The sequence below is a fragment of the Gymnoscopelus braueri genome (genome assembly GCF_963280865.1).
Source record: "Gymnoscopelus braueri genome assembly, chromosome: 6".
In the NCBI taxonomy this organism is placed as follows: Eukaryota; Metazoa; Chordata; class Actinopteri; order Myctophiformes; family Myctophidae; genus Gymnoscopelus; species Gymnoscopelus braueri.
Window position 1 is genome coordinate 31,070,640 of NC_137607.1, and position 72,089 is coordinate 31,142,728.

General features: G+C 41.0%; 3 protein-coding genes and 1 long non-coding RNA gene across 5 annotated transcripts in view; 3 read left to right on the top strand and 1 right to left on the bottom strand.

Annotated features, from left to right (window-relative positions):
* Positions 1 to 24,290: 24,290 nt before the first annotated feature.
* c23h1orf87 (chromosome 23 C1orf87 homolog) lies at positions 24,291 to 28,938 on the top strand (the record flags this gene model as incomplete). The annotated part of the gene is made up of 6 exons (XM_080430520.1): positions 24,291 to 24,391; positions 24,966 to 25,128; positions 26,584 to 26,829; positions 27,443 to 27,514; positions 27,803 to 27,992; positions 28,618 to 28,938. The coding sequence occupies 6 exons, from the start codon at positions 24,291 to 24,293 to the stop codon at positions 28,776 to 28,778; spliced, it is 933 nt and encodes a 310-aa protein (XP_080286646.1). The 3' UTR covers positions 28,779 to 28,938.
* A 1,720-nt stretch (positions 28,939 to 30,658) lies between these two features.
* Positions 30,659 to 31,436, top strand: LOC308087547. The gene is made up of 2 exons (XR_013933346.1): positions 30,659 to 30,875; positions 31,006 to 31,436. It is a non-coding gene; the product is annotated as an uncharacterized lncRNA (long non-coding RNA).
* A 456-nt stretch (positions 31,437 to 31,892) lies between these two features.
* Positions 31,893 to 56,976, bottom strand: tut4 (terminal uridylyl transferase 4). Of its 2 annotated transcripts, none has more exons than XM_080431494.1 (30): positions 56,841 to 56,976; positions 54,246 to 54,799; positions 53,447 to 53,601; positions 51,034 to 51,150; positions 50,760 to 50,937; positions 49,678 to 49,766; positions 49,398 to 49,449; positions 48,679 to 48,748; positions 46,039 to 46,165; positions 45,003 to 45,122; positions 44,449 to 44,643; positions 43,941 to 44,115; positions 42,093 to 42,628; positions 41,436 to 41,586; positions 41,099 to 41,185; positions 40,906 to 41,009; positions 40,748 to 40,805; positions 39,349 to 39,452; positions 39,131 to 39,220; positions 38,925 to 39,038; positions 38,316 to 38,393; positions 37,549 to 37,726; positions 37,406 to 37,453; positions 36,923 to 37,005; positions 36,704 to 36,819; positions 36,145 to 36,299; positions 35,036 to 35,133; positions 34,252 to 34,795; positions 33,315 to 33,485; positions 31,893 to 32,465 (listed from the first exon to the last, which is right to left on the bottom strand). In XM_080431494.1, the coding sequence occupies exons 2-30, from the start codon at positions 54,718 to 54,720 to the stop codon at positions 32,377 to 32,379; spliced, it is 4,557 nt and encodes a 1,518-aa protein (XP_080287620.1). In that variant the 5' UTR covers positions 54,721 to 54,799; positions 56,841 to 56,976; the 3' UTR covers positions 31,893 to 32,376. The 2 variants fall into 2 exon arrangements, with proteins under 2 accessions (XP_080287620.1, XP_080287619.1); XM_080431493.1 differs by having other exon boundaries at positions 34,243 to 34,795.
* Positions 56,977 to 69,677: 12,701 nt separating this feature from the next.
* Positions 69,678 to 72,089, top strand: part of gpx7 (glutathione peroxidase 7) — a 5,748-nt gene continuing 3,336 nt past the window's right edge. Inside the window, exon 1 of the mRNA XM_080430904.1 lies at positions 69,678 to 69,878. Coding sequence (XP_080287030.1) covers positions 69,744 to 69,878 — 135 coding nt within the window. The 5' untranslated portion in view covers positions 69,678 to 69,743. The remainder of the gene's footprint in view (positions 69,879 to 72,089) is intronic.

The window sequence follows — 72,089 nt, forward strand, 5'->3', positions numbered from 1 at the left end:
ACACTGTCAATGCCTCATGTTGGAAGCTTCTCCAGAGGCACATCACATCTGGTACAGGGAGCACCCTGGGCAAGCATAATGATCCAAAGCAGTTGTGATGAACTAAGCTGCAGCGTGAAGGGATGCAAAACATCTTTATAGCTTGCAATAGTACGACAGAGGAACAGAGTGCATTTGGATGTCCACCAAGCACACGTTTTGCTGCAAAAATGTACGTACATTTATAAAAAAAAATTGAACCAACCACTGCAAATGAAGATTTTATAGAATGTATTGAAATGGTGTGTGCGTGCGTGCGTGTCTGTTAGCATTTTGATTGACCTCCATTCCTGAGGGAGTAAAAATAAATCTAAATGTTCAGCAGCTACTGTACACTGTTAGAATATATAATACACCTATATATTCCCCCACAGGTACTGTGAGAACTCTGACATGTAAGATAGTTGTTCTTAAATCTTCTTAAGCCTCAACTTTCTTAGCAAGTTTAGTTTGCTAGTCAAAAGTTCCAGCATGCGCTCAGCATAAAACTTCTCTCTCCTGTCTTTTTGCAAGGTCTTTGTGCTTTGCCTTGCTGGACAAGATTAACAGTGTCTATAACCAGGTAAGCATAATCACTTCAATGTTTGTTGTTTCACAGTTGCGTGAAAAAACATGTATTTTATCAGAAAGAATAAAGGTTTTAGTATAAGTCATGTCTTAAAGATGTAAAGACTCTTTAGTCTTATCAATCTTTCCTTCTTGGCATGATAAATGTAAACAGTAAAGTCCTAAGTGTTATTTTAACTCAGAAGAGTGCACAAATGGAACCAAACGGACCCTCCACTCTTCAGAGTTAAATGAACACTGAGGATTTTCCGGGCAAAGACTTTTCATATTGTTGATTTTCATGTCTGTCCGTCCATCCGTCCGTCCGTGTGTGTGTGTCCGTCCGTCCGTCTGTGTACAGCCAATGGCGTACACAATGGAGGCCAGAGCAGAACCTCTGCCCTAAATCTTTCACATCGGTCTGTTATAGTGCCACCAGGAGGCTGTTTGTCCAAACATCACCTTGGATTCTCACTCTTCATATAGGCCCCGGCCACTTGTACCAGATTACATTTTCTGCCATTTTGCGTTTTCTTCAAAACATACATTTTGCTACTACTCCTACAGATTTTGTCCAAAACTCACACAAATTTATCTCTGGGGTCATGTGATCAAGATGTGATCAAGTGGCTATGACTGTCTTCCAAAGTTTGCGGGCCCTGGGTAAACAACCCGGCCTGGTGGAAACTCTGAGGAGCACACTTTTCTAGTTTTGTCTCAAGTCAAGTCAATCCTTTCCTTCTCCTGGCAGGAGAACGGTAGATGTACAACGTAAAATCAGGGTGAGTGAGTGACTATGTATGACCTTTCTGTTCGTCTCAGCTGATAGCAATGTCACTGTGATCAATACGGCTTTAATGCATTCCCCTTGTGCACTCGCCTGAGCGTCCACACCAAGGGTACCTGTCTCAGGGCCCACTCAGCAAAGTCATTCAGTTTCTTCAGTCAGTGCAGTCATGAATCATTAGACACTCAATCATTCCTCTGTTGTGTACGCGGCACAAGAGAGCAAAAAATTATGTCGGGAGACTCGGGACTGCTCTGACATCGTAGGTAATGGGGATCAATTTGTTTTTAATTCAATTAATTCACAATGAGAGCTGAAGCGTCAGCGAGTTCGCTGATTGTAGGCCATTCGTTCTTGGTGGACTCTTTTCATAGATTTGACACAGAAATCATTTGTGTTTTGATATTTGAAGCCACTTGGATTCTTTAAATAGTTTAAAGTGACCCCAAGCTTGGTTTTAACAGCTGCAAATGTTTTCCAAGCATTATCAATAGCAGTTATAAATAATTCTATGTTTACTGTGTTTCAGAAATAATCAGAACTACACAAAACGAGCATGAAAACTGACTTAAACCCAAGTAGACCATATAATGTGATGATACTGACATGATACTGAGATGATATTGACCATGATACTGACCATTATACTTACATGATACTGACCATGATACTGACATGATACTGAGATGATACTGGGATGATACTGACCATGATATACTGACATGATATTGACCATGATACTGACCATTATACTGACACGATACTGACCATTATAGTGACATGATATTGACATGATACTGACCATGATACTGACATGATGATAGCTGAAACCAATTAGGAACTATAAAGAATGAATGTCCAGGATGACACATGCACAGAGCAAGTTCAGTCAGGAAACCCAATGCAGTTGCTGGTGGCCGACTATCGGTTTGTCTCAGCTCCACGCCTCTATTCTCAACAAACACATTCTCACTTCACTTATCCGTAGAGCACCCCATTCTTTGCAAGTGCTGCTGCTTTGCTTGCTGTCTGGGCTGCTTCCTTGCTTGCTGTCAGTTGTTGCTTGTGCTGCTGCTTCTGATTTTTTGATTGCTGCTCACCCTCCAACACCCCAGCTAACACGTGTTGTTTTCGATCTTCTTTTATGTACTATGGGGGTATTTAGAAAGCCCCTCTTTGGTAGGGGAGGTGTAGAGTACACCCTCAGAGTACCTAAAAGCAGATCCTTTCATCACCAGACCAAAGAGATTGTCCTGACTGGACTGAACTGCACTCTCTTTTAGGCAGCCTAATGGTTTGTCTGATCTTGAGTTTGATCTTTACGTTGTTTGTGACCTTGAATTTGAACCATTTCAACCTTAAAGATAATAATCTCTTCAGGGCAGCGCGGCTGATAATTTTCATCATGTTTCATAAAAATCTACCCACCCGTTCTCGATTTTGACCTTGACCTTAACATTTGACTTTCTCGGCCCAAAAGTGAATCATCTCTTTGGGCAGCCTAATGATCATTCAAGATTCAAGATCAAGATTTTTTATTGTTAATAACCTGTGTACCAGGGGCGTCACGGCCATTCACTGTGCGTACGACGCGACACCCTCACTCTCACAGATCCGTGATTTCATACCCCCCACTTTAAAAAAAAACTAAAACTAAAAAAAATTTTTTTTATAATAAATCGGTAAAATCAGGCAAAAATAAGAATTAACCTAACCCTAACCCTAAAACCAAAATAAAGTAACCAAAACACGAAAAAAAACTAACAAAATCCTCCCCAAAAAACGCAAATTTTGGAAATACAAAATGTGTTTACATTTGACAGTTACAAATGTTTTTCACGATTTTTCAAAAATAGCAGATCTACAAGCTCATAGCGCGGCACCTCGGTGCCGCGCTATGAGCTTGTATATTGAGCTTGTATATGAGCTTGTATATTAAAAAATGCTGAGTCTGTTGAAGGTTTTAAGAGAATGCTTAAAACACTTCTGTTTCGTAAGCACTTTGTCCTTTGAAGTTACCTGACTCACATAGGTCAATGCTTTTGTTTTTATCCTTGCTGTTTTGTACTTTTCACTATTTTTGTACTATAATACCCTGTTGGTATCTTGTTAATTGTGTGTATTTTATGTTCCATTGTACAGCACTTTGTAACACTGTTTCGAAAGGTGCTTTATGAATAAAATGTACTTACTTACTTACTTACTATATCTGCTATTTTTGAATAGCCAAAGTGTAAAATAAGGGGTATAGTCCAAGTCCACCGAAAGTCCATCCCCCCACCTTCTGAGAGCCCGTGACTTGCCTGCTGTGTACTGCATTCACAGTGAATCAGGACAAATAAAAAATGTCCTAATGTCTGATTTTCACTGGAGATTCTGCATATGCGTTGTTAATTTCACAACTTCCTTTGATCTTGCACCTCCATCCTTCATTTTGAGATATCATTTATGTTCCAAATGGCCATGGAGTTTGAAACACAGAGGCTGCCTCTGCACACAAGCTGTCATGGCCATGGGTGGGGGGCTATTAGTGTTTTCAGAGCTTGTTGTTCATCTTTATCCTGATCTGGTCTGGTCGTTCATAAACATAATTGTCCGGGGACAGTAGCTATTTAGCAGCCTACTGTAGTGGCTCTGTGGCTACTGAGCCACTTGCCATGTGGCAGTATCTGAAACAGTCAGTGGATGGGACAGATTGGGTCTTTGATAAGCCTGCAGGCTTTACTGACACAACGTCTGTCTTATAAGTCTTTGATGGAGGGAAGCATACATCCACTGATACACAGTCTGTCTGCACAAACTAATGCAAATGCTTTGCAGTTGGTGGTCAGGACAGTTCCCACCAAGCCCATAGAACCTTGTTTCCCACAAAGTTCCATGCAAATCTGGAAATTCATTCTTGAGTCATTTTCCTAACAGACAGACCGAATGGGGTGAAAAGATAACCCCCAACGGAGTTAATAAAGAAAATGATGTCCCCCTTCCTAAGTGATCAACTAGGAGCTTTTTCTTTTTAGACCAACTCGTCTCCCATGCATTTGTGGTTTCAAAAAGATTCATTTTGGCTTTTGTGATCTTGGTTCCAACCATTCCATTATATTCCATCGCTGACTGTAATATCAGAAGCACTGAGAAATTGAATTGTTTTGAATAGCCATTCCAGGCTGTCCTCTCACTGATGAAACACATTTGTTTGTTGTGTTTTCCATCTGCACAGAGATTGTCAGAGAAATGGTCTTTTCACAGCCGCCCTCTATGGTGTCCAGTAAAGTCAAACTCTGTTCTCTGCAATATCATTATGGTAGACTAAGGACCGACTGGACCCCTCTGTTAATTCTGTAACTGTGTAGTGATCCCCTTAAAGCACAATGTTTCACAGTTCCTTGCCATGGTGCAACTCCAAATATTGGCAAGATGCTGTATCTTTAATAGTTGCTCTGTAGATTCAAAGTTGATAGGCCTAATGATTGACTTGCACTGCACTCTCAAAGTCACACTTTTAAGAGCACAAAAAAAGAAAATAGCTGACCTACAAGTTTACAATGCGCCGCGATGCAACACGTTGTGAGCTTGTAGATAGGCTATTTGTTTTGCTTTTTTTTTACGACGTTTTTTGATTAATTATAAAATAGGTATTAAGTTGTTAGTCAGACTAATCAATTTAGACGATTAGAAATAGTAAGTAGTAAACTTTCTTCACGTTGATTCGTTTATATATAGATTTTTTTTTTTAAATTATAAAAAAAAACTCTTCAAGATTATTCAATTAATTGAAATAGTAATTGATATAATCAATACCTTAGATAAATAAAGAAATAACAGATAGTTGCAATCCTGTTATAATACCATAATTAAACACTGTATGTGGCTGAGGGACTTCAGAAAACCGGGTGTGCACATAAATTATGCTGGATTCTGTACAGTAAAAAGAGAGGTATTCATGAGCAAGGTCACCCAGATAACCCTTGATTGTTTCCCGAGGAGATGGCCTCTACTTCTATGAACAAACACCCGTAAGGATCTGTGTCATTAATTAGATGTCATTTGAGTTAATGAACGATGAAATGAGGACACCCCCGCACACACACACACACACACACACACACACACACACACACACACACACACACACACACACACACACACACACACACACACACACACACACACACACACACACACACACACACACACACACACACACACACACACACACACACATGAGGACACCCCCGCGCGCACACACACACACACACACACACACACACACACACACACACACACACACACACACACACACACACACACACACACACACACACACACACACACACAGCAGCTCATTACTGTATCCCTTAGGAGAGAGAGTCATGGTGAACGGCATACAATACATTTAGCAGTGGATAATATGTAATGGATTTCTGTTGTCATAATGAGAAGCCAATTTATTTGATATAACAATGCTATTTGTCAATGTCTTTGGGAATATGGAATGGCTGTATTTGTGCTTTGTGCCGTGTTGTGGCTAATGTAATGGCTCCTTGTCTATCTGTGTGGGTTATTATTCTGACAATATTTGAGCTGAATGTTGGGGCAAAATATATGAGATAACATGTACTCAGAGATAACGTATGATTACAGTAAGGTCCTCCTCTCTGGGGCTAAATGTAACCCTGCTGGCTATATGGATCAAATCCTGCCAAAGTCTTCTCATGCTTTGCCTCTCCGATGCTGCCTCCATACTTCTGTCACTGCTTTCCTCTTAATCTGTCTCAGCAAATAATTATTATAAGGGAAAATGGGCGACCCACTCTTCTTTAACCATTTTGAGCCTGGCGTCCCCATTTCGGGCATATCATAAGCGAACATGCTATTTCGAAAATAGCTAAAATAACACATCTAAGCTCACAACACTGCATCACGGCATGTTGTGAGCTTATAGAATGTATATATTCGCTATTTGTGCTATTTCCGTACCAAATCATTGTGCGCCAACAAAGTATAAAAAAGGGCTTAAGTGGTTAAAGAAAAAGAATATGAGAGTTGCAGTTTGATCTAAGAGTGATATATCCCATTTGCAACTATAGTGGTTGAACATCTACAGTATGTATGCATCAATCTGTACTGTACCGGTACTATAATATTATATCTGTCTGTTGTTATCTCTCTTTTTTCCTATTGAGATGGAGTTTTCGATAAGGAAAATGGCGCTTCTCTGAGGTCTTGTTATATCGCCCCTGCCATCCATTATTCCATCTAGAGAAAACACAGAGCCCACAAACTGCTGTAACACAATGACAGAGACGGACTGAAATAGCATGGTGACACAGAATAGCATGTCAGGACGGTAAAAAGTTATGGCCAATCATGTGGATTTACTTACAGCAATCGTGCTCATTTAATTTTGTTACAGTGACACTGATGAAAATAGCCGGCAACCTGCATGAGAATGACCGGCATTGCTATCGACCTCCCAGCTAGCAGTATAAACAAAATTGGATCTCTCCCTCTCTCCATATATCTCTCGCTCTTCCCCTCTCATCTCTGTCTTTGTCTCCTGTCCTGTGTTCTCTGTCTCTCTGCCTCTCTGTCTGTCTCTATGTCTGTCTGTCTGTGAAACAGGTGTGCTTATTAGAAGTGGCTTAGCAGAGAGGCGGCGATAACTATTACCTCATAGAAATAGCGACCTAATTCACTGATAGGCTATGGTCTATCCGTCACCAAATGTCACCTCACTTTTAATGCATTTGGTGTCCAAAATGTCCAAATGTGCGCGTGTGTGTGAGTGTGTGTGTGTGTGTGTGTGTGTGTGTGTGTGTGTGTGTGTGTGTGTGTGTGTGTGTGTGTGTGTGTGTGTGTGTGTGTGTGTGTGTGTGTGTGTGTGTGTGTGTGTGTGTGTGTGTGTGTGTGTGTGTGTGTGTGTGTGTGTGTGTCCATGCATGCGTTTGTCTGTGCGTGCGTGCCTGTCTGTCTGTCTGTCTGTTTGCTACCCAGGAATGCCCAATTCCCAGCGGTGAGAATGAGAAGAGGAATCCATCAAAAGGTGTTAATTACTTCAGGTAGTCGGCTGCTGAGTCTGGTGATGTCAACTCAACTCAAAAATGGACCTGTAAAACACTGCAAGAGAGAATTTCCCCTGCGCACTAAGTTAAACTAGCACTCAGGATTTTACAGTGTAGGAACAAACATAAAATCACGTCTTCAATCATATTCCACATAAAAGAACCTCTTCTATAGGCCTACGCTAAACGATAAATCAATCAAAGGTCCCATCAGTCTGTCTGTCATCACAGCCATATTGTGTCACATCATCACAACATTACATGGCCTTGATCATTGTGTCCAAGAGTGGGATTTATTCTTCATTGCGCACCGGAGTCGTGCACTGAAAGTAGCAGAACTACAAGCTCAAAATGTGTCACATTGTGTCACATTGTGAGCTTGTAAATCTGCTTTTTTCCTTGTGTGACACCTGCACACAGCAAAGTATAAATTAAGCATCACAAGCAACATCCTTACTGTTATTCATAAGCCATCTTGGACAGATACGAGAGTACAGAAAAGCTCTTTCAAAGTTTTTCCATGCTAAAATAAGTTTACTTTGAGATTGTGCTTGTCAGCTTGTCAGCACAAGGGTTACATGGTTAATATTCCAGCATTCAGTCTTCCTCACACCGAGGATTCCTCGGTGCGTTTTGCAGTAAAATGTAACACAAACCTCCGTATAACATAATCTGGAGTCTGTAAATATGACACAGTCCACAGGTGGTGATATTACTCTAACAACCAGGTAGTTGAGTTGAAAGGAATGTATACAATATTCAAAAAACTTCCTACAGTATATAGGAAATGCTGTGACTTCACACTTTTCTGCAGTTCACAATCCATGTGAGTCCAGTATGGTCAGCAGAGTTGTGCTTTATAGAGAACATTTTGTGAATTATCGTCGATCGCTGTTGCTCAGACACACTGGTGTAAATTTGTCTTAACAGCCGGGATGATAGAATGAGACAGGAAGAGACTAGATCACTGACTCTTCTCTGAGCCGAGGATCTGCGGCTATCTCACTCCAGATCTCTTTTTGCCTGGACCGGCAGGCCTGCCCTAGGGACGGGGATGACTTTGACAGATACATCACTAAGTGATGAAATATATATATATATAGTATATATATATATATTATATTATAGTAGGCTGGTTGGTCTCAAAGTAGAAGCAAAACGAGCACAACTCCTTTAAAACAACAGTTTACCGGATGCACGGCTCAACAAGGTTCCATGTGTAAAACAAAGAATTGCCAGCACTCCAAGTCCTTCTGGTACTGGGTTGTTAATTATAATTAAGCCACGGGCAAACACAGACGCGTTTTGGCATCAAGCCTTCTTCAGCATGAGGCTGGTTGGCCTAACATCACACCAAACCAATCACAGAACAATCGTCCCTTCAGGCTATACAATGTACAATAGAGCTTTGTTTACGTTAGCCACGGTTAGCTCTTAAGTGCTGATCACAACAGGAGATACATTTCAGCTACGGTAGTCCAGATAATACTACATCATGTATGTCATATACATTTAACAAACTAACTTTGGGATACTCTGGTTGAGCGATTCAATAAATAAACTAGAAGAAGTGCTCCTCGGAGCACAGGTCTTGAAACCTTTATTTCAGGGAAATCCATTGAGACCAGGGTCTCTTTTTCAATGGCACCCTGTGTACAAAAAGAACATTTACAACAATGGTTTTACAGACATGACAAAGACAACAAGGTACACATACATATAATAAAATAAAAACGTTTAAAAAATATATTAAAACCAAATATTACACCAAACAGGTGCATAGGCCTTCTTCCAATATAAGGTCAGCTAAACAACTTTTTAAAATAGCAAAAGAAACAAGGACATCCAACTTCAGATTTTCTTGACATTCGTTATATATATGGAGCATACACACTGAAGAAGGCTGTATCTCCCAGTTTAATACTGGTTGTAGGCACATTCAGCAAAATCTTATCTTGAGATCTGGTACCATGACTTGAAGTATTGGGTTCTAACAGTTCTGTCAAATACAGGGGCAGCTTGCCAAGTCGTGCCTTGTATGTAAACAGGGTGACATGTTGCTTCCTTCTAAGAGCCAGGGAAGACCATCCTGTGTACTACAGTGTGCAGTGATGAGTTCTGAAACTTGCAACCTGTAATAAAGTGGAGTGCACTGTGATAAATTGCATCCAAGGGCTTTAAAGTACTGTCTGCGGCATGCATACATAAAATATCTCCATAGTCAAATATTGACATGATTGTAGCTTGAAGGACCCTCATTCTGTTTTCTTTAGAGAAGCAGTGTGGTCCAGCAATTTTCTGAATTCGCCAATCAGGCTGGAATGTGAATAATCGAACGGATCCGTCTTGATTACTTGACTAAAGAGATAATATCGTACCGATTTGCGTGATGTTTGGATACATTTTGAAGGAGTAATATTAAAAGAAATGTGTTTTACATAAGTCTGGTGGCGCTGTAAAAGGCAGAAAAGGCAAAAGGTTTTTCCTTGGCCTCTAAGTGCACATACAAAGTTTTACACAGATTGGTGCAGTTATAGGTACAAACACAAATTATAGCGCTGATTTGGGAATTCTTAAGTGGCATTTCTTCCTCGGCCTAGTGAGAATGTGCGTGCAAAATTTCAAGGCAATTGCATTTTGTGTTCATGATTTGAGGCATTTTGTTCAAAACGGAACACTCCTGCAAACTTTGGAAGCCATTTTTATGGCGTGTGTGTGTATGTGTGTATGTGTGTGTGTGTGTGTGTGTGTGTGTGTGTGTGTGTGTGTGTGTGTGTGTGTGTGTGTGTGTGTGTGTGTGTGTGTGTGTGTGCGTGTGCGTGCGTGTGTATAATCTATGTATTGAAAGGAAAGGGAGACCTTTGTTCATCCCACAGGGGAAATTCAGTGGCTGCTCAGATGGTTATGACATTGACACTCGGTGGGGAGCAGTTACAGTAGGGGTTAAGTGTGTCTTGGTCAGGGACACAGATCAGGGTCAAAGGAGGCGAACCAGTGACTTTCTGCCTACCAGACAGCCTCTCTTGAAGTCTCTTCCCAAATGTTTTAGCTCGAGACCCAAAAGCTAAATGTTATATCTCCCCGGTACATCAAGTTTTTTCTTTTTTTCTGAACATTTATAAAATTCGTTTGATTTTTTTTCCCAGATTTTTTATATATATATATATTTTGAAATAATAATGATAAAAAAATGTATCAAATGAAAAAAGGGATATTAACCCGCAACCCATAAAAATGGGTACAGTGGTGCCTCACGACACTACAGTATGTGTGAGTGTGTGTGTGTGTGTGTGTGTGTGTGTGTGTGTGTGTGTGTGTGTGTGTGTGTGTGTGTGTGTGTGTGTGTGTGTGTGTGTGCGTGCACGTGCGCGTGCGCGTGCGTGTGCTTGTCCGTGCGTGCATGCGTGTGTGCACATCTACGTGCATGCATACAGGTAAGAAGTCAGCTAGTGTCAAGTGACAAGAGTGCATCCAACAGCGTCCTTTCGCTACACACAAAATGCAGCAGTGGCCCCTTTCATCATCGCGATCAACCCGCCGTGTTATTAATCCACATTTAAACTCATCAGCCCAATTAATAAATACAAGACATCTGATCACTGAACGGATGAGCAGACTGACACCGGATGCACTAACAACTGACAAAAAGGCGAGAATGTCTGTGGGAGGGACGAGGACACGGCATCTGGCCCTTTCACACCTCATTGAGTTGATGGAATACTAATAAAAGCCATATGACAACAGCATACTAAGTGCGCAATTAATATTCAAAAATATTCCTACGCCGCATGTGGCAAAGACCTGTTTCAGACTCCCGCCTTGGCAAAGTGACGGGGCTGTCTCTCTGGTAAAGGGGAGACGTCCTTATTAACCTTTTTCCCAGCTCTCTCCCGCCAACGGGCCAGGCACGACGCATGAGCAGATCAGTCCGTTTGCTGTGGGCTCTACTGGATGTACAGGGCACACGTGGAGGCCGTTTGTCCCCCAGTTTTTCTGCCAACCATTCTGTCGGTAAATAAACAAGCTCATATGGAGACACAAAGCGGGGCATTTTCCTTTTTTTAAAGCCAGAGGGGGCGGAAGTGGCTAATTGATTAATTTGGCTTGGGGGCGTTGAATGATGACACTTCATACTACAAAGAAGAACCTCACAGGAAAAGGCACTAAAAGGAGGAGGCTGGCAGAGCAAAGCCTGCATCTGCTAGGGGAGCACCAGAGGAGAGATAGGAAAACACTATGGAGGGTGGTCAAAGTCATAACTTATGCAGAGGATTGCAATGGCTGAATCAATCAAAGAGACCTGCAATGAACCATTTTCTGCATCTCATGCATTTACATTTAATTTCATCCTGGCTTTGCACAGTGAAATCCTCAGTGTTAATGTATCCATTTGTAACTCTGAGAGGTACACTCTCAGGGTAAAATCAACCCTGAGGATTTTACTGTGCACTTTCTCCATTCCTCTTGAATAACTCTGCGGAGCCTTTGCTGCGCATCAGCAGAGGATGGCTTTGTTTTGTAGTGTGCTGGTCCTGGGGAGAGTCTCCTGAGATGTTCGTCTCACACATTTATTATATGGCTGTGTCTCATGGGTTTGCTCCGCTACACAGATAGAAAAATGCCCCAGACAGGCCCCCTAGCTGCAAGTGATTGTCAGCTCTGGAAATGCAGGCCAGCTTCATATCAGCACCTTCCTGGGCTGCTCTGAATAGGAGCAAGCCCATTGTTAAAGGAATACTTCACCCCCCAAATTACTATTTGTATCTGGAGATAAAATCGATCCTCCGTTCATTTGTGCTATCTGTTAAAGTTTTTAACCAATCACGTAGATTTCAGTCTCTGTTGGTTAAGGTTTTTGTTGGTGCATGAAGACATTATGGCAGTCAGGCTGTATCTTAACAGCACATCACAATCAAACAGCATCAACAGGATGTAATTGTTGGGTATCTATTCTTTCCTTTTTCAGGGTTCAAGGGTCATTTTTGTGACTCTGCCTTTACGGTTGCGGTTTGGACCAAATTATTTTATTAATAGGGTAGAAAGAGGCAATAATTCTGTATCCGAAAAAAGTTACCCAAGAATACCCAAGTGTCTTAGCAAGTCTATTATCTTTAGTATGGTCTTGTATGAGGTTGAGATTATGGTAATATTAGATATTGAAGAGGAAGGTTTAAGGATTTTTCGATGAATTGAATACACATGGACCCGAATGGAAACGAGCCATAGTGCTTTCTTGGGTTTTAATCCTTTTAGCAGACCTTGCATAGAACTGTACTTTCTGTGCTTTTTTTTGCAAACTGTTAATAAAGTATTCAATCAATCAATCAATCAATCAAATCAAGGAACCCGTTGGTGAAAAAAGTATTGAGATATCTTTAATTGTGCCTTTCCCATGATGCTTGGAGACATTAGCAGTACTTCCTGACCCATAGAAGAATTGAAGAATTGCCCGTGTGAATTGTGGGTGAGATGACTTCATACAGTAAAGTGCTGGCAGAGTGCTGTCCGTGTGTTGGATAGTCTTTCGAGACAGACTGTTGGCTGACACAATTTTCAAAAGCTTCAGTTTAGTAGTCTGTAAATGTCTGAACATTTCTAAGGAAATAAAACTGACATCCCACCTGCCCCCCACTTCCATTCCACCTTTGCAGTCATGTAACTCCTACTGAAAACTAGATTAGTTAAAGCCTATCTACAGTAGCTAGCTGCTTGCCAGAAATTGACATTCAAAAAGGTATTTGAAAGATATTTTAAAATATGTTTTCATGAACAGAAATGACAAAGAGTTGACAGCTTCCTATCGTAAGGTTTGCGAGGCGCAGTTAAAGACTCTGTAGCACTAACAGTCTAAGGTTGTGGAAGAGTTAATTGTCAGGGCTTGAGAGACTAATGTGTTGGAGGAGCACCAAAGCTGGTCTTCAGACTGATTACTTGCACTTTATTACTGATCAGAACAGGCTCTGGACACCTGGACAGTCGCACAGCTGCAGAGGAAAAGAAGCTATGGTCATCATGGCAATATTCATTCTTTTCATAAACTGTGATTGTTGCACAACATGGTATTAAATTAATCAATGAATGAATGAATTAATTAATTAATTAAAATAACATCACTTCTCCGCTTTGGCAGTCTTGTATAAAGAAAAACATCACATGGATGCAACTGGGACGTATCATCAGTGTTGTAGCCTGGGGTCGACGGGTGTTTCGGGTCTCGCAACATACACCCTCGCCCAGGTGACCCAGCCGGGGTTGATCAAGCCCCGACTTACGTCCCAGTAGCTATACCACGGTCAGTCCTCTTTGGGCAAGACAGGGCCACTCAATCCGCTTCTCCGGAACTACTCTGCCGGGGCTGGGGAGAGGAGAGGCTCTGGCACGTGGAGGGACTAGGCTCTGTGGATGGCCTCCTGGCCGGGCTCCTCCTTCGTCTCACCAGGTCCAGGACCTGAGCGTTGCACCAGACTCCCCCCGTTCCAAACATTTCATTCTGGCGTGATGGTTTCTTGGGCCGTGGTGGTACTGCAGGATTCACTTGCGGCTTGCTTGAATGGCCCTCCTTAAAGGCCTCACCGTGGATTTGTTGGGCTTCTTCCTCACGGAAGACACAGGCTGGGGCGCTAACCCATACTGCTCCCGGGTGCCGTCTACATTCCTGCTGTCAACCGTCTCTCCAGTGGTCACCAAACTATTCCTGGTTGTCACGTAGTCTATTCCTATGAGCCACTATAAATAGAATAACTATAAAATGTATAGCTTGTAAAAGCTCTAATAAGCAATGATGGAAGTACTCTGATAAATGTTTTACCTAAGGAAAACAACAATATTAAAATACTCTGTTACAAGTAAAAGTCCTGTATTCAGTATATGAAGTGAGTAAAAGTACAATAGTATTGGCATCAAAATATACTTAAAGTAGGCTACCAAAGTAAAAGTACTAATGTTTCTACATGTATCAGATCTTTTCAAAAATAGCAGATCTACAAGCTCTACAACGCATCACATTGTGAAGCGTTGTGAGCTTGTAGATCTGCTATTTTTGAAACATTTAGTATAAAATAGGGCTTTGGCTACGTGGTAGTTGTGTATCAATAATATAAATCTGCAAAGAAACTAGTAACTAAAACGGTCAAATAATTGTGGTTGAGTAAAAAGTACAATATTTGCCTCTGAGATGTAGCGGAGTAGAAGTATAAAGTATCAAAAATGGAAATACTCAAGAAAAGTAAAGGTACCTCAAACTTAATCAAGTACAGTAGTTGAGTAAATGTAGACTTAGTTACTTTCCACCCCTGCTAATAAGCTGCTTTCATCTGCTGTCCTTGAAGGCTTTTTTGGTAATAACTCAATCTCCAGCTTGTTGCCAGTCCTTTTAGTAGGGGGTACTAAGTGAAAAATCGTTACGCGGCGGATAAAAGCATGAAATTTGATACAGATGTCCCTTGGGTCATCCTAAAACATCCTAGAAGGGGTGCCCAAAAAAATCTTAAACAGGAAGTGAGTTATGGACAAAATCCAAAATGGCCACCTAAACTGTTGACCGTTGACTCAAAAGACACCAAAATAATCTCCAAAAAGCATAAAATGTGGCACATATGTCCCTTGGGTCATCCTAAGACATCCTAGAAGGGGTGCCCAAAAAATTCTGAAACAGGAAGTGAGTTATTGACCAAATTGAAAATGGCCGCCTAGTGTTGTCGATTGACTCAAAAGACAACTAAAGAATCTCCAAAAAGTATAAAATGTGTCACACATGTCCCTTGGGTCATCCTAAGACATCCTAGAAGGGGTGCCCAAAAAAGTCTTCAACAGGAAGTGAGTTATTGACTAAATTGAAAATGGCCGCCTACAGTGCTGGCGATTGACTCAAAAAGCCTATAGAATCTCCAAAAAGCATACAATTTGGCACATATGTCCCTTGGGTCATCCTAACACATCCTAGAAGGGGTGCCCAAAATAATCTGAAACAGGAAGTGAGTTATTGACTAAATTGAAAATGGCCGCCTACAGTGTTGAAAGATGATGCAAGATACCTAAAGAATCTCATAAAAGCATGAAATGTGGTACAAATGTCCCTTGGGTGATCTGAACGCATCCTACAAGGGGTGCCCAAAAAGGTTTTAAACAGGAAGTGACCGCCTAAAGCAGTTGACACAAAAGAAAACATAAAGGGACGTCATAAAAGTGTATAATTTGGTACGTACATTGAGTGCTTCTTAATATATCCTAGAAGAGGTTATTTATTTGCTTGTTTATTAAACTTTTTAGGAAGGGACCATGTTGAAGAAATTCTAAATGGCTGTTTAAACAGTTGACCATGGCAGTCTGCATATTATGCAGACTCAATACGACAGGTTATGCAGTGCATAACCTGCCGTATTTTGTAGTCTACCTTCTGTTTTCATTTCTACATCACTTATTCATTTTACTTTCTGCATAATTTTTTTATTGTACTCTTTGAATCTTCTTTATTTATCTAACTCTCTGAACTCTCATATTCTTATTTATTTTACTCTGCATCTCATCTTACTCTGCATATTCTTATTTTACTCTCTGCATCTTATTTATTTTGCACTCTACATCTTCTTGCTTGTTTTACACTCTATCTTCTCATGTATTTTCTTCTTGATCATTACTGTTTTTTTGTGATTAGTGTTTAGTAACTACATGTATTCATGTGTGCCATTTCGCAATTACCAGCACATTGGCATAATGCTCTGCAAGGTAACCCAGCATCCCGGCATCTACACTTTCTCAAACAGAAGGGCTCAGCTTTGCAGCCACACTTGAGTTCTCTACAAACTTAAGCAGCCTCTGGCAAGAGTGTCCATAAAGGTGTCCACGAATCAGCGACTTTAATCCATCCATATTTGTCAGGAGATGGTAGAGATTACATAGCTTTCAGGCTTCTGGACCAAATGCCAGATTGGCTGCTCGATTTGAATATTGTAGCAGTGCAGCCCGTGTGGGAGGAGTGTTTTCCATTGAGAGACTATTAAAACTTTTTTTGGCACCCCTTAGGATGCATTCAGATCACCCAAGGGACATTTGTACCAAATGTCATGCTTTTATATGAGATTATTTTTTATGAGTGTCTTTTGCATCATCTGTCAACACTGTACACGGGCACGGCCATTTTCAATTTAGTCAATAACTCACTTCCTGTTTCAGATAATTTCAGGCACCCCTTCTAGGATGTCTTAGGATGACCCAAGGGACATGTATGCCAAATTGTATGCTTTTATGAGATTCTTTAGTTGTCTTTTGAGTCAATCGACAACACTGTAGACGGTCATTTTCAATTTTGTCAATGACTCACTTCCTGTTTAAGATTTTTCTGGGCTCCCCTTCTGGGATGTCTTGGGATGACCCAAGGGACATGTATGCCAAATTGTATGCTTTTATGAGATTCTTTAGTTGTCTTTTGAGTCAATGGATAACACTGTAGGCGGCCATTTTCAATTTTGTCAATAACTCAGTTCCTGCTTAAGATTTTTTTGGGCACCCCTTCTAGGATGTCTTAGGATGACCAAAAGGACATGTGTGCCAAATTGTATGCTTTTATGAGATTCTTTAGTTGTCTTTTGAGTCAATCGACAACACTAGGCGGCCATTTTCAATTTAGTCCATAACTCACTTCCTGTTTCAGATTCCTTTGGGCACCCCTTCTAGGATGTCTTAGGATGACCCAAGGGACATATGTGCCAAATATTATGCTTTTTGGAGATTCTTTTGGTGTCTTTTGAGTCAACGGTCAACAGTTTAGGTGTCCATTTTGAATTTTGTCCATAACTCACTTCCTGTTTAAGATTTTTTTGGGCACCCCTTCTAGGATGTTTTAGGATGACCCAAGGGACATCTGTATCAAATTTCATGCTTTTATCCGCCGCGTAACGATTTGGCCATTTTTTGTGCTTAGTACCCCCTACTATTTGATGAGAAACCTTTCAAGAGATCTTCACACATGCTGAGCATCCCAAGTACTTCTCCATGGCTCTGTAAAAAAATAAAATAATGAGAGGTTTTTATGTGGCAAAAAAAATGGTTTCCAGCATCTCCGTGTGGAGATCATTGAAGAGGGAGAACTGTTGACCAGAGTCCCCCAGGGGTCTATACTTGGCCCCCTCCTTTTTTCCCTGTACACCAAATCTTTTCACTGAAAATAGGAGATCTACAAAATCTGCTATTTTCGCTGAATGGTCAGCCAAGAATAGGGTCCCTTTATCGCTCGACGAATAGCGAAATATTCGTTATTTGCTATTTCGGAAAAAGTAGATGTTTAGACACCTTTGTGCTGCTTATTGCTTGCCATGGGTGAAACGAAACAAAAACAGGTCACTTTGTGAATACTACAGGCCACTACAGGCCTGTCCAGTCCGTGTAGTGTTCACGGAAAACCAATTAGCATTTTAACACAGGGGTCAGTGTGTGTGGGGAGGTGCCGGGCAACGCCTCAGCCCTGAAGGGCAGGCGCTCTCCCATCGCGTTTGACACAGCATTTAATAGAGAGGCATCGACATCACACAGCCTGCCAAACTTGATCTGCTGTCCCGCATATACTGATCACATGCCTCTGTTTTAAATGTTCAGTATTGTTCTGAACATAAACACTGCCAAATTGCTTTTCACAGCATGGCTCTGCAGGGGGAGACCTTTGTTAATCCCGTGCAGGGGGAAGTGGGATCAGTTTCAGCTTCACCGAGCTGATGGATGCTCAGATGGTCATGATGCGCTTGTGGGGTGTCTTGCTCAGTTCATGATTTGCGGCATTTTGTTCAAAACGGGCTACTCCTGCAAACTTTAAATGTCAATGTTAGCCAATCAGGATGGAATATGAAAAATCAAACAGATCCATCTTGATCACATGACTATAGAGATCATGTCTACCGATTTGCGTAAAATGTTGATAAAATGTGAAGGCTTAATCTAAAAAAAATTGTTTTACATAAGTCGGCCTTCTGGTGGCACTATAAAAGGCTAATGTGAAAAATGCAGGGCAGATGTTTTTCCTTGGCCTTTAGGGAGTATACGTGCAAAGGTTCACGCAGATTGGTGCAGTTATAGTTTAAAACGCAAATCGGCCTTTTATAGCGCCACCATGAGGCCGATTTGAACATTTTCAAGTGGCATTTCTTCCTCTGCCTAGTGGGAATGTGTGTGTGAAATTTCAAGGAAATAGCAAGCTGCGTTCATGATTTGAGGCATTTCGTTCAAAACGGACCAATCCTGCAAACTTTGGAAGCCAACCTTAGCCAATCAAGATGGAATATGGAAAATTGGACAGATCCGTGTTGATCACATGACTATAGAGTACTGTGTACTGATTTGCGTGATGTTTGGATAAAATCTGTCGGAGTACTGTCAAAAAATATGTTTTGCACAAATCGGCCTCCTGGTGGCGCTATAACAGGCACATGTGAAGAATTTGGGGCAGAGGTTCTGAATTGGCATCCAGGGAGTGTGTGTGCACAGTTTCGCTGCGATCAAGCCAACGGTGCCAGAGATTAGCTGTTCACAGACGGACACACACACGGACGGACGGACGGACAGGGGGTAAAACATACTCTCTCGCCATGCCTTTCGGCCTGGCGGAGACAATTAGATATCATAGATATGTCATAGATGACTGACGTCAAAGGCTGGCCACATGAAGTCTCAGATCCTCAATGGAGCCACACCGTTCCTCGTGGATCCTGAGATCCACATGATTTGATTAAAAAAGAGTTCCTTATGTTTTATGCGACGGATATTTACTGTAGAGCTCTGGAACAATGTAATATTTCAGCTGAAGTGGTGCCGCGGTGCAGTTGAGAGAAACTCCTCGGCTGACCTTCAGCAGACAGCAGGTGCATGGCTCAGTGACTTTAACGGTTCACACCAAAGGCTCAAGTCTTGCTGCGGCAGATATTTTCTGTCCAGGACCAAGATTGTAAATGGATGATGGCTGCCATTTGCGAAGGTTACACACACACAGCGTTCTTTGAATAATGATACTGCCATCAAGCAGGTTAAGCTTCTCAGAGCCACTGATGTTCAGTCATCAATGAGACTAAAACAAACAACACTAAAACTTTGTATCCTGTGTGTCCAGCTTGCATTCACAAGCTAAGGTACTATGTGATACTATAATGACATAGACAGTATACACCAGCGGCTCCCAAATATAGATTCAGACCCATTGTTATGGGGTGCGAGTGAATATCCAGTTCTATTAACCTTTGTTACAAAAAAAGAAAAACTAAATCTAAATATTTTCAGAAAAGTCAAGAGACATTAAAAATAATTCTAACATTTTCTGGTATTTTCCAGCTATTTTCACTAATATTGAAAAAAGGCGTAAGTAATTAATTCATACTCATTCATACATTAGTTGTATGAATGATGTATTTTTGTAAGTTTGGGTCTTGCGGAGTCTCTTTTGGGTCTCGTACTGAAAAGATATGGGAACCCCTGCTACACTTTTCTCAAACAAAATAAAATACTCCAAATATGATGGATATAATCTCTCTGAGAAACCCCAAGCTTGTCTTTTAGAAGTCCAAACCAAGGACATTGCAAGTTGCCATGATTCTCTGGGCAGGTATATTGAGCAGGAGGCATTTATAAAAATGTTAAATGACACTGCCCTGTGAACCAGCGGAGGCTGTGGTGATGGATGACCTGCAGCTCGGCAGGAGTGTTAGAGATCTTGGACGTGACGCTTTGATCAATGTGTCTCTGCCCACAGCCAGGAGATGCAGTACCTGCCATGTTCTGGCCCCATTGTTTAATCCAACGCATCATTTGCACACAACCAAAGGCTAATGACAGAGAGATAACCCATTAGAGAGCACATTCATCATTCCTGCATTTATCTACGATTTTGTCCTTTTCAAGCGCCCCAAAAAAGTCAAAGAAATCATGGAAATCAAGCAGACTGTATATACACATGCACATACTGTATAACACAATCATACACACGAGTTTGTTACATCCATTGTGAGGACTGCTGAGCACCATTCCGCTAACCCTAACTTTAACCCTGACCACAAACCACTGTCCAGGATTTTTCTTGAGTTTCTTTTTCTGGGGAAAAACACGCACGCACGCACGCACGCACGCACGCACGCACGGACGCACACACACACACACACACACACACACACACACACACACACACACACACACACACACACACACACACACACACACTCACACACACACACACACACACACACACACACACACACACACACACACACACACACACACACACACACACACACACACACACACACACACACACACACACACACACACACACACTTGTCCTACACCGCTGATAAACAGCAACAGGGATTTCTTTCCAGTTTCTTTGTCTTATCCCCCTAATTTGTCTGCTTTATCTAGACGGAGGGATTGAGCTGGCTTTTGGGTCCATGTTTAGATAGGACGGATCCATCCATTATCGGTCCAAGGCAAACCAGATTTAGACCCTCCGTAAAAGAATTACTCAGAATGAGGGGAGGGCACCGTGATTCTGTCACCTTCTCTTCCTATCCTTGCTGTTTAATTGGGCTGCTAATCAATTAAGGCCTGTGCACACAGATCCCCTCAGCTGAGCGCATAAATGAGGCTAACAGAGAGCGAATCAAAGCAAATGACATGACAGCGCTGCAGTAGAATAGATCCTGACAATAAATGTTTCGGAGCAATATTTCATGTCTTCCTGATTGCCCTATAATCACTTGAACTCTATAGTCTCTATTCTGGGGCAAGGATATTTAATGTAAATGTGAAAAAGGACGGGCCTAGTAGAGCCCTGCAGGACTCCAATATATATACAGTATGGTTCAAGTGGTTAATCTGGGCAAAACTGCACTTAGTTAGCATCCTTTGAAGTCTGAAGCTAGGTTTTCTATTATGTCCTCTCAGTGTACGTATAGCCTTTTCCCTCGGGCGTTAATCAGGAAAACAAATGAATAGTGATGTATATACATCAATATGTTAAATCATGGCAAAACTTATTTTGTAATTGAATGCTGCTTCGGTAAATTTGCTGGCGAAATGTTTCATGCTTTATGCATGTTTTAATGTCATCTGTCATTATAGTCTGTCATCTGTCTCATCTGTTTAAACTTTAGAGCATTATTGAACCTTGGCAGAACATTTGGTTGTATAGCCTACCTTAGCTGCCTCTACATGATATAAGAATAAAAATATTGACTATCATCTTTATCGGTTGCTTCTGTGTTCTGTTAGTGAGAAACCGGAAGTACAGTAGTGATTCCATTCACTCTCACTGCATGCCAAAACATAAATGAATGTAATTTTGGGTTACATGTTATACGAGTCTACTCTTGATAGAATTTCTCTAGCAAAACACAAATCGTATAGGGGCAATGTCAAAACATAAAAATAGGTTGGGACACATTGAACGAATATGCTTTGTTTGTGTTTGATGATGTCGTAAAAGTGTGATTTTGAGAACTTTTTCATCTGTACAATAAGAGTGAATGGAATTGCTATTTCCGTTTCTTAGACGATAGATCACAGAACTCAAAAGCAACAGATAAAGATGATACATAATATTTTGAGAATGTTTACAATCCAAGGTTCTCCCTATTTGTTCCTTGTACATTTAAAAACGTCACGGGTAAGAATAGCTGGTACAGCGTAGCAGTGCAACGGAACAATTTGCCCAAGGAAATAAAAACAAGTGCTTCTCTGAGCACCTCTAAAATAGCTCTTAAGAACTAGGCTTCAAATAACTAAATCCTAGTCTTTTTTTTTCTTTTTTTTTTCTGGTTAACTTTCCTTTAGTCAAAATATACAATTCCTCTGCCCTGCTGCTATTTACCCAAATGGTTACCAAATGCAAAAATTTGGTCCATGCACTTTAAATGATAAACAGTATAACCAAATAAAATCAACCAATCAATACATTTTAGGCATTTCATTATACTAGGCAAAAAAATGAAAAGACAAAAATATTCTAAATTTTCTAAGGTTCAACATTGCTTTAACTCAATTTGTCTAAGCTTGTTTGTAAACTACCATGTTGAAACACGACTTTCCTGTACTCATGTTGTCACCTAAATGCAATATATGAAACTTAGCATCATGTCTTTTCAGTGTCAGCCATGGCATCCTGGACTGCCTGCAGTGACATGAAATAGCATGTGAGCACAGACTACAGAGGCCATGTTTGTGAATCATTTCACAGCTTTTTTCCAGATGAATCTTTGAGTTTTCCACCACAGACCCTTTAGTGGTTGATATTAAACGCATCTTTCCCTCTGACTGCAAACATCCTTCATCCACCGAATGTTTGATAATTAAGACTCTGTACTTTATGTCTGACTTTCACACTTGAATCGTATCAGGCCATTTAGAGGAGTGTCAGTCATGTAGAGACTGATAATGTGCTAAAGATTGAGCAGTCATTTCCACACTTATTAAGACTGTTTAATAGCTTAATTCTTGCAAATCAAACCAAGACGGGCCTAGCGTACCTCCTCTGTGAGGAATGCCACAGCATTCTTAAAGCCTGGCTGGTTCTGGCCCTATGCCAGAGCCAGCCCAGAGCTTTGTTCTCTGAAAAAGGATTACAAGGTTATAGAACTTAATGATTTACAGAGATTTCCTTAAGGTATAGCGTAATTAATGTTATTAGGTCCTGTATCTCCGCTCAGGCCACTTATCGTGCAGATTATCCTTATCGTTAGTAGACATTTAATTAGGGAGCTCGTTCCAATTAGAGATTTTATGAAATTAAAGTTAACATAGTTTTCCTTCTGCCAGGTGATTCCCTTGACAGCTGTTTGTCTAGAACACATGCTATTTCTCCTGTCAGGTTTGATTCTACAGGGCAGTGATTTTGTCTTAAAATTCAACTTTTAACCAGTGTCTCTCCCCAACCCTGTGCCCCTCCACTTGGATCATTTAATGCTGATGTAGCCCGACTCCATTCAAACACACAGCAATAAATCACAGCTGTCTGTCTGTGTGCTTAAAGAGCTCTGTGTGCCCTACACTTGCGCGCTGTAGGGTCTTATGTTATAACTTAAGGGTGGGGCGAGATGGGTAACCATGGTGCAGCGAGCACACACACACACACACACACACACACACACACACACACACACACACACACACACACACACACACACACACACACACACACACACACACACACACACACACACCCTGTGAGACACCTTGGGAAGATGTTCTCCAGGTGAACGACACAAAGCACAAACAAGGGGTATGACAGGGTAAATGATTAGTTGTGACCACATTAGTTACCTGGATATCTTTATCAGTAAAATCTCCAAAGTCAAACAATGTTTTCACTGACCATGGACTGATCATATATGTGAGTATAAGTTATTCTATGATATAGCCTACCTACTATGATAATAATAATTTCCATTTAGACTGGGGGAGATTTAACCTTTAATCTGCATGTAATGGTTTATGTCGTAGCTGTCGTTGGCACTGTAATGGAGTCATGTAAGAAAGAGATTTCAATGATACACAGGCCTATTTATTTCAACGCTTATCACTTGAATGAAGATTGGAGCCAGCCTTCCTCTGCTTGATTGATGTATCTGCTGTCTTTGTCTTTGTCTCTGTCTGTCTGTCTGTCTGTCTGTCTGTCTGTCTGTCTGTCTGTCTGTCTGTCTGTCTGTCTGTCTGTCTGTCTGTCTGTCTGTCTGTCATGTTTGTCTCTCTCTGTCTGTCTGTCTCTCTCTCTCTCTCTCTCTCTCTCTCTCTCTCTCTCTCTCTCTCTCTCTCTCTCTCTCTCTCTCTCTCTCTCTCTCTCTCTCTCTCTCTCTCTCTCTCAAGGGAATCCCGATCACATCACCTGCATCATGGCTGAGAGAAATACTTCGGGACTGAATGCAATTCCCAGACTTGTTGTCAAGATCATAGGCGGCAAACAGGTCAAGCAATTCATTGAGGAGCCAGAGGGGTGAGTACGACAAGGCTGGCCATGATCCCGTTTGCACTGTTGGCTCATTCTCTACACTGATGAGGTCACTCTCACAACGTAAGGTGCTGCAGATTGCTGCACAGTAACATCCTCAGTGTCAATTTAACTCTGAGAGTGTAAAAATGTTTGCACTCTCAGAGTTGAACACAGGGGATTTTACTGTGTTAGAAAAGTTGTGATCAGCAAGCACTGGAACTCTAAACAGTTAAGGGATTAGAGACAGACAGAGAGAAAGTCAGGAAGGGATGATGGATGACTTGAAGTGTAGCCTACTTTCAGTTTCTTTCAGATTACTCTGATGCCTTAAATCAAGATTTCATGCTGTAATTTGTCTAGATTTTCAATATCCTCTACACACTATTTATAAACATCAAGTAAATAAAGTTGCCTTGTTATGCTTACGTCTGTTTTTTCTTTATACGGTGCTATCCATGTAATTGAATATTTAACAATTCTATGCTGACCTTTAACAGATTAGAATTGTAATCCCAAAAGCTGTTATTCCCCAACCACGCTTATTCAAATAACGCAGCGTGTTTCTTTACCTGAACAGAGCCACAACAGACATCTCTATATCAAACAAAAAAGCAAACATCCCTGGAGCCACTGAGGACATTTTGAATGAATCCCCAGCCAAGCAAGACCTCATAATGTCTAAGTCTCCCAGACAAATCGTGGATGGAGTGAGTCCAGTGCTTCAGGCTGCACTCGACCAGGTAAAAGGTGAACTTGTAAATTGGGTAATTTGTCACTCTGTGGCCTTTTTGTTTATAAATTATGCACATTTGAAAATGAGCAAAATACACCAATTGTGTTACATGCAAAGGGATTTCACTGACCTCGTTCATTGCTCTCTCCCCAGGCCCCTAACAGATTGTGTGTTACAGCGCCATCTGGTGACCGCTCCCTGTCATACATTCATCAAAAGGTTTATCCAAGGACAGAGTCTACAACAGCAACGGTATTAGAGGCTGCAGAGCAGGTCAGATCTATGATTTATGTCTACGTTATGATAGAAATACATTACATATATTTTTGAGCATTCAGCTGATGGTTTTTATACAAAGTGAATTATTATGAGTCTGCAGGTGTCAAGAATAATTTCACAGAACACATCGTTTGATCAGATCTGTGATTTCTTTTTCAATTACAGGACGGTCTCTCTGAATACCAGACACTGCCCTTGACCACTTAAACCCTCTATCTTTCTTTTGTTTTTCTTTTTTTGGTGAAAACTGAAAAACTGAAATACTTCCAAAACGTCAATGAAGTCCACGATCACAACACCAGAGGCAGCTCCACTGATCATGTTCAACCCAGATTTGGCACAAACAAGGGAATGAACTCTTTCTCATGCTATACAACAAAAATGTGGAATGCCTTACCCAAAGGAGTAAAGGAGTGTAAAACCCTACTCACTTTCAAAACTGCCCTAAAGAATCACCTTCAGGAGGCTGCAATTCCAAACTGGCCCCTGTCAAAGTCTTAACCTACACCTGATTGTATGACGTTCTGCATAGTAGTGTATATATTTGTATGTCTTCTTAAATGTCATCATGATTTGAGTGCACAGGGATCTCATTTTAAATAAGCCAAGTGCTTTTATGAGCGATCCAGTTTAGAGGACCTTGTATTGTGAATTGTACTTCCATGTACTTTTACCATGTCTTTCTAAATAAAAGTATTCAATCAATCAATCAATCAAAACAGCCTAGCTTGTAGATCGGCTATTTTCTCTACTTTTGTGTGACACTCTTGTATGGCGAGGGGCATTCATTTACAAAAACAAACATGAAAAGTTTAAATATGGAGATTTCTGCCCGACAGCAACAGTATATTATGCTTTGTTGACTGGGGTCTATACTGGCTCCCTCCTTTTGTCCCTCCATGCCAAATCTCTATCTACAAGCTCACAATGCATCACATTGCGACGTATTGTGAGCTTGTAGATCTGCTATTTTTGCCTAATGTTTGCCTGTATGACATGCCCAGAATAGGGATGAACGGGTTAAAGTGGTTAATGAATAATTGATAGCAATTCTACTGTATACTACACTCTCCACACACCATTGCAGGTCTCATAGTAGCACGCTTTAGCAATGCAATGAGTTTTGAATGACGCTGTTGATAGCTTGACTGAAGAAAGAATTGTATTACTTGTGGATATCTAGAAAGCACTGTCTGAGGAGGAAGATAAGAACTGGTTCTCCTTGGCTGTCAATGAGGAACTGGCAGATTGGCAGCCAGCCTTCTTGAGGTCAGTCGAGGAGGAATTGTCTGCACTGGATCCCACCCAAAGAGGGACAACGAACCAGTCTGAGATCACTTATGTGTTTCTGAAAAACGAGGTTCCACTGAAGTTATCCACGTTCTACCTGCTCCTCCAGATGTTCTGTGATGAAAACTACCCAGATCAGGTAAGATGTAGGCTAGCAGAGCTGTGGAGAGCCACACCAAGTCTATTATCTACTCCAGGGGTCTTCAATAGGGGGTCTGGGACCCCTAGGGGGTCCTCAGAGTTAGGAGGCCCCCAAGTCTTTGTGTGATAGGATTTCGTTTTTACATTAACTGAACACTAGCATCCCTATTCTGAGGAGAACTTTAGCAGATCTACAAGCTCACAACGCTGTAGATCGGCTATTTTTGTCAGAGGTTTGGTGTAGAGGGGAAAAAAGAGCAGACCAGTATTGAGGGTTTAAGTGATTAAATGTCTGAAAATACACATTAACATACACTTATGATAGTACTGTCAAACAAGTCTATGAAGCTATCAATGAGCAACACATTGTGCAACACAATTTTATACAATATGTAGTGGGGGTCCCTGCTTCATCTATCTCTCAGCTAGGGGGTCCTTGGGCTGAAACACGTTGAAGACCCCTAGCTGTTTTACTCATTGGGTCCATAATTCAAACATGTTGCCGTTATCAAGTAATACAATGTGGAATAGGCATGAACATTTCTGTTATCATGTATAAAAATCAGGTTTTTTCACCATGGAAGATTAATTTTGATGTGTTACTCCCATAGATTCACTACAGAGAACTCCTACATTTTATAAACAGTGCTCTGTTCCCTGAGGATAAACACAAAGACAGCGAGGTAAATTCAAGATTGAAGAGGGTTTTATTTGTCACTCACTTAAACAGGTACAAGCAGCAAAATGTCAGTGCGGTATGACATACCGCACTGACATTTATGTATGTTCAGCAATACTTTGCTAACGATACAATATAACAGCTAGATAATAATGATAATACTGGCTGTAATACAAATAAGAAACATTAAAAGAAAAATAATAAAGACAAAAAAAGGTGCCAACAGTACAGGTGCTCAACATTTCCAAGTACTTTTTCTTTATTACAATGTAGTTGTCCTCTCTTTTCCAAGGCAACATCTAGGTGCATGTCTCAAGCATCAGTCCAGGCCAGGGCCTCAGCCTCGGCTGGAAATCTGACACCGACCTCTGTGGTCCTTGTTAGAAGAGCTACCTCTGAGGCCCAGGCAGGAAGAGAGACGTGGCTGCAACGCTTCCAGAGGCTAGAACGAGCACTGCACTTAAGTGATACCCAGAAGACAGGTGATAATCTACTGCAGTAGGTCATCACCCGGGCAACAACAAATGCCCGGGCAATCATTTTGTTTATCTCACACTCAGAGCCTTGTTCAGTCACAAAGACAACAAGACCAAATTGCATTTGATCAACGCCGTAACTGTGGCAGCCATGTTTGACATGCAAGAGTTTATTCTTCGGTGAGGTCGTTAAAATTACAGTTTTAAGTACTTTGCACTGATTGGTCAGTTTTCCTTATCAGTCCATGGGCTGATAACAGTTATCACCATCTCCCCTCACTTGCCTAACTAAAAGCTGGGTATGTGATATTATTTATATATTTGTACATACATATGTGCGCGCGCACGCACACACACACACACACACACACACACACACACACACACACACACACACACACACACACACACACACACACACACACACACACACACACACACACACACACACACACACACACACACTTATATTGTTGTTTCACAATGAATTGGGCAGAGCACAAAAGAGAGGGGGTAAAATGGGTCAGGGACAATGAAAGACAATTGTCTTATTTGGGTTCAAACCAGTTGGGAAATCAATATGAGGGGAACTGCCATTGCTTTGCAATAATTACAATCCTTCAATTTTCAGGATACATGGACAAGGACAAAACAAAAAAACTGATTCAAAACTACAACCACATCTTGAACCTTGGTCTGAGTGAAATGAAGATCAGTGAAGCCACCCAGGGAACTAGAAACCAAAGCCAGGTTGACCTGGACATGGCTCTGCAACACCTAAAAGAACTGTAAATGAATGTTAGCAGATGAAGAATTATGACATATTTGTGAAATGTGACCGTTGTTCATATTAAATCTCTACATCATTTTTTTGATTTGTGAATATGAGGTTATGTAAGCATCGTCTTCTTTCGGTATAGTATTTAGGGATGAAGATGAACATATCCCTGTGATAGCCTACTGTACATCATGTACATCACATAATGACCCAACAGGTCAATTCAACACCAGGAAATAAATAATAAAACACACTTTAAACGCTTTCACTTGTGTGCTCCTTCATCATTATTACAACCCTGTGATTACGTAACCACAAAATAAATCTATATAATTTCAAAAGTAAATGATCTACAAGCTCACAACAATGCATCACACCACAATGCATTGAGAGCTTGTAGATCTATTTTTTGACCCATTTATTTAAATGTCTACAATGACATGGCCAAAATGAACTGGGACGGCAGTGTTCATGTGTATAAAATCTAGCCAAACCACCATGCAGTGTTTCTAAATGATTGATCCACAAGAACCACAACTGGGTCATTGGACAATCGGTCAGTGTCACAGATGATGACGATGACAGTTAATGCATTATTCATTTCCCAATGTGAAACCAGTCAATGTAGCCCAATTATTGACATGTTACTATTATTTACTTTATAGTCCATATATATGTCTCTCTCTGTACAGGTTCTGTGGAGTAGATGACCTGTCATTGCATTCAACTTATTGATCATTAAGCCTGATTTATGATTCGGAAAGAGCTTGTAGATCAGCATTTTCCAGCATGCATGTCATACCTGCTAATACAAAAGCAGTGAAAGATGACAAAAGGACTGACAAATAATTGTAGCACATAAGTGGCTGTGAATACAAAATGTGTTTGCTCACTACTCAGGACCACCTTCAGCTCTCTGTCCTGTGAGGAAGTTGAATTGCTGTGATTGAATGGTATGCTTTTCCTATTTGAATAGTGGTCTGTACTGCTTAATAAATAAACACATTTGATCTAAACAACTTTCAGGTCACCCAATCGATTGATAAAAGATAGCATCAAATATAATGGAAGGAAGAGAATGAAATATGTTGAAAATAAAGGCCATGCATTGTGAGCTTGTAGATCTGCGATTTTCACTAGTGTGGCGGTACGGTACGGCAGTGGCGTGCACGCGCGTGCACCGTACCGTGCATGCGCGTGAAAAAATACTGGCCTGGTGTCCCGTCCAACGACCAAAACACCACTGGTCCCGGGCGGGCAAACGTCTAATTTCTCTTTTGGGTCTTGATCTAAAAAGTTTGCGAACCACCGTTGTCGGCTATTCAACCACACATAGTGTCAAGAAGCATCCTGGTTCTCAAACTTTTTAATGTCAAGGACGGGACCCCCAAAAAAGTATTTGGCTGCTATTCACAGATCTGGAGGATTTGAACTTACCATTAACCAAAATCTGTAGAGGGCGCAGTGGAGTAAATAAAAATAATTTCCGTCTCGCTGACATATTTTATTTTCTGCCCAAAAAGTGTATTTTACAGAGTAGGTGGGGTGCTGAGAGGCTTCCCACCTCCGAGAATAGACTTTCAACAACACAAAACAGCCTTTGTTTCGGTGTGTAGCGAAATGGTTTTGTTTATTTTCACTTCTCTTGAGCCTCCCTCACAGGGCAGTGGAATTCCTTGTACAAGCGCAGAGCCCTGGGTCTTCCAGGGCGTTAGAGGGAACTCACTAACGCGCTGAACCAGGGCTGGGCTACCTACCTGGCCACCAAACAAGGACTGCTGGGGGTCCCCGGACCCCATTTTGAGAACCACTGTATCAATTCGCGGTGAGTAATTTTCTATGGGCGTGAACAATGTCGTTCAACTTCTCTCTCACAAAATAAGGAAGTAGCAAGCTCAGGTTCATTTTCCATGAAACTGAAGTGAAACGAAACTATAGTCACTAGTCACCTGTTTACGGCCACTAAACAAAGATCGGCAGGTTTCATAGCTGGACGATCTGGGTTTTTAAGAACTTTTAGAAACTAAATAAAATGACGAACAGCAGCTGTGAACGAGTCAGCAACCCAGGTGCGATATCTTATAAAGATGCTCTTCTGGGATGTAAGACAGGTAAATACGAGCTTTAAAAGACGATGTTCTGTTTTTCATTCATTTAGCTTCAGCATTTGACGATCATTCTATAATGTCTTGTAGAATGTTGCATAATTGCATTTGATTGTTTTGGTTTCCATTCATCAAGTGAGACATCATGTTTCGTCGGATCCAGTGGCTCCTCCTGTTGCTCTAAGAAATGACCATCTTCAGGTCCAGCTGAAGAGCTCACTGAGAGACGTTCTGAGGGAGAACCCTGGTGGAATACATCTGCCACATCTGCGTCAACTCTGCCCCCTACTCGTGGATCCTGAGGTTCTGAGGTTTCCTCACCCCTCCATCAGACACCTGTTGGTGTCTCTTAATGACGTGGTAAAGCTACAGGGTATTGGCGTCCAGACCTTAGTACTACCAGCTGAAGAACAAAAGAATGGACCACGGCTTAGGAACTGAAGCAGATCCACGAATTTTCCAGTAATCAAGGCTTGTCCTCTGCATAAAAAAATCCAAATGTAATCATTGTTTATCAAACATGTAGATTGAATGTGCAATATTTAATTAAATGTATATACATTTGTATTTGAGAGTATTTATAGACTATGCAATCAATCACCTGTCTCCACATTAAGTGACCATGTTCAGAAATATAAGAGTTCTTAAAAAGACCCACAATAAAATACAAAAAAAATCTACAATATTGAAAATCTAATTGAACATTTCCATAAGTTGTTGATATATAAAAATACATAGGTAAAAAATATATATATATATATGTAAAAAACTTTTAATCGAAAAAGTTATCGATATAATTGGTAAGAAAATAATCTGTAGTGCTAGACAATGACGTACAAATCATTTTCATCATTGAACAAGCAAAACATAGGTTGGTTGGTAGTTTGGTACAGTCATCAGTGGAGTGTAGACTGAAAATAAGATGTTCTTCTTGACACTATGTGTAGTGTCAAGAAGGGTCAGACAGTACTCTACCATCTTATCTACAAATGCAGTCAACAAAAACACAATCACGCCACCAAGTTGTTTGCTTTTTCTTTTATTTAGTTTTTTTTCTTTTCTTCAGGGTTTTAGATTTTTCACTTTTTTTTGTCTTTCTTGCTATCCATCTTTTTGGCACTACATAATTAGGGGTGACATGTTAGGTTGTTTTTAAAACAAATGTCTATTTCAAAGCCTTCGTCTTGTGGCAAGCAAAGTATGAATACAGCTAATAAAAATAAAGGTTTACATTTCTCCTCCTTACTTTACACATAAAATAAAAACACTTTTTTGGACCCCTTCAAAAATGGGGGTATTAAAATATTTGACATTTGTATCACAAATCAATGTAATGAGACAAAAAAGAAAACATAAAAACTGTACAAAAATGATAAAATTCCTTTTAAAAATTCTGGTGACCAAATGATGAAAAGTTATAATCAAACTGTTTTTTCTTTACCATGATACAGATCATGATTTACACTGTTGTCTTTTTATATAAGCCAATTAAATGGAGATGCAAGGTTCATTTCTTCTGCTGGATGAAATTCAGATTTACATGGTGCCGGCCATGGGGGACCAATGGGAAATTCTGGTTGGGGTGCACCACAGAACCTTATGAGAAAAATAAAATATATATACAGAAATCAACACATGCAGTGAGTTTGAGAACTTGATATCATTTATTTGAAGTGTAGTATTCATTCATTCAATGGCAATCAGAAAAAAAAATGTTGGCCCCGTCTCATTTAAATCCTAGGCCTCTAGTTTGAGGGCGGCAATATTAACCCATTTAGACCTGAGGCCAATTCTAAAAACGCCTTCTAAATCCTGACCTAAGTTTGCTGAAAAACTTCAAATATTTAAAAAACATGTTGCTATATACTGTACATAGCAACAAGAACCCCAAAAGGGGTTCCTGTCTTGAAAGGTATAGTTACAAATAGGGGTTCCCATCCTAAATGGGTCAAGGTTTATCAGCCAAGCAGTGCAATCAGTAGATCTGGCACTAATGGACTCAGAAGGTTGTCATAATGACAATGGACAACCCACCACTAGAACACTGGCTTTTAATGAATTTTGATTTGTGTGCCCATCCAGTCTATGTGGTTCTCTATATAAGGGGGAAGAAAGACATATTATTAGAATGCCTGTTAGATATGGCCGACCGTTATTAGTCAAACTTGCACATTGTCAATGGAGAATTTCAGAGGCAGCCACGTTAGGAAGGCCACATCCAATGGTGTGCGTGGAAATGGGATAAAACACTGCGCTGGATGTTAAGGTGATTTATACTTAGTTGCACGCCGGTGTCGCACACTGAAAATAGCCGATGTACAAGCTCACAACACGTCACGCTGCGACACATTGCGAGCTTGTAGATCAGCTATTTTTGGTGCACCTTTTATATGCCGAATGGACCAATTGACCACCCGAAAAACTAGATATCCTAGACTCTCTCACCTTGGGCCATGAAAGGCTTGCCGGCTTGGAAGCCTCCATTGCCCTGCTGGAGGAAGTTCTGTGGCATGCGGAAGCCCCAGGAGGGAGAGAGAGTGTACGGGGGCGTGGTATTGTGCTCCCAAGTCCGAGATCCTTGGGTCACGCCCCCAAACTGGGCCTGGAAGCTGGGCTCTGTAGAGATGACGAAGCACTCAATAAACCACTAAAACAAACACGTTGGATATCATCTAATGCCAACCACACATCAATGTAATATTCCAGTCTATATGAGTATACCCAATGTGTCCTGGGGCTGGGCAATTAACCAAAATCTTTTCGAAACCGATGTTTAGAACCAATAACCGACTTAATGTTGCTCGTGCAGGTTAATTGAATAATCGAGAAGCAGGTTTCTTCGTGATAATCTTTGTGTTTCTTATATCGAATTAACAAGGATCAATTCTAATATTATTTTTACAATCCACTAAAGTATTAGTCTGATTAACCAGTTAACCCTGTATGGATCACGTTATCTCCTGGTTCTGATATAATATTAAAATATTTTTTTGAAAAGACGTTTTAAAACATCATTGGCAGGCAAGTGGTGTATTCTAAATGACATTTTAAAACGTCTTTGGCAGGTAATAATAATGTAAATAATCGTTCATTAATCGTAATCGAGGAAAATGTTATTGATGTGATATTGATTTCAAGTCATATCGCCCAGCCCTAGTGTGTTCCATCACCAGCGTTACAATGAACCATCTCCCTTGTCCCAAACTGATAGTGTGTCTTACCTGAGCACACATTCAACCATAGACAGAGGACTGTCTAAGAACAGACTACCTATGATTATATAGATGTTGATCAGTTTTGAGAGACATGGAAAGATTCAAAGCAACAGAAACACTCAGAAAGCTGGTGCAACCAACATACACCCAGTGAGTACCTGACTTGCCTACAGTGCCATTTCCCACAAGTGAGCCCGGTTGTGGAAGGTGGTTGTGCCAGTGGCCTTCCCTGCCCGTCCCGCCCACGCCCAGCTGCCTCCCCGCAGGCTGGGCGAAGATGATGCTGGGGTCGTTCAAATTCATCGGGTTAGGGCTGGCCCCCGAGCCTGCGGGGTTCCCGTTCCCGGAGGCCGGACGCAGGGGGAATTTGAGATTGGGAGGGGAAGGACCGCTGGGAGAAGAGGCTGTGAGGACAGGTCCATGGATAGGCCAGGAGGTAGAGGGGAGGTGGACTGGGTGGTGTGGCTGGCCCTGGGACTGGTGAGAAGGCAGGAGCCCCAGTGCGGTGAGAGTCCCCGGGTGGAACTGTCCCGGGTGGGAGGTGGGGAAGCTAAAGAGAGACAGAGGGACTTGGGCATGGGGGGACTGTTTGTGGGGGCCGGTGGAGCTGGTCTTACTCTGGGAGGACTGGGGAGAGCTGGAGACCTGGGAAGAGCCCTGGGAGAAGGGGGTGGGCTGGGGAGAATAGGGAGGAGTTTGCCGACTGTCCGACTATCAACAGAGTGAAAAAAGGGAAACAAGAAGAAAGCATTAGAATCTATAAAGGTATAAAGCTACATTAAGCATAGTTAAATTCAAACTATATGACATTAAATAAGGCCTTATATGTATAGGTAACAGGTAACATATGACATTAAATGTATAACCACTAGGAGCTGCGGTTTGCAAATACAACATTAAAGTTTGGCCCCTTATATGTACACTCTCAAGAGTTAACGCTCTTCTACTCACACATTCAGAGGGTTGTCTGGTCCTTCCGGGGCGGTCTGGAGTCGTCTGGGGTATGGGGATGGACTGGGAACTCACCATGCTTCGCACCATGTGTGGCGCTAGGGGGGAAGAAATGACCACTGAGAAGTCTGAATGGTGAGCCTCTACAGCCCTCTAGTGGTGAAAGGAGTCATCTGTAGCTTACCTTCTAACTAATCAAATACTATAACCTTACACACAAATCCTTTAAAATAAATAGTTCTAAACGTACACAACTTGGGTTAGGAATTCAAGGTGGCACAAAAAAAGTACATCGTTGCATTGAAAGGATCACGGATACAGATAGATTTTCGATTAATAAAAGAAGGTCAAATACTGCATGTACATTTTGGACTTAACTAATCTCAGTCTGGCTGTTGTCATTTCAGTCAGTGTGCCTTTACAGATCTTAATAGCTCAGATTGTTGTAAACACCTGTCAAATCTAATAAAGCCTGAATAACTGGCTAATAGAAAATTTATAAAAGACACTTAAACATAGGCAGCTTCTCTGCATTTGCCACATGCCATTTTTCATGTAATGAATTTCATATATAAAATATAAATATAACTTTCAATGTAACTGCAGAAGCTCCTGTGTACTATTAAATGTTTTTGATTAGGCCAAATGCTTTTAGAATGTGTCACTTTTTTGCCAGTAACAGTCCACAATTCAATATTGGCTACAATATTGATTGTAAAAAACTTGATTTGACACTTCTATCCAACAAGTTTCTGAAGGAGGATATTAGGCTACAATGAGACAGAAGAACTCTGAACACAAAGAATGCAAGAGTTTTAATGTGGGGTTTATGAAGGCCAATTGTTCTAACCAATTAATTACCATCGTTTAGAAGCTTTTACAAATAAACAGTCCAGCCTTTCTGGCCACATCTTTCAAAAACTATTTCTAATTTCAATAAGACTAACCTGGTGCAGATCACCTTACTTGCTTAGCCGATCTACAAGCTCACAACACGTCACAACACGTTGTGAGCTTGTAGATTGGCTATTTATGGCGAAGATATTTGGTGTAAAATGTAGGTCCCAGTACGGATGTGTCGGTGGACTATGTGGTGGGTGCTGGTGTACCTGGTACGCCGGTGGCCCGCTGTCTGAGGTGGCGGTATTCTGGGCAGTCCCTGCGTACGTGGCCCATGTCCCCACACTGGAAGCAACGCCTCTCCCTGGGTTCACGCTCATCCTCTTTTATATCGTCTTCTTTGTCGTTTTCCTTCTTCTTCATTCTGGTGGGGGAGGGGGGGGGCACAAAAGAGAAGGCAGGCGAACACATTCAGTTACATCAAACCCCAGAGTTTGGAGAACAGATTCTTCCTTCCCGCAGGGATATCATGAGGTTTTTTGTCCCACTGTCACCACTGTCTCACCCTCTTATTAATTTCCCCCCATCACCCGACTAGCGGACTTGCTTCAATAAACTTCTACACACCTACAAGCCTTCTCTGACTTTCTTTTCTCCAAATGTAATGATGATAGCAACCTTTGCTAAACGGCCATTCACACCAAGCACGATAACTATGATACATTTTACTCAGTAAAGAACACACTTCAAGATTATTAGATCAAACGAAAAGAAAATAATCTATAAGTTGCTGCCTAAGAACTAAGCGGTTGCATGTTGCCCATGTACCTGCGTCTCTTAGGACAGTCCTTCATGTAATGGCCGATCTTGCCACAGATCCGGCAGCACCTGTCGTTAGGCGCCAGCTCCCCATCCGTCAACACCTTGGAGTCAAAAAAGTAGTCCTGTCACAGGAAAAGATAAAAACACCACACATTTCAGGAAAAAGAAGACATCAGTAAACCATGGTTTCAAAATTGAGCCTGGCTGCATGGCTGTCAAACCCACCGCCTCCATGCCAGGTTGGGGGTAGAATGGAGTACCGAACAACTTCCTCCCGTTAATGAAAGCCTTCATGATGAAATTTGTCACTGAGAGAGGAAACACAGAAAGTGAGCGAGTGGCACAAAGGGCTCTATTGTTCCAACATTTTAAAGTTATTCAGATGGAGAGTAAATTCAGAAAATTAAGTAAGCATGAATTCTAAATCCATATGACGAAATAGAGGAATGGCAGTCATTTCTTAACCAACACACAAAGGAAAGCACTTTGCATCTGCATGCATGTCCATCTGTACCTACAAACCATTTTCAACCCCACAATGGTGCAATGCCATCAGAATCACACCACTAATATAACACCAAAGCCTGAATAATATGACAAATTGCCATTTGGAAATGCCATTTTCATGAACTAAAAAGAGAAAACATATTTGTTTGACATATCTGCTCATAATGGAGTATAAAGAATCACAGTGTCTCTTGGACTTACTCTTACGGGACACTCCAGCACCAAGATTATGGTTCAAGTCAAAAGGATCTGCGGAGCAAAGCAGGTGATATGATAACAGGACACTGGGCACAATGATAAGAGGAAGATAAACTATGAGCTGCTTAATAGTCTTGTGTGAATACCTTCAATAGCGATGCACTTGCTGGTCCACTGTTTCTCAAAGGTGGTGAGGCGTTTCCTTTGGCGGATGCTGATGACATGCTCTTTGAAGTCAAACTCCTCTGTGTAAAAGCGCAGCAGGCCCAGCCACAGCTCTCCTACAGACTCCTTGCACTGTTGTAGCTCCGGGAGGCGGCGACGCTGTGACGACATACAATCAATACATTGTACCCTGAAATATTTCTGGGCAAATTGGACCCACTGGTAGAATCTATTAATATTTGGGGTCACTTATTAAGCACTTAAAACCTGATATAATTTGTTGACTGGTTTCCGCCAGGGGTCTACACTTGATACTACACCAATTCTCTTCACCAAAAATAGCCAATCAAGCTCACAACATGGCATGATGTACTGTGAGCTTGTAGATCGTCAATTTACACGATTCATTTAATGAAATATCTAATTTTGCATAAAGTTATTCAATGTGTACAATTCTAATTCAAAAGGTTCTCCCCGAGTAGTGAATACAAAATAATTTAATAACAGGATCTTCCTGATTCAAATCCTGATTCAAATCCTTGCCCTCAGTGCCTGTATATTTCTGACACTGGAATACAGGGGATGGTTTGAAGCACAATTGTCTACAGTAATGTCCGGCACATTTAACCTGAAATAGGTGACGCCACACTATGTTTCAAGCGCCCAATATTAAAAACGTGATGGCAATATTGGCATTATTCTGCCATCATGAATACACCTTTTGCTAAATTATTTCCGTTAAACTCACCAGCTCCACAAGATCGTCGAAAAAGAACGCATTCCATCCATCCACCATTCTCTGTGGAACGCTCTTCCCATCAAAGATCTGAAAAGAGGTCATACGTAAGTCTTACTTTACGAAAGGGTCTTTATGTGCGCTCGAGCAGCGCAGGGCCAAAGTATTGGTCCACCACTGCAGAGCTTGGGGGCTTGAATCCACTGCGGTGCTTCCGGTTTTGGCAGAATGTCTATAGGAACACGATTGGCTGTGATCGGGGGAGGGTGATCTTTGTCACGGCACATACTCCTATGGGCTGGGACGGCGCCTGTTGAGGGGAATATTGAATGGGAAGAGTAGGACGGAGGCGTCAAGTCCTCCGGTGGGGGCTCCTCACTGGCAGTTGAGCCAGTAGGGTACAACAGCAATGGAAACACAGAAATAATTGGCATAACGACTAAATTGGGGAGAAAAAAGGGTTGGCATAAAGACTACATTGGGGAGAAAAAAGGGGTCAAAATAACTGGCTTCTATAAATTAAATTAGTCGCTTCAATGTGACTCATTCGCTCTCAGTGGTCATGAATGGAGTGTAGACAGTAGACATTCACTGATACGTTGAGGTGGCTAGGGCACGTACCTCTTGAAGGACAGGGATGACTGGGGACTGCCTCTGCTGCAGAAAGTAAAGCACCATTAGGATGTAAGCGTAGGACGAGAGACTCCCCCTGGAGGCATCCCCAATGTCACAGCGCTGGAATCACAGACAAATTTAGGCATGCAGTGAAAAATGAGACCTTGAAATGAAATTGATAAATCTAGCAACTGCTTGCAATAGTGGCATACCTTCGCAAAGACTTTCATGGTGTATCCCAGGTATTGCACACGTGGATCAAGGGCAGCATACGTAGCCAGCATTCTGGTGTTATGTTGAGCCTGCAAGGAAAGTCTCACTCAATGTACTTTTAACAATAAACATAATGACTACGAAGAAATTATAATAATACAAAAAAATCCATTTTCAAGTGTACTTTCTTTTAGGTAAGAATGCACATCTCCCTTACCAGAGTGTTGTAGAGGCTAATGTCTCCCTCCAAGCCACTTTGTCTATGCTCAAACTTCACAATAGGCACTTTAGCTGTTGTGATAGGCAAGATATTCCTCAGACCTGCAATAAGAAAAACAAGGGCAATTAGGAGCAGGGCTTGACAGCCAGGATTTGATTTGCTGGGGATCCATGCCACTTCTTTTGAGATCCCTTCCTCTTTTATTTTTTCATCTCTGATGGGCACATGTTTTATCCCTGCTGAATTAACATGCATTTCCTTTTGGGAAATGCATGATAATATCAAAGATAATAGATATAGATAATAGAAGATAATATCAAAGTCTAACAATTTAATAAAAACAATATGTTAACCACATTAACACATTGACTGCCAATCACGTAGATCTACGCGAACCGCTTTAAAGCCGCCACGTGCCAATCGCGTAGATCTACGTGAAGTGAAAAAAAAAAAAAAACCAAAGACCAAGGAGATATGATTAGTTGAAGATCTAGACTCCTATCCACTTCCTTGTTAACTTAAAACTTAAAAATGCTGTATTTCGGCTCCTGAGTACTTTTTCCAATGAAAAACTCTGGCACTGGCTAAAAAAATATGCAATAATTCTGGCAGTCAATGTGTTAAAAGGGATATTTCACTTTGAAACAAGTTTGGGGTCATTTTAACGTCTACTCACACTTTTGGGAGCACCCCAGACAGTTATTAAGTTGCTTGATTCAGTATTTAGACATTTGATATTCATTTTATCAGATACCCTTCACACTTCATACAGTACATCACACTCCATTTTAACCATGATGGATTCATTGAAAACACCTGTCCTTGGTTCTAGTGGCTGATATTGTCCATTTAATACATGAGGGGGTTGTGTTTTTCCAATTACTCTTTTCATTTATTTCATTCTTTTCATTTTCCCAAAACAATATTAAAACAATGAAAAAATACGCCCCCCTTGTGCATTAGAAGGACAATATCAGTCAACTGAACCAAGGACGGTGTTTTCAAATAATCTAACATGGTTAAAATGGAGTTTGAAGTTATAATGGGTTGATATGTCTGATAAAATGAATACCATATCTAAATACTGAATCAAGCAACTTTAGTTGTCTGCGGTGCTCACAAAAACCTGAGTAGACCTTAAAATGACCCCAAACATGTTTGAAAGTGAAATATCCCTTTAACCCTGGTGGCCCCATTTTGGGCAAATCTTCTAAAAGTTTTCAAACATTTTAAATAAAAAACCCTCTCAGTTTTTCTACAAATTGAATGCTGCACTCAACCTTCCATCCATCCATCCATCTTCAACCACTTATCCGGAATCGGGTCACGGGGTTAACAGTTCCAGCAGAGACTGAACCTTCCCTCACTCATTAAAAGATGTGGAGGAAATCTTTACCTGTATGCTTCTTTAACACTTTGGCAAGGCCTTCGATGATCTCCTTGCAGTTCAATGTCTGCTTAGACAGATAAAAAAAGGTCAGATCACCAAATCTATTCACTCATAGACAATGTGTCAGGATTCGCACCCAGTAGCAGCGTGTCCCGTCCACCTACCTCTGCGGTCTCATGGCCTTCCAGGGTCATGCAGATGTCAAGGTCACTGTCTCGGAAGCCAAACCCGTTCTTGGAGGAGCCAAACAAGCACAGCTGAGCCTTGTCTGCAGGGAAGGACAGAGAAAGAATGTTACAGTGTTGTCTAAACAGAGTGGTTCGTTGCCAGTTGGCATACAGTAGGCATTCTACTCACCGTTGAACTCCTTTCGTATGAACCTCTCTAGACCGACAAGGATCTGTTCTCTCTTCTGCTGCTCAAGCCCAGATGGGGACAGTTCATCTGCAAAACAGACAGATATATTACAGATACTTCCAACTGGAATCTTTCCACCGATGACAGTAGATAGTGCTTCCTGGGATGTGCAGGTAAAATACAGAATATGCTCCTGCATTAGTCATCCAAGTGAATGTGAACAGACACATTGTATACGAACTGCATTTTCTTTTTTTTAATAAAGATTTCTGTATGTATGACTTTTGACTCCAAAACATTTTGAAGCGTGTTATGTAGTATGAAGTGGAAAACGTACGATAGCAGAGTCTACAAAGCCCGTCGAGGATGTCTCTGAAGTGGTCCGGCATGGGGGGGAGAGGCTTGAGCTCAATCTTCTTAAAGTCCTCGGGACACTCGTCTTTAAGGTGACCGTCTCTTTTGCAGATGCTGCACACGACGGTTGGTGGCTACAGACAAACAGTAATCACAAGATTGTGTATACAGTCATGTACATCCCATTTTAATCATGAATCTTTAAATGTATTCAACTAACATTTTAATTAAGAGTTGCAACAGTTAATCAATTTAATAAAATAATCGATTTTCAACAATACAAAAAATTACAAGCTGACAATGCATCGCGTGTTGTCAGCTTGTAGATCAGCTATTTTCAGAATTTGTGCACAACACTATTGTACGACAAAGGCAAATAGGGCTTAGTCAGGGTTAATCAGCCTAATCAATTTAAAAATAATTCAATTAGAAAATTATTGTTGTTAATGTTTTTATCCATGCTTCTCGATTATTCGATCAATCAAAATGTCATCGAAAGACTTATCGATAAAAAGACAAAATAAGGTGCAGCCTTATTTTGATTCAATTTTTTTTTTCTTATCAATTGTTTTTATTTTGATTCAAATATTATTAAAAGAAAATAATAAATCAACAGATTTGATGTGTGTTGGTTATTCACCTTCCCACCAGTGAAAAGCATTCTATCAAAGATATAGTGCAGGTCCTGTGGGCTGACGAGACCCCCCTCTGAAAGCACGTTCTCTTCCTCCCCCACTCCCTCGTTGTCACTGTCCAGCAGGCCGTTGGGGGAGAGGGGAGGGCTTACGGGCCTCTCAGAGGGACTGTCCCCCTCGCTGAGGACCAGGTCCACGAGGCTGGCCTCCAGCGTCTTCTCCTTCTTCGGAAACGGATGCAAGCTTTCCTCTTCGTCGCTCCCCTCCTCTTCCTCCTCCTTTGACTCGTGCTGCCCTCCTCCAGGCGCCGGAACTTTCCCGTCGCCCTCTCCCGCCTTCGAGGAGGCGACTTCATTCCTCTCAGACGCTTCTGACTTGGGGTCGTGCTTTCTGGCCTTCTTGGCTCTCTGGCGCTCCCCGCTGCCCCTGGTCTGGGGGCAGGCGAAATACTTGTAAGCTGTGCGGAAGCGTTCCTGAATGTACTCAAAGACCATCTGGCTGTTCAGGCTTCGTGCAACGTTCCTCTTCAGGGCAAAGGGATCTACAGTGGAGAAAATCACAATCAGAATCCGTTTTATTGGTCAAGTATGCTCACATACGAGGAATTGACTAACCCTAACCCAGACAGAGGAAAAAGAAAATGACAAATGGCAGATTAAGAAAATGTTTTAATATAAGAGCAAGGTGCAGAGTTTCACCTCCTTTTTAACAGTGAAATTCCAAAATGTTTGCGTGACACTTCCAGAATCTTTTTCAAAATGTCCATGTATTTCTGCATTCATTGAGTCACTGCTGTAATACATGAACCCTAGCATCCCTATTACGGGCGTGTCATAATAGGCAAACATTCGGCAAAAACAGCAAATCACAGATAGCAAGTTACAGATAGCAGCTCACAACGCGTGTTGTGACCTTGCAGATCGATTATTTGGTGGAGGGGAAAAAGGAGTGGGCCGTGCATAGAGCTCCGGGGGACACCGCTCAACAAAGTATACACTGTAGATTGTTAATTCAAATGGAAAAGGGAAAATTGACAAAATAGCACTATCCACACAGACTGAATGCCTGGTTCAGTGAATTAATTTCAAACTGAATTATAATAAACGGCAATCATGATCATTTGTAGATAATGATTTTTCAAAACGTTATCTCAAATTCTATAACTTCTATAAGCATTTTCATGACCATGGCATCTCTCAAGCTTCCACTAGTCCTTCTTTTGGCTGGCCAAGGTGACTGAAGAGATATTCCATCTCTTTCAACTTTTACATGCATAATCAGCTTTTTTGTAAACGTTATGTTTACTGTTACATCAATTACGATGCCATGGTGGAAGTCACTTGCCTGCAATGTGTCATCAAGTTCTTCCAGCGAGGTTAGCTCTCTGCATGTCATTGATGGAGCCACTATGATTGTATAGACGCGCGTCAGTTTTTAATTCGGGGGCTTTTACTAATTCGTACAACGGACCGAAGACATAGAATATCATTTAATAATTTAATTGTCATAAATGTTTGTATTGTAATGACGAGTTACTTAAAAGCCTAATAATAAAGATAATATTAATAAATACTTAAAACGGTGTCAGTTGAAATTCTTATCGGCCAATGGCCGGTAAATGCCAGCTAAACCAAAAACCCTGCCCTAAAAAGGTATACAAAGTCAAAACACCTGCAAAAACTAGCAAGTAAAATTGTCTGCCTGAAGAAAAATTCAAGAGGCGGCAAGAAAATCAATGTTTGGCCAATGGATATCATGATATGACTTATCCCCAGTCGTATGGACTAGTGTTACTTCTTACAGTGGGTGGCAGCATGTTCAGATTTGAGTGTTTGGTGGAGTGGGTTCTTCACCTTCGATGGCTAGCCTTCGACGAGGCCAGTTCTTGGCCTCCCTGGAAAGCAGCTGTTTGAGACGGATGCTGATGATGTGTTCCTCCAGGGCAAATTCCAGTGTGTAAAAACGTAACAACTCCAACCACAGCTGCCCAAGTGACACCCCTTTGCCCAGGTCAAGGGTTAAGCGGGTCTTGACAGAACAGAGGAGATTATTATTGTAGGATATAGCCTATACATAAGTGGTTCTCAAACTTTTGGATGTCAACGGCCCCCCAAATTAATTAGTATTTTGCCACGGACACCCATCTGAAAACATTTTGTGCCAGGGATCCCCCCCATCCAAGATTTGTATTGTTAGTCAAACATATTTCCCATTTTTCAATAAATAAAAAAAATGTAAATAGCAGATCTTCAATCTATTTTTTGGGGGGGTTTATTTTAATGATCAATCATTGTGTTCTGGCTTCAATCAGCATACTTTAATTTATTGGTACCACAGACACCATGGTGCAGCACTACTCACCAGTCCCTCTCCATACTGGCTCTTTTCAGGTTTATTGTGCTCTGTCCTGGCTTTGCTTTCGCCTCTGGACTCCCCTCTGCCATCACCTCTTCCCTCTGTAGTGCTGGCAGGCCTGTGTTCCCACCTGACAAATATGTCCATCCAGATTCCAGTCATATGATACTCATCCACATGTTTCACATCAAAGCCTTCAATCTGAAAGAGGCAGGGGAAAGAAGTATGTTTATATTGTAGCAAATGGGACACTTGTGCATGTTAACCCATTTAGACCTGAGGCCGATTCTAAAAATGGGCCATGTTAACCCGTGCGTCCCTATTTTGGGAAGAAACACAATTTTTTTCATAGTTTTTCAATGTCTTTCGAAAATAGACGATCTACAAACTCACAACACGTCGCGACACATTGTGAGTTTGTAGATCAGCTATTTTCGAATAGCCAACGTTTAAAATAGAGCTTAAGTGGTTAACATAAACTAGCAAATGTAAAATAAACACACACACATAAAACATTTTGAGATTTGATAAGGTCCATTTGTGATGCCAGGTTGACCTACCCAGTGTCCCAGGTAGACGGGGAGAATGGGCTCTTTCCTCTGCTGCAAGAAGAAGATGACCATGAGGGCAAACGAGTAGGAGGGGATGCCACCTTCTGCCTGGCAGTCGATGTGGCACAACTGTGGAGAAAAGAAAAAAAACATCTGCTTTTAGGCCCTCGGTTTCATTAACCACTTGAACCTTAGCATCCCTATTCTGGCCATGTCAGGCCAATATTTGGCAAAACATAGCAGATCTACGATTGTTAACACATTGGGTGCCAGAGGTTTATTAAAATATTATACTTTGAGTGCCAGGACTTTTTAAACATTTTGAACCTTTTTCAAGTAGTCACAAAAAAATTTCAGTGATCACCGTCCTCACGGTGATCCCCTCATTACACACATACAGGTCTCGTACAATCGGGGGGAAAAAATTTTAAACATTCGGAAATCCATTCCATAGTTGCAGCCAGTTCAAAAAAGTTAAATTAACATTGTAAAAAAAAAAAGTGCACAGGAGCCGAGATACAGGTTTTTGAAGTCATAAGTTAACCAGGAGGTGGATTGGAGTCTAAATCTTGTAGGAGTGATATTTCCTGTTGCTGTGAAGGAAAAAAAAAAAAAAATTAAAAAAAAAAAAAAAAAAAAAAAAGTAATTTTTTTTTTTTTTTTTTCAAAAACCGTATATATACGGTTTTGGCACTCAACGTTAGTATGCGCAAAACCGTATATATACGGTTTTGGCACCCAATGTGTTAAGTTGTGAGCTTGTGGATTGAAATTTTTTGCAAAGACATTTGGTATAGAGGGAAAAATGTATCAATGTATGAAAAATGTAGTGTTAGTACTAGTGTAAGTAGGATTTACGCTTTTTATATTTGTTATGTTTCCCCACATTTCATCAGCACATAAAGAGGACACTGAAGGTGCTACAGGTCTCTGTCGAACAAAACATACTTTTGTAGTGGCTGACCTTTGTTAAACAAAGGATGAATAAAATATTGAAACATTGACTCAAGGCTAAGGTATCAGTTTCAGTGGCAGGCAGTCTTACCCTTCCCCAGTATCGAAATGCGAGGACCAGGGGAACCAATCTGGGCTCCAGGTTAGCCAAGGCTGCCAGGTGATTGGTGGTGAGACAGGCCACATCATTGCCTGCACTCACTTTACACAGCAGCCCGCTAGGAGGGAGCACACAAACAATGGAGTTGGATTGGTTGGACGTATTCTGTTGGATAGGATTTTGAACTCGTCACTGAACCATGGGAAAATAACACATATTTCTACTGCTCTCTAAAATAAAGTGATACCACATGACACTATGTAGGCCAGAGTTCAAACAACACAGAGAAAGTCATTTTGATTATGTAACCAAGACAAGCATGATCGTAGGTGTTCTCAGTTCTAGCCTGAATGGACCATATTCACATGGCAAAACGGTTGCCCTTGTAACACCAGATAATGTAATAACTTATAGTAGATTACAGTTTTAAACTACTAACATCTTCTAGACTGTTGAAAAAATATTCTAAGAGCTAGAACTACCGTATGTTACAGTATGTTGAACATGTTCTGTATGTTATGCTGAACTTGTTTTCTGACAACAGTTAAACTTATCTGCATTCTGTCAAGATCACTTTGGTATTTTCACTGCACTGTATTATCTTTTTTTTGTATGAAAATGGGCAGCAGTTTTCCTTGGCATTCCACTACGTTCTATTTACTTTTCAGTTCGATGCAATAATTTCATATTTGGCAGTTACAGATGCTGTGAGGTCAAATATAAAAAGAGTACATTAGGCCTCCGGTGGTCCAGCAGCGTGACACATTCTGGGAATATAATTTGTGCTTAGCACTAAGTTTACTTTAAATCACTTCAGCGAGAACAGATGTTCTGATAACAAGTTCATGTCCTCTGCAGTCAGTGATTGGGACATTTTAAAGAGAATTTGTGACAATGTATTAAAACTTTCAAAAACCCTTTGAACGCACTTCAAGCATTTAAATAGAATGTCATTCCTATAAAACAAGGAAACTAGATTAGTTACATTGGAATGGAGCGATAATGTCTGGCCCAGCAAATTATTTTGTAGATAATTTACAATGTCTGATTGACAGTCCCACAATGGTAGGATATGGAAAGCAATGGCTTTGCACTGATGAAACCGGGTAGGAGGGCATAAATCTTTCCTTTTTTCTTTGAGTGTTCTGTTTCACTGTCAACTTTACTCTTTAGACTTTTGGATGAAAACCTTCTCTCATGTTTAAAAAACAAACCAAAACTGTGTTTCACATGCCTTAAACAAAATATTGTTTCTCTCCGTTCTCAGAAGAGACCTTGAGGTATGAAAGAGCTCTTGTTTGAAAAGGAATCTGACTGTCTCTTTCTTTTTTACGTTTTGAACTAAATAAGCTTTAAGTGCCACATTCAAGGACAAAATGGATACAAAATGGATAAAGAAGAATTTGTGTCCGCACCTTTAACATTTGATTACACACAAATTTCTATCAGTAGTTACACCACAGACATCTGTATTGATTAAATGTATAGCAGTATAGTTACTATTGTCCATAAGGTGGTTTGTCAGTCCAGTTCCTAAATTAGCCATTGATTGTGTTCTGGCCCACCTCGAGGCCAAACTTATTTGACGACCCCTGCAATATGTGTTTCAAAGTGTGACATATTTGTTTCCAAGTATGACATTCTAAAATAAATCTAAAACAATGATTTTGATATCGTTATTAGATTATCTGGCGTTACAACCCTTAAACACAGCTAAAGCTAATAACATTCATTGTGGGTGCGTTTCATTTGGGTGTACAAATGTGCCAGCATTGACAGCTCCTGTACAGTTACCTTCATGCTGGCACACAGAAACACCTAAATGAAACACATTATATTACCTTCAGCTGTGTTTACCTGTCAAAATGTCTGTTCTGAAAAGCATCAATACGGTGTCATTTCTACTAGAGATTACCGTAACCCATTAAAACCGGGAACGCATCTGTGTCATTTTAAGATCTGGCTATTCAAAAATAGCAGATCTACACGCTCATAGCGTGGAACTTGTAGATCTGCTATTTTTGAAAAATCTTGAAAATGTGTCAAATCTTTGAATATATATTTTTTAAACTGAACATTTTTAACTCAAATCTTTGCTTCTGGGGATTCTACAAATGTCTTCTAAATAAACATTAAATCCCAAGATTTTTGGGAAAAAAACATATGTTGCTATATCAATGGTTCTCAAAATGTTTTCATGTCAAGGACCCCCAAAATTATATGTATTTGTCCACGGACCCCCCCCCCCCCCCATCTCAAAATATTTTGTTCCAGGGACCCCCAGAAGCAAAGATTTGAGTAAAAATGTATACTGTATATATTCAAAGATTTGCAAGATTTTTCACGTATTTTCAAAAATTGCAGATCTACAAGCTCGTAGCGCGGCACTTGGTGCCGCACTATGAGCTTGTAGATCTACTATTTTTTTTAATAAAAAACGTTTCTGGTCTTAATGGGTTAAATATTTGCTGTGGAGCCAATGATGCTACATCACCACTAATCATTGGTAGGCTGCAAATTCCATATATGTGTTGTAAAGATGGCTAATCAGTCTAGAAAGGTCATCTAAGTCAGTTAATGCATGTAACTGTGATGATACAATGAAATGTGTACATGTGATACAGCACTGACCTGCTAATATCCCGACAGAACACTACAGGAACTTTGGCATGAAAGTCAGACTCGACCTCAGAATATTGAGCTGGGGGGGGAAATTGAAGTATCGAGTAAATTACCTCAAACAAGTCACAGGATCTTAGTTTAGCAGCTGGTTTCACTTCTATTCTACCTCTATAAAAGGGTAATATTATCTAGCCAAACAATGAGAAGTGAGGTCCTTAGGGAGAATCAAATCCAGGACAGGAAACTACCTGTTTTGTATGTTGGCTGGCTGGCTGCAGTGGCACTTTAATCCCCAAATTCCGTCGGCACTTTTGCCTTTTTGTTATTTGTAACAGAATAGGACCTTCAAATGGTTACTTACCACAGGGCATAATATAGTAGACAGTTATCCATTATTAGAATATGTTTGGTGCCTTGTGGCTGGTCTGAGTTTAGCAGGTCTGGTTATATTTAATGACATTTCAGACCAATGTGCCAAATAGGGAAAGCGTAAATTGATGCATTAGGAAATGTTTGATTGGCCTTTATTTGATTAGGTATAATTTGTCCAACATTAATGTGACTCCAAGGCAAGTCCAGAAGCCACCCACCCACCCACACCCACCCCGCCCCCCCCCCCCCCCCCACACACACACACACACACACACACACACACACACGATGTCTGCAAAACCAATAATAGAATAAAAATAGCTAACAGAATGCCCTGTGTGTAAGGCAAGACTTACGGCTGTTCTTCAGGATTTCAAGCACTTGAATAAGTACATCAGGCTGCGTCATCTGTGCAGGAAACACAGGGCATTCACATGTCACATGTCTTCCCAATCATCTTCATGTGCAATGCCTCCAATCAGTTAAATACCATTCAGGATAATCATGATTAGCTCTGACTGAAAACAACCATTCAGGACAATCATGATTAGCTCTGACTGAAAACAATCAATAACAATGGGATGAGTCATTCCCCAGGTCTTGTGCGTATGTTGCCAGGTAATTGAGCAAACTCACAGTTGAGGGGTAGGTGACATCAATGTTGATGTCACTTGTCTTGAAGGCAAATCGGGTAAGACAGGAACCATACAGACGGAGTGAGCAAGCTGGAAAAAAGTGCCAGAAGGATTATAGGTTGGTTTTATGTCTATTTCAGAATTTGGTCCAAGCTAACCCCCGCCGGGCCCACATCGTTTAAACAAACAGAAAGTCAACACTCAGATATAATGTAGTAAAAAGAGCAGCATTTATTGAACCACCTTACCACTGCTGGCTGTGGGATTGAATCCCTTGGCCTTTACTCCTGTACTTTCCCTACTCTCATTCTCGGCTTTGTTGCATATTGGTGTCGTGCAAAAATAGTTTAAATAATATACAAACTAAAACAAAATAATACAAGCTCACAAAAATACAAGCTATTGTGAGCTTTTACATCAGCTATTTTCACTATTCATGAACTTTTTTTTTTTTTTTTGAAACTTCGCCTATATTGACATGCCCAAAATAGGGATTGTTTATTAACACATTGAATGCCAATCGCGTAGATCTACGCGAACCTATTTAAAGCCGCAGCGTGCCAGTCGCGTAGATCTACGCGAACCGCCGATTCCCATGTTAATCGCCCAAGGTGCACTTTCCGATTTTTTTTGATCCATTTCCGTTTCCGGTTTTCGGTCGGAAACGGAATTATTCGGGTTCCGTTTTTTTCGATCGTATCCGCTTCCTGTCTGGGATCCTGTTTAAAACTCGATTTTCTCGGTTTGTTGTTTTTCTCCTCGCTGATCACTGTTTAGCGTGTATCGGCTGTAGCTTCAAGATGGCGGCTCGCATTTGGAAACTGTTTTCGCTGGACGTTTCTCACGGATCCGCTGTGTGTTTAGAACCAAATGAACGCGCACTTTTAACTTATTTAGCGAGGTCTGTGGCGACATGATAAAAACAAAAAAACAACAATAAAACGCTGGCACTGGTGAGTACATTATGAGATTAAACTCTGGCATGGAATGTGTTAATCGATTATTTTATTAAATGATCTTTATTTTTTTATATAATCGATTAAATCAATTAGTTCGATTAACCCCCAATTAACCCCCAATTACCTGAAAGATGCTGCTGGATGGTCTCCTCCATCCTCTTGACCACGGCCTGTCGGACCTGGAAGTCCTCCTCTGAGATGCCGTGTTCTTTAGCCGTGTTCACCACAGCTGCATCCACTGCCCTCAGTTGGGCAGGGGAGGGGGGCTGCAGGGCACGCAATTCATTCTCCTCCTGCTTCTCCTGAAATCGCACAAAGCATCAACTTGAAACTGTCCATCCATCCCTTTGCTAAGAGTAGACTCTTTTACGACAGCCAGCGAATTTTGTTTCACATACCATCATGTTCTTCTTGTGTCGCTTCTCCTTTATGTGTTTATGAGCTCCCTGGATGTTCTCGATGTGCACCGTACACAGCTTGCAGAAGTACTTGAAATTTGGGTATTCGGGGGACTGCTGTGAAAAGCGAAACACAAAACAAAATCAATTGTAGTTTAACTATGCATTTACTGAATACATCCAAAAACACATCAACCTACGGGGGAAACAAACACCCAGCAGCATACCTCCCTCATCTAGGCTACATTTCTTTATAAACTTTCAGCTGAATGTGAGCCGACAACAGTGACCGAGCTAGAGGGAGAGTCATTTCAACACATATTTAACTACTATCTATCTAAAAACAGATGCAACTCCTGTCAGCCCACTCACTACCTCTGGATGCTATCCAGCACGATACCAATCCAAACTTTTTTATTCTACTGAGGAAATCTGTGCTGAAAGAGAAACAAAAAGACACAGGCTAGCCCCTGGTCCTCTTCAGTCTGTCCATCCTGTCAACCAGGATACAAACGTGTATACTCTCAAGAGTTACAAGGATACATTAACACTGAGCATTTTACTGTGTAAGGTAGCGGTTTAGACATCCCACAAAGATGATCAAGCATAACGGACAGCTACGTGTCCGACCCCTCGTAAAGGACTGATACCCTGCTGAGGGAACGCACCAATGATCAACACACTGATGCTCCAAATTCACATCTGAGTATTTACTACTGTTGGACAGTTGGACTGGACAGACAATAGATATCCAAATCCTCAACTATTCAAAGTAGACTACTATATAGCCACAGTCATTGTCACCTGGCTATAGATTGTTACCTTGCATTTCATCACATGGTTGAATGAGGCTATTCTCTCAGGTAAATAGCTTAGCTTTGGTTCACCAGAAATCACCAGAAACCAACAGAAATGGATTTGCACTCAGCAAAGCTCCTCCATTCTAATGCATGCACCTAGCCACATGAATCCTAGCATCCCTATTCTGGGGTGAACATTCTGTGAAGATTTTCAGATGTAGAGCTAGTAGATGTAGATTATTTTTGGCAAAGATATTTAGTGTACAGAGGGAAACAAGGAGGGCCGTATAGACCCCTGGGGGATGGCGGTCAACTAAGTAGAGTTTAAGTGATTAATGTTAGGGATCTGATCATGGCATATTTGAATTTGTATTGGGTATCAGGTATTTCTAAGCAGTCAATTTGCAATGCTTTGTACATTTGACCCCATTATTGCGCTCCGTCCATCTGTCATATAAACGGACATTATGCACAATTTGAGACAGCAAGTAAAATACGTCTTTTTCGACCAATCACAATACGTCTAGTCAAAACACAACCGGTCACACAACTCCATTATGGAGTGAAGCGACACAGAGCACAGACCCGTGTCATGGAAAAGAGGCACATAGATGTGGAAGATGCCTTTATATATGCTTCACAGATCTTACTCCTGCAAAGCAAGCGACATTGTACCTCATTCAGAAAACTTCTTAAATTCTTCTTACTTTTGTTCTTGTTAAAATAGCCAACCAAAACGGTAAATGGATTCATGAAATAGGCGGTCCCTTGATTCTGTTTGTGCACCAGATGGTGAAAGACAATTGATCGTTTTCACAGCAGCCATTTTGACTGGTGAACACATCTGAAGGTAATAAAGGTTAATTGTGGGCGTGTACGTGCATAACTGTACAGGAATTCACCTTGCACACATAACACCTACATGAGACACACCCGCCACAATTGATGTTGTTACCATCAGCTGTTTACCCATCAAGATGTGAAAAGGGTCTATTGTTCCTAAATTGATTTGCATAGTTAAACAACTTAAATAAGCTAAATATAATACTTTTCAAAAACAACATGAACATCAAGGTACAGGGTGCTGACAGGCTCTTCAAAATGTAGAGAAAGTTTGCCTTGTGGCTGAGTGGAACATTACACACACACACTTTATTTTTATTAGAGGAGATGGAGCTGCTACAGATCACCTTCAGCCATGGACTCATCCCCCCTGACACTTTGCACAAAAGCATCCGAAATGTTCCTATCAAATCTTATGTACTGACTCTGCCAACAGAATCAACCTACAAGACATGCTCCCTTCCACAGCTCCACCTTCAGCCAACAATGTGGATATGTCATATTTTGGTATATTGGTTCACAATTCTACATAACATTATACTTATATGCACATTTTACATGATTTGGTCACTTTTATGTTCTGTGTGTGTGTGTGTGTGGGGGGGGGCACATAAATTGTGCATATAATGCATTTTTTAATCTTTTATTAAATGTTTCTTCTTTAAACATTGACTTAATTTCTTATATTTTAATTTAACCTGAATTAGGATATCAGGATTATATATCCCACCAGAGATTAACAAAGTGTATCCTGTTTATGGTTAACTTACCTTCACTAGTCTGTGGATATAATCTCTGTACAGACGCTCCTCTGCCTGCCGGAGGCCCAGCTGTTGCTCAGTGAGAATACCTTCCTCCATGACGGCCCCCACCTCGGTACTCTCTTCAGCAGATCGACCCTGTGACAGTACTGTCTTCTTCACCCCTGCACACAGTCGGCCAGATAAATCAGCAACTCTTACTCAGTATGATACTGAATTAGGGCAATATATATCGATATTTTATCGATATCATCATACGATATAAGACTAGATATTGTCTGGGATTTTGGATATTGTAATAATGTGATCTGGCATAAGTGTCGTCTTCTCCTGGTTTTAATCACTTAAGCCCTATTTTACACTTTCAGAAATGTTCACAAAAATGTGTCACGATTTAAACGGTTGTGATCTTGTAGCCATTTTTGAACATTTTTGAAACATTTAAAAAGGTAAAATGATATCGTCACAATACGATATCGGGCTAATAGTATAAAATAGTGATATATTATTTTATTTTGTCCATATCAACCCATCCCTAGGTTACAAAACAGCTAATAAGCATCTGAAACCAGGCTAGCAACACTCAACTGGAGCAAAGTGGTTTAAACCGGCCATGCCATTAGAGCCCTCACACGTTTAAAAATAAACTGCAAAATGTAAGATTATTATTAGAGTCCGATTTTGGGGGGGTTATATTGTATATTCACTGAAGAGTATTGTAAACAACAGCAAAAACTTTTAAGTGAAATACAAGTACCATAATTAAAAAAGAAAGCAATTGAAAAACAAAACTTGACAATAGACACACCAAGGAACTTGTCCTTCACTGGAGCAGCCATGGTCGTCTGCTCGGAAAAGCCTTTCTGTGGTGTACCAGGCAGCAGAGCAGTACGGGTCTCTCTGTTTCCAGATGAGCTTCTGTGTGCAGCCACAGAGGGGCTGGAATCAGGAGCTTGTCCTGCCAGCTGCTGCTGGCTGATCACTTTCCCTTTGACTCTCTCCCCAGAGCTCGTTCTCCCAGTCAGCCTGCAGGCTCTTCCTCTCCCCTTATCCTGGGGGCTATCTGCAGGGGTCTTGCCAGGCACCCGGCTTCCCTGGCTGCCTATGTTATGGTCATCCTTTGTGGTATTATGGCTTTCCTTGCTGCGGAGAGCACTCTTGTTGCCATCTCTCTGTGCTGGAGCATCTTTAGTGGGCTTGGTACTAGGCAGAGATTTGACTCCTCTTGCCTCGTTACGAGATGGCTTGACTGTTTTTACTGGGCTTTTTGAGGTCTCCTCCATGCCTCCCGTCCTCCTCTTTTGTCCCTGACGACGAACGACACTACGTTCAGGGTGACAGGGGAGGAAAGCCAAATGGAATCTGGAAATTGTGGGAAAATAGACAAATGTCTTCTTAGCCAACAATGATCTAACCAGATTGCATAATAAAAACATTATGCAATTCTTCATACCAACTTCAAGTCAAGTAAAGCAAAAACACCTAAACAATTCATGTGTTTTGTTTTTAAACGAGTCTGGTGCAGTCGGGGTCTAGCCGCAAGCAACTCTTAGATCCTATTTTTTATATCTGGAATCTAGAGTTGCAATACGAACTAGAGCCCTGCACGGGCCGAGAATGTGGGCCCAAGCCCGGCCCTGGCCCATGGTATTCAGCCCGGCCCGGCCCCTGGCCCGATAGGTGGCGCAATTTTACAGTCCGAGCCCGGACCTGGCCCGTGGTATTCAGCCCGAGCCCGGCCCTGGGCCCGTGTGTCAAATACAGAATCAGCCCAAGCCCGGCCCGTTTTGGCGGGCCGGGCCGGGCCGGGCTTCAATGATCAATTATCTGCGCAAAATGTTCTGTGAGCCCGAGCCCGGCCCTGGGCCCGTTTGTCAAATACAGAATCAGTCCGAGCCCGGGCCTGGCCCGTGGTATTCAGCCCGAGCCCGGCCCTGGGCCCGTGTGTCAAATACAGAATCAGCCCAAGCCCGGCCCGTTTTGGCGGGCCGGGCCGGGCCGTGGGCGGGCTCTGGCGGGCCTGCAGGACTCTAATACCAACCCTGGACAGCCCATACATCCAAACAGAAAACACCTATCTGATTGTATTAAACAACGTTAAACTCACCAGCATTGCAGCTGTAAATGCTTGAATTATCCTCTATCTGCTTTTTTGATTGATTGATTGATTGATTGAACACTTTATTTAGAAGTTTGCGGAAAAAAGCACATGAAAGTACAGTTCAAATACAAGGTCAACTAAATAGGATTAAACAAAAAGAAAAGCCAATGGCTTGTTTCAATTGCTTGTTTCCTGCTAAGTTTTTGTTTCATAAAAATCCACCAGACAGATGTTATGAGCTAATCACTCGACGGTCCTGCAACTGTTTCGAAATTGCACATAATGCAGGAGGCAGCAGGAGTCTGCAGGACGTTGCGTTATTGAAAACGAACGCTTCCAAACTCCAACACTTAGGAAAATAATCACCTGCAGGGAATTTATTGACAGAAGGTAGCTCATAACATGTGAGGTCTACGGTCGATTTTTTTATGAACCGAAAACGTTGCAGATAGAAAGAGGATAATTCAAGCTTTCCATACAGCTGCAATGTCAAGGGTTGGTATTGCAACTCTAGATTCCAGATATTAAAAATAGGATCTAAGAGTTGCTGGCGGATAGTAGGGGTCACGTCTCAGATGAGCCCACAAGGCAGAGCTACAATGCCGGCTTTACTGGCCTCCCACACACACTACTCCTCATCAGTCATGACATCACAACAACACAGATACACACTGCTGCTATGGCTACCTGAACTTCCAATACACAAGTGAAAAAGCAAAAAGGCCATCATGGAACTCTATGGCACTCGCCGAAAAACTAATGTCAACTTATTGCAGTGGTCTTCAACAGGGGGTCCTCAAGAGTTACTACAGCCAGGGGGGCCGCCAGATCTTTGTGTGATATGATTTTTTAAAATATACATTAACCACTTGAACCCTAGCATCCCTTTTCTGGGGAGAACTTTAGCCAATAATAGTAGATCGGCTATTTTTGGCAAAGAGTGTAGAGGGAAAAAAGAGCAGACCAAGTAAAAAATAAAAAAAACTTTAATCTGAACCACAATCTTATACAATATAGAGGGGGTCCCTGCCTCATCTCTCTCTCTCAGCTAGGGGGCCCTGGGCCTGAAAAAACGTTGAAGACCCCTGACTTAAGTGAAATCCAGGGCAGTTTAATTAACACAAATCCGTGCTGTTCTACCAAAACTTGCAGCGTTTGGCTTCCTGGGGTCTGTTTGTTTGGGTTACTTCTCTGTTAGCTGTCCCCGTTTAGCTTAGCTAGCTACATAAACAACAAGCCACGAAACATCTGAGCTGAATTGGTTTTGAGCGACACCGCGGGTCAGAGCGTGCATTAACTTACTTTTATGATTCAGAATGGAAAATTAATTGCCAAGTTATTGTCCAGCGTTCTCCAAATTCCCGTTAAGCATATTGTTTTTCACATCCCACGGCCCTCCCTGATCAAAACAGCAGCCATAGATGCCATGTTAATCAATGTTGCCATATTTTGTGAGAGAAATAAGCAACAGGTCTAGGAAAACAAGCCCAAAAGAAGCAACTATTAGCCACATGAGCGCTTTAAACTTTAGATCGGCTATTTGAAAATAGCCGATCGGATTGTAGATTGGCTTGTAGATCGGCTATTTCAAAACTCTTGCAATAAAATGTGGGATATTTGGAATATTTTTAAAAACATTCTAACAACACAAATGCTCCCCTGGGCACAAAACATTTTCATGAAAATATTTGACCACTGGTTTAAATAATGATGACAAAAATTGGAAGCAAGCCAAGCGGGTACACTTTAGAAACATGCCCAAAAAACCGCAACCCGCGCAACTACCAACTTTTACAAGCAACGTTACAGAAAAAGAAGCCCAAAGTTGCCTATAATAAGCGGACATGGCAACACTGGCCATGTTAATATTTATCGCCCGATGCATTGTGGGAGCGACAGTGATAAAGTGAAGAGGAGGAGCGAGGCAGACCGATAAACAACAGCCTGACCACTAGATGGCGCCGCATGACACCCTATCTTGAAGAAACTCCTGTCCCCAATTAAACTGTAGCTTTAGCTTTAGATGATTTATTAAAAAAAAAAAAAGCTTTACAAGTGTGTTGTAAAACATATAAAAAATAAATACATAAAACTGTCTGAATGTCTTTATATCTTCTGTCCTATAGGGACCCATAATTAGAAAAGTGTAAAAAAAATTACAAATTTTGACAATTTAATTTTTTTAAATTAAATTGTCAAAATAATGAGTTTAAGGCCAGTCCACACCAATGCAACTACTTGCAACCATTATCCCCAATGGCAGCTGCAAGGAGTTGCATTGGTGTGGACTGGCCTTAAAACTCTTTTGTTAAAATAGTCCTGTAGATTAAGTTAAAGGGATATTTCACTTTCAAAAAAACTTTGGGTCATTTTATCGTCTACTCAGGCTTTTGTGAGCCCCCCAGACCGTTTTTAAGTTGCTTGATTCAGTATTTAGATATTTGATAATCCTTTTATCAGACACGCCCCCTTCCTATACAAACCCATTATAACTTCAAACTCCATTTTTAACCTGTTAGATTAATCAAAAACACCTGTCCTTGGTTCTGCTGACTCACCCTGCCCTCCTAATATGTGAGGGGGCCGTGTCTTTTCGATTACTTTTTTCATTTATTTTAATTACATTTTTTATTGTATTAAATTGTTTTCATTTTCCAAAAAATAAATTAAAAATAAATTTAAAAGAATATCGAAAAAACACGGCCCCCTCGAGTATAGATGGGTTTCCCGTTTGTAAACATTGAGGATGATGCGCGCGCAGTGGAGGGAAGAGCCTGTAGAGGGCGCTATTACCCGCAGCATCTCTGGCCACTGTACATTGATAAAATAAATGGTCTTCACCGGGTTTAATGAAAGTAGATTAAATGATGCAGTTTGTAATATCTTCTTTACTCAATAAAAATGATTTGTCGGAAGTTGGATCTGTCTGTATATAATAGCAGCATTATGCCTATTCTGCCTATAATAGCAGCATTATGCCTATCTAAATCCCGAAAATAACAATAGAGTGAATGGCACTTCCGGGTCGTTCTACCTCCCGCATGCGCAGAATGCACACTCTGCTCTGTGATGACGTCGCGCGGAAACCCATCTATAAGGAGGGCAGGGTGAGTCACCAGAACCAAGGACGGGTATTTTTGATGAATCTAAACTCTATTTTAATCATGATAGATTAATTGAAAACACCCATCCTTGGTTCTGGTGACTCATAGGGTGCGTTCGAAAATACAGCACTGAGCGCACTGGCCAATACAAACTAATAGGCGAGTGTGCTCCGGTGCGTAATTTCCGAACGCACCCATAGGCTACTGCCCCGCTAATACGTGAGGGGACTTTTTTCATTTATTTTTAATATTTCTTTTGGAAAATGAAAACATTAAATACAGTTTAAAAAAAAGTACTTGAAAAAACATGACCCCCTCACGTATTAGGGGGGCATCACCAGAACCAAGGACGGGTGTTTTCGATGAATCTAACATGGTTAAAATGGAGTTTGAAGTTATAGTGGGTTTATATAGGAAGGGGGCGTATCTGATAAAAATGAATATCAGATATCTAAATACTGAATCGAGCAACTTAAACACTGTCTGGGTCCTCCCAGAAGCCTGAGCAGACGATAAAATGACCCAAAATATTTTTGAAAGTGAAATATCCCTTTCATATGCTTATTTTAATGAGATGTGATATTTGTCTTTTAGCAATTAACATGGATTCATATTACTTTCTAACCATTCAAAAGTATTTATTATTATAATTTTTTTATGGGCCCTATATATGTTTGCTATTTTATCTCCTCCTCCCTTATAGCCTACTGCATATACAGGATTTCACCAATGATGTCTCTTTTGCTCAGAATACAAGATGAACTATGACACCTGACCCTCAGCCAAGATCAAAGTATCTGTTTGAATTGCTTTTAAAAGGAGGGATCTAATTAATAGTGCCTTTTATCAGCCACCTAATTCACCTCAACTGTTGCTGCTCACATTATCCTGACATTCATTTTGCACTGTAAAAATTATTGCAATGATGTGCATAATCAGTACATCATAACAAACAAATAAACCAATATAGATTGTAACATCTTAATAGATGTTAAATATATAGTGTGCTTTGCTAGATCTTAACAACATGAAAGAACTATAGAAGTATCTGTTGAATGTCAGAATCTGAACACTTATCATGTCACAGGATTGCAAGTGTAAAAGAGCAGGGGAATTCCTTTTTGTGCAAGCTCTCAAAATTGCAGTTACAGGAAGGAGAACACAAAAGAACAAATAACTTCTTCCTGGTGTTGATTGGGTCTCACCTAGCCAGTGTATCTGGCTAGACCATGCACAGCTGGGGCATAATTGCTCCAGCATAATCTGCATAATGCTTGAGCTGCAATTATGTTGCATTGTTACTGCTATTTATTATGAACACAATACATTACATGTCTAAATATATATACAAAAGAGAAACAGTGGTAGTTAAGTGTTTGTAGCCTGTTCCCAAACGGTGCGCACTGTGTGCTGGAGGACATGTCCAGGTACTGTACCTCTTGGGGACAAAAGAAAAACAGTGGCCAACAGCACAGGGAGTACTGTTTCACAAATTGGTCTTGCAGAGGTGTGACTATACACTCAAGCCCCTAGAACAGTTATATAAGAAAGCCATAAAGGTATTTGATTTAAAAAAAAACAACAGATAGGTAGCCTACCATCACTGCAGCATCCTAAAAATATATCGTTTTTTTTATAACTGAAAGCTCTTTAAACAGGCATGTGCCGTGTATACAACTGTACATGTTTTTGGAACAATCTACACACTAACATAAGAGAGAGTCCATCCTTTATATCTTTTAAGGTCCAACTAAAAGGATGTATGATGGAGAATCAAATCAAAGGAGGAGGGGGCGATGGTGTGAGGATGAGGGAGTGATGACGAGGGGCACAGATGATTAAGTGAGGAAGGGGAGGTGAAGGGGGGAGTGAGGATGAGGGTGTGAGGATGAAGGGGCGATAACGATGGCGTGTTGAGTATGAGGAGGTGAGGATGTAAGGGGTGAGGATGAGGAGGTGAACTAAAGGGGGTGGCGAGGATGGGAGGTGTGGATGGGGGGGGGGGCCGAAATGAGTGAGAGGGATAATGCACTGTAACACAAAACTGTGTAATCTCTGTTCCCCGAGATGTCAGAGTAGGCTCTGGTGGCCAGAAATACCTGGTGGGTCCGACCGTTCCGAGGTCGCTGGATGTGTGGGCCCAACCGCTCCGATCTCACCGGATTTGACTGGGGCGAGTGGACTTTGGTGGGCAGATATGATATGGGTCCGACCGTTCGACGTCGCCGGGTTTGACCCGGGGCGACCGTGATTTGCGTCGAACGCTCTTGATATAACTGGACCATTAATCACTGGAGGAATTTTCATTTGACTGGACTTTAACGTTTTTCACTGTCCTTGTATTGAGGAATCTCACCTTTTAGTCAAAAAATAGCCAGACGTTACATAGGCTACTAGCCTATACAGGACGCATACAAAAAGAACAATATAGGAAACCCCTTCAGCAATTAATGATGCACCCTAACATATTGTAGCGGCCCGCTGCGGACTGTGTGTATATTGTACTTTAAAGGTTGTCAGCCGCAATGAGAGGGTCTTTCCGGGACTAGTACAGGAAGTGACGTGACCTTGTTGGTGTGTGTGTCTCTGCCTTGAGATTAACGTGTGGCTATGTGAGCCTGGTTGTACTGTGTGAGATATATAATAAAGAAATAACCTAAACGGTGGATTACGTCTCAGCCTCCACTTCCTGGGATCGTTACACTGGTGTCAGAAGTGGGATTCGAACCCACGCCTCCAAGGGAGACTGCGACCTGAACGCAGGGGTCTTATGACTGAACGCCTCTAAGTCAGAATCCCGCCTAGACGGAACGATATCTGGGCGCCGAGGACACTCGGCTGGCCTCGCGTAGCCCGGCCTCGTGCCGGGTGCGGAGGGCCGTTTGTGACTGGGCCGGGGGGTCGCCGAAAGATGGCTGCCCCCCTCCGGACGCGCACTTCATGTTTGTGAACAACTTGGCGCCAAATGACTCGTAAGCGACCTGATTCTGGGTCAGGGTCTCGTAAGTAGCAGAGCGGCTGTATGACCGCGATCTATTGAGAGTCAACCCTCGATCCAACCTTTTGTTTCCTTACGGGCCTGTCCTCGGGGACGAGGACTTTTGTAAGGGGGGGGTAGTGTAGCGGCCCGCTGCGGACTGTGTGTGTATTGCACTTTAAAGGTTGTCAGCCAATGAGAGGGTCTTTCCGGGACTAGTACAGGAAGTGACGTGACCTTGTTGGTGTGTGTGTCTCTGCCTTGAGATTAACGTGTGGCTATGTGAGCCTGGTTGTACTGTGTGAGATATATAATAAAGAAAGAACCTAAACGGTGGATTACGTCTCAGCCTCCACTTCCTAGGATCGTTACAGTATCATAAACCATAAAATAAATAGTGTTGTAGGAAAGAAAGTACACAGTTCAGTTCAATGAAGATGGATATGTTCAATAATCAACCCCACAGTTAAATTCTGGATTCATAGCAATACATTAATATTTTTTCCGTACAACTCAATTCTGTGCCGTCTGTAAAGTCCCTAAATAGTTAGCACCATCAGTCTTCATAAGGGAAACTCATTTTTCACACCTTATCCATCATATTGTCAATAGTTTATCAGGGAGTTACTTACTAGAAGATTACGTTGGTTAGGTTGTAATCTCACTGTGCTCATAATTTACTTCCAACAAATTCTCTTTTACTTTGGATTGAAAAGATTACGGTAGATTTTAAAATTGTAATATATTCTGCAGGTAGCGGGGTTCTATACCCTTAGTGTTCACCTTGAAGGTCATCAGATCACCAGTGTTTTGAGTTGGATGCGTACAGCAACCAGATGCCAGTGAAGGGAACGCAGAAGTGGGAATGCATGTGAACGTTTTGAGAGGTTAAAGATCAGGCGTGCTGCATTCTGGATCAGTAGTTAGGCCTACACAGTTACTTACAAAACACATCAGGTGTCTATAGGAGACTAATCCATGATGTAGGCCTAATATCTTCTTTTCCAAAAACAGTTTTCAGCTACAATCTCATCAGACCTATGCTTCAGGCAACATGTGTAATCTCCTCACCTCATTATTCGGCTTGATTACTGTAATGCACTTTTCTCTGGCCTGCCAAAGAAAAGACAGATTACAACTCGTTCAAAATGCGGCAGCCAGAGTTTAACTAAAACTAAGATGAGAGAACATATTACTCCATATAAAATTATTTTACTTGTTTATAAAGCTTGTTTATAAAGTTTATAAACCAGATGGTCTGGCACCCTCCGACCTCTATGACTTGCCTAGATACGTTCCAAACCGCCCCCTCAGGTCTTCTAGTGCTGGCCTACTCGAAGTGTGTGAAATTATATAAAAGCAGCATTCTGCTTCTACGGCCATGGCTTGGAATAAACTCCCAACAGGCACCCTCTGTGGACAGCTTTAAAGCACAGCTCAAGACTTATTTCTCCACTCTTGCTGCTCTTGCTTTTAGTTGATTTTTTTTCTAAATCTCTGTGTTGTTATTCATGTTTCACTGTTATGCTTGATTCACTGCCTTTTTGTAATTTTGGCCATTATTTTAATGCCATTAATTATTATTATTTTAAATGGTTTTAAAGTTTAAGTTTTTGGTTTTGCTCTTCTTTTTGCGTTATTGTTAAAGTATTACTGCTTTTCTGTTAAGCACTTCTGCTTTATTTATTTATTTATTTATTATTGCTTTTTTTGCTCTGTAAAGCACTTTGAGCTGCATTCATGTCATGAAAGGGGTATATAAATAAAGTTTATTATTATTATAATTATTCGATGGTAGCCTACTCTGATATGTAAGGCTGCTAATACAGCAGTGAATCAGATCGGGTGTATCGTGTCCCATCTGCTGCTGCAGAGTCTCATTGCCTTCGCTGTCCTTCACTAGCAGTGGAGGATCAGCACACACACACACACACACACACACACACACACACACACACACACACACACACACACACACACACACACACACACACACACACACACACACACACACACACACACACACACACACACACACACACACAGTTGCTCTGAGCATTACATTTATTCTGCTGATTATTATGGTAGTATTATGTGATGTCTGACATTATATATATTGGTACAGATATAGTCATAATTTATCGTCATAATAATTAGATCTACCTTCTTCACTGGAATTTCTATTATGCACACACGCAGGGGGAAACTCGCCACTGTACTTGGGAAATTGACATTTTGCCTGTCCACTGCATGCCTCATGTAACAACCTAATGAATGTTCACTTCCTTAGAACCTACTGCTATACACAAAGCCTATGAAAGCCTATAAAAAGCATATAAATGCAATAAATTCAACTTGCAACCCATCCCCACTGTGGAGACACCGCAGGAGCGTTATCTGCCTGTCACAGCCTGTCACAGTTCCAGGCTAGTTCCAGCTAGTTGAGGAGCTTATGTGAACATTCACATACAGTAGATCAGAGGATCACACCTCTTAATTGCCTGGGAGGTTGGGCCTTTATTTCTTCCTACTGTCCAAGGGTGCAGCTTCTGTTCTGAAATTGAGTCCATATAGGAAGTGAGTTCAAGTGACAGTTCATATGAATGGCCTCGGCCTGTAGTTTCGCTGTTTTACCCCTGCTGGTGTCAGAAAGAATTTCTCTCAATGCAAGTGGGTTGGTTTTTGACAAACTTTAGACTTGATTTTCTTACCTTAATAAACATTGTCATAAATACTATATGCTTCCAGTCGCTATAGTTTAAAGTCTTCTTTCAATCATCATGATATGCATTTTGGTAAATTATGGTCCCGTTTATTTTAAAATTGACGATTAAGTAGGTTATGCTCTAGGAGGGGCGGGATGATTTGATTGACAAGCTACACAACCAATAGCATTCATTCCCCGCCCCCGCTCTTGATTGACAAGCTACCCAACCAATAGCATTCATTTAGCGATTGATTTCCGGTTGCTTTTTGTATATATTAAAGATGGCGGATTTGAAATTGTTGAAAAATAGGCTTCATTTACGGTGTGTAGAGTCTGGGGGTGTGACTTTGTCCATCTCTTTTATACAGTCTATGGTACTGTCCAACTCAAATGAGGTGAAGGTCTCTAGTCTTCTAGAGAATATCAGCCTTGTCAAATTATTCACACTTGCAGTGGTGTTACTTCCGTGTGTCCGTCCGTCTGTGAACTGCTAATCTCTGGCACCATTGGCCTGATCGATGTGAAACTGTGCACACACACTCCCTGGATGACAGAGCAGAACCTCTTCCCTGCATTTTTCACATTGGCCTTTTATAGCGCCACCAGGAGGCAGATCTTTGCAAAACATTTTTTTTGATATTACTCCTACAGATTTTGTCCAAACATCACGCAAATCTGTACTCAGTATCTTTGTAGTCATTAAATCAAACAGATCTGTCGGATTTTTCATATTCCATCCTGACTGCCTTCCAAAGTTTGCAGGAGTGGTTTGTTTTGAACTAAATTCCTCAAATCATAAACGCAGTGTGCGATCGGCGTGAAACTTTGCACGCACATTCCCACTAGGCCAAGGAAGAAATGCTACCCTACATTTTTTAAATCAGCCTATATAGTGGCACTATAACAGGCCAATTCGCATTTTTACCTATCACTGGACCGATCGCTGTGAAACCTTTTTCGATCTTACTCTTACAGATTTTGTCCAAACATCCCGTAAATTGGTACACATTATCTCTATAGATCAACACGGATTGGTCAGATTTGTCATATTCTATCCTGTTTGGCTAAGATTGCCATCTAAAGTTTGCAGGAATGGTTCACTTTGAACAAAATGCCTCAAATCATGAACGCATTCTCACCTCTATCATGACTGAATTCTGAACATTGCTGGCCCACAATAACCTACCTGACCTGGCGGAGACCTGTGCTCTGAGGAGCACCTTTTCTAGTTTTCACTTTTTTCATTTCAGGTCCAAACCAAATGAAACCTTATGGGTCTGTTTGTATTCTCTGTTACTCTCACAGTGTACAAGGGTCCATTTGGTTTCATTTGTACACTTTCAGAGTTTAAATAACACTGAGGATTTTACAGAGCAAATTAGAGATACAAAACAAAATGCATCAAATGGGGATGGGGGCCTAATGTATATCAAACTGGGGGTCCTTGAAATAATGATGTAGTCAAGGAGATTTAGGAAATTAGATTTTGAAAAAGTGGATTGAATAATGTCTGTCAAAATCTAATGACCTCCTTGACTACACCATTATTTCAAGGACCCCTGCAAAAGCCTCCACTTTTATTTCTTCTTTTAGAAGAATTGTGAGACGAAAAACGTGGCTGTGCTGGCTGCAGACCAATTACGAAACTAAATTAAAAAAAAAAACTCTGCCACAGCTGGCAGGCACAACCAAAGTGCACCATGGAGATACCGAGAATGTTAAAACATCCACCTGAAATACTAGAGAGCCTTATTATTGTGATGTTTTTATATGTGGGTACGTGGATGGAAATGAGCTTCTAGCTAAATCCGACATGTTTACATGAGATCATGTTCAGTTGATTGAATTGTCGTTCATGTTATGTATTGAATGTTCATTAATGTGCATTCATTGTCCCGTCTAAATACATAAAGTAAAAGTAAAGTAAGACCTGGTAGACCTGCAGATTATCTGCTACGAAACTCAGACAAACAACACCCTATAGGAACACATTACTGTATGTATGTAATGATATTTCTACTCTGGATGGCATTACCTTGGCCTCCAGGGAGGTAAAGCCTATGTGATCAGGATACAGTGTCCTCCCCATGGTCCTCCCACATAAAATGTATTTCAAGCACTGCATTTTTTACAAATATCAGGCACATCCTGACTCAAAATACTGCAGAAAAATCATTCACGCATGTGTTACCGCCAGGCTGGATTATTTTAATGTCTGACTCTAAAGACTCTCCCACTTGTCCAGAATGCTACTGTACATGTAGGCCTAGCGACAAGAACTATGAAAATAGTTCATGTTTCTCCCATATTCCATATTCCTCGAGCGTATGCGTGGCGCGTACAGCAATCAAATCCTGCATAGGCCGATCTGCCACCAGAGAATTTTCGGACACACGCACTCCTTAACTACACCATTATTTCAAGGACCCCTGCAAAAGCCTCCACTTGTTTATTACTTCTTTTAGAAGAATTGTGAGATGAAAAACGTGGCTGTGCTGGCTGCAGACCAATAACCAAACTAAATTAAAAAAAAAACTCTGCCACAGCTGGCAGGCACAACCAAAGTGCACCATGGACATACCGAGAATGTTAAAACATCCACCTGAAATACTAGAGAGCCTTATAATTGTGATGTTTTTATATGTGGGTACTGTGGATGGAAATGAGCTTCTAGCTAAATCCGACATGTTTACATGAGATCATGTTCAGTACGCGCATATACAAATAAAAATACAAATATATATGTTAGGCCTACTCCAAATTGTATCCAAATTTCATGCAAATCGGTACACATGATCTCTAGTCATGTGATCAAGGCGGATCTGTTTTATTTTTCATATTCCATCTTGAGCTAAGATTGACATCTCCAGCTAAGATTGACATCTCCAGCTAAGATTGACATCTAAAGCTTGCAGGAGTGCCCCGTTTTGAACAATTTGCCGCAAAACATGAACGCAGTGTCCGATTACGGTGAAATTTAGGCAAGCACATTCTCACTATGTTGAGGAACAAATGCCACCCTTTTAACATTGCCCTATAGCGTCACCAGGAGGCAGATTTTTGCTTTAAAAAAAAGTATACTTAATACTCCTAAAAATGTTGTCCAAATATCACACAAATCAGTATACATTATCTCTAGTCAAGTGATCAAGACGGATCCGTTCGATTTTTCATATTCCATACTGATTGGCGAATTACGAACATTGCTGGCCCACAATAACCTACCTGACCTGGCGGAGACCTGTGCTCTGAGGAGCACTTTTTCTATTTGGTCATGTTTTCAAACTCTCTTGAGTGTTTGTGTGGGAAGTAGCCTATATGTGTCTTTGATGTCTTGGGTAGTGGGTAGGTGGTTAGTTTCTCTGTTTCCAATTCCACCACATTTTATGTGCATCATGGTTCAGAGAAATAGGTCTGGACTGGATGCAATTCTGAGACTTTTTGTCAAGATCATAGGCGGTGTGGCAAACAGGTCAAGCAATTCATTGAGGAGTCAGAGGGGTTAGTACGAAAAGGGCTTATCACTCATTGACCTTATCAGAGGTCACTTTCACAATGTAAGGTGCTGCAGATTGCTTGTAAAAATCCTCAATATCAATTTAACTCTTATGTGTCACATTTTTTTCACTCTGTTGTATGAACAACACTGGGAATTCAACTCTTGTGAAACGTTGTGATCAACCACACAAAGGACTGGAACTCCACAGTTAACAGATCAGATAGAGAGAGAGAAAGAGAGAGCAATGAGTCAGGAAGGGATGAATTGACTTTAAAAGTAGCTTAGGCTGCTTTCAGTTCATTTCAGACAACTCTGACACACCTGAATCCACATATGAAGTTAAATGAAATACATTTTATCAAGTGGGACACTACCAAACATGTGAGCTTGAATTAGATTATTATTATTTTATTTTTTTTACATAAGAGTGGGCACCTAAATGTTGTGAGCACCTCAAGGTAAAATGTATTTATTCCTGAATGTAGAAAAAAATTGCATTTGGAAAATGGTCTGCAATAACTTATATGATTTGAACATGCATGGTATGCTACATTGCTATCATATCAAATCTACCCTTCAACTTCTTGTAAATGCCCATAATGACTGGCTAGCCACAGGTTTTGTATGCTATTTAGACCATTTTCCAAGTGATTTCAAATTTTGTTTACATTTTGTAAGAAATTGCCAATTTAACATTGAGCCCACTCTTCTGGTAACTTGTTTGATTACTCTCTCTCTCTCTCTCTCTCTCTCTCTCTCTCTCTCTCTCTCTCTCTCTCTCTCTCTCTCTCTCTCTCTCTCTCTCTCTCTCTCTCTCTCTCTCTCTCTCTCACACACACACACACACGACTCCTTCGTACGACGATGTATATCAGGTTTTTAGATCATCATAGGGGGACAAGCCCCTCCCCAGTGTTGCCATGTCGGCTTATTATAAGCGACTTTGGGCTTCTTATTGGCTAGTTGCGGTTGTTGTTATTAGAACAACACCACTAAGCCTTAAAAACAAGGCCTCAATCATACAACCCATCTAACCCCTGCTCACTTTGCTAGGGTTGGATGGCTCAGGGTTGAGGACAGAGTACGGCAACTTGCTTTGGGCCTGGTCTACAAGATTCGACACAACATTGGGATGATGGGATCCCCTGTATTTGTCAAAATACTTCCAAAACGTAAATGAAGTCCACGATCATAACACCAGAGGCAGCTCCACTGATCATGTTCAACCCAGATTTGGCACAAACAAGGGAATGAACTCTTTCTCATGCTATACAACAAGAATGTGGAATGCCCTACCCAAAGGAGTAAAGGAGTGTAAAACCCTACTCACTTTCAAAACTGCCCTAAAGAATCACCTTCAGGAGGCTGCAATTCCAAACTGGTCCCTGTCAGTCTTAACCCCCTCCTCCCCCTCCTCCTAAAACTCCTTGTACATATTTCTTGTCTTTCATACCAGTAACCTGTAAGCTGATTGTATGACGTTCTGCATAGTAGTGTATATTCGTATGTCTTCTTAAATGTCATCATGATTTGAGACGCAGGGGGATCTCATTTTAAATAAGCCAAGTGCTTTTATGAGTGATCCAGTTTAGAGGACCTTGTATTGTGAATTGTACTTCCATGTACTTACCATGTCTTTCTAAATAAAGTATTCAATCAAATCAATCAAAGAATGTTTCACCCCCAAAAAATCTAAATATTCCGCATTTTATTGCAAGAGTTTTTGAAAATAGCATATCTACAAGCTCACGTTGCATACAGGTTTTTGGGCTTATTTTCATAGACCTGGGTGCTTAATTCTCTCGCATAATCTGGCAACACTGCTGCCTGCTGCAGTAGTTCATCATCACAATCCAACGTAGAGAAGGAACCACTGCACAGAACTTTGACTACTTGGCTGCTTGGCTTGGCTTGAACGATGCTTCTCGGGACATTCATCGCCGTGCTAATAACGTTATTCAACCTCATCGAGACAAAGCAGAAAGATTTTTATACTTTCAGAGTTGTTAACAGCAGAGGGAAATTGGTGTCCCTGGAGAAATACCGGGGTTCGGTAAGTTTTATTGGGTTTAAAGCGTCAGACTTGTCCAGAGCAGCGAGTTGCCAACAGGTTTTTTGTTGTTGCATGCACCTTAGTCTGCATGCCAACCTGATGCACTTTGGTTTATTGGATGAGAGGATTTTTTTTTTGTATGGAAAAGAAAGTTTTGCAAAAAAAAAAGTGCACTGTGGTTATCAGAAGGGTAACCAGAAGCCTCGCCCCAAAACACGCTCGCCCCTATTTCGTTCGCGGACCGCTTGCCCCCAGCGGTTCTTGTATTCTTGTATTTGTCTTACTGAGGATAAGGTTAGAAATACGTGTAGGGTTAGGCAGTTTTACTGATGTTAAGTTTAGGAATAAGGTTAGATTTAGGCATAGTTTACTGAGGTTACGTTTAGGAATGCCAGGTGGTGACCGTTCCGAGGTCGCCCGGATTTGCCCCGGGGCGACTGTGTTTTGGGGCGAGCGTTCTGGTATTCAGAAGCGACTCCATCCTTCCTGCAGCCTATGCTAGTCTACGTGGCAACTGGCCTGCAGATCCAGTGAGTGGCTCACTGAGACAAAGTTTTGGTAGTACTAGTAACCCATCAAATGTGATTGGTTATGGTTACCATTATTAATATATTGACAACTACCCGTTGCAACATGAAGAAGCAAAAAAACTAAAACATTATCATTATTTGTTTGTTTTTGGCAATAAGTTGTCTTATTTCTAGATGAAACAGATCTGACTGTTATTTATTAAGTCTTAGGCCACATTTAGGCTTTGCATAAACACATTATAATATTATACTACACCTAACTTGTACTATATGTAAATGTAGGTTACACTTGTGATTACTTCATCATGGCACTAAATAATGGGATCCCCAAAAATTAAGTATTTTTCATTCTTCTTGTGAGCATGCACAAAGTTGGATGTTTTACTATACTAAAGCAGTTGATTCGTACTCACCTTATTTTATAGCTTTTTCTGCATGTACAGGTCCAGCCCTGACCTCTTCACTAATCTTTATAACACAAAATGCTGAGAAAGCGAACACATTTAAGAATGCCTGTTTTAAAAAAGTGTCAATATGTTTTAAGTCACAAAATGTTAGAAATATTGCAATCTTCCATCACAATAATGATATCAACTTTATAAATAATTTCTCATAACAAAGTTACAATACTTTTACAACAATATTCTTTTTAAAAAGTTATAAAAACAATATAGATGCTGTACAGTATCAAAGCATATATAATCAAATTATCTTCACATTTAATAAATGAATCAAATACAATCACAATAACAAGTCTTTCAAAAATTGTGCCCAAAAGCAGCAATGAAGAAGAGAGTCTTTAAAGGTGACCACACATTTTTTTAAATGATTTTGGAATGATCAATAGATTTCTCCCTGATGAAAATATCAATAATATACTGGGGATCAAGAGCGTTTCTGGCTTTGAAGTGAAGAGTAAAATCAATCCTAACCTGTTCAGTGAATCTCCTCGCTATCTAGTGAAAAGAAGCAACTGGTGCAAACAAAGGCACAAACAAATCTAAACTCATAATTTGCATTGCCCTGAGATTCACTGAAACGCTCCTATTGATTTTTTTTCAAGCCATTGGAAACCCTACATAAACAGATTCATTATTATGAAAGAAAACCAGATAGTTGTCAGATTCATGGTTGAGAGAATCTTTATGCCAATGTGTCCACTTTCATGGGATTAGTTGGATTCAAACACCGGCTTCGGATGCTGTCAATGCACTGAATGGGACATTATCACATTTGATCAGACTATTGATTGGTCCAAGTAGGTGAGATACTGACCTACCGATGGGGCTCAGTAGGTGTTTTGTTATTCTGTGGGTTGATGAAAGTTGGGGCAAATGCTCACCCCAAAACATGATTTACGATTCTGTGCATTTAGTGCGTTGACAGCATCGGAAATGGGTGATTCAAAGCTCCTCTCGCTCCTGATTGCCTATCAACTAGTCAAGAAAGACAGATATTGATTGGCTCATGGAGCCCCTTAATCGGGTCTAATGAACCAGTCAGCCTTGTATCTCTCACCTGATCTACTGCTTCTCACTGTTTCCGTTACCTCCTCAGCACGTCAGCAGCAGTACTCACAAAATGTGTGCATCTGTGCATGCTGAATTTTACCTGTTATTGTCTGGTAAGATGACAGTGTTTTGTTTCTTTTATGTACTGCCCTCGTTGTTCTGGTATCCCT

What these genes read in the sequence shown, in the direction of transcription:
- tut4 (XM_080431493.1), bottom strand. Translation starts at nt 54,720, where the DNA reads ATGGAGGAGACCTCAAAAAGCCCAGTAAAAACAGTCAAGCCATCTCGT. An exon ending in CATCCAGCAGCATCTTTCAG is followed by an intron (nt 49,767 to 50,759) that starts GTAATTGGGGGT and finishes ACTTTTTTCCAG; the next exon opens with CTTGCTCACTCCGTCTGTAT. An exon ending in GCCAGTATGGAGAGGGACTG is followed by an intron (nt 44,116 to 44,448) that starts GTGAGTAGTGCT and finishes TGTTCTGTCAAG; the next exon opens with ACCCGCTTAACCCTTGACCT.